The sequence below is a fragment of the Lactuca sativa genome, chromosome 4 (assembly GCF_002870075.4).
Source record: "Lactuca sativa cultivar Salinas chromosome 4, Lsat_Salinas_v11, whole genome shotgun sequence".
Lineage (NCBI taxonomy): Eukaryota > Viridiplantae > Streptophyta > Magnoliopsida > Asterales > Asteraceae > Lactuca > Lactuca sativa.
In genome coordinates, this window is record NC_056626.2 from 102,816,470 (window position 1) to 102,888,558 (window position 72,089).

The following is a 72,089-nucleotide window of genomic DNA, read 5'->3' on the forward strand; positions in this document are numbered from 1 at the left end:
TCCATTTGAAGCCCTCTATGGCCGAAAGTGCAGATCCCCTATGTGTTCGGCTGAGGTGGGTGACACGCAGTTAGCTAAAGGACAAGTTCCTGACAGCCCTCTCATGGGTCTGGAGATCATTCGGGAAACAACAGAGAAAATCGTTCAGATTCCGGAACGTGTGAAAGCCTCTAGAGACCGACAGAAAATCTATGTAGAAAAACAAAGGAAACCGTGTGAATTCCAAGTGGGAGACCGCGTTCTTTTGAAAGTCTCACCCTGGAAGTGCTTGATACGCTTCGGAAAGTGTGGAAAGCTAAATCCAAGATACATAGGGTTTTTCGAGATTCTTGCTATAATCGGCTCTGTAGCTTACAAACTCAACCTACCCCGTAAGCTCAGCAATGTACATTCTACTTTCCACGTCTCGAACTTGAAAAAGTGTCTATCCAATGAGACACTTGTTATCTCACTCGACGAGATCGAGATCAACGAGAGCCTCAACTTCGTGGAAGAACTGTTAGAGATCATGGACCGAGAGGTCAACAAAACGAAACAAAGCCGCATCCCAATCATGAAGGTTCACTGGAATGCCAAGCGAGGACCTGAATATCCTCAAATGAAGTTGAAATATCCTCATCTTTTCGCTTAGTTGTTTGTAACTACATAATTTCTTAAACTCTAATTTCGGGATGAAATTCCCTCTAACGGGGGGATGACGTGACAACCCAAAATTTCTATTCTGTATAGTTAATGTAACGCCCGTAGATCAGGGCTAGTCAATTTAGAGACGATAAACGTCAAAAATGACTTTTTGATAGAAGGTTATTTAGAATGAATAATCTTAACTAAGTTGTAGTATATGTTACAAGGATTCCGTACATATAAAGAACGCCGAAATCCGAGTTATAACGAAGAAGTTATGACCTGTCGAAGTTTCGCGACAGAACCGGCACAACACAACGCGATGTAAAAATTGAATTTACGTTAGAGTGATATTTAGCCTTAGAAATCTAAATGAAAGTTGTAGAATACGTTAAACCGTGAGCGTGCATAAAAAGAACGCCCAAATCTGACTTTGTATGAGGAAGTTATGATTCTTCGAAATTTCGACTTAGCGGTATGCAGCCTGAATACTCGATTTGAGACCGAGCGGTTTTTAGCCGAAACAATCTAAATGATAATCGAAGATCTCATTAATTGTAGTATAACGATAAAAAGATAGGCGAAAACGGACGTCGGATGAAGAAGTTATGATTTTATAACGGAGTTTTCCTGTCCCGGCCTACTAAAAAAAATAATAAAAATAAATTCAAAATTAGCCGACCGAGTCTAAATGAAAGTTGTAGAGCGTAGTCTCACCTACGCAGGGATATAAAGAACATCGAAACGGAGCTCGTATGAGGAAGATATGAATTTTTGAAGTTTATTAAATATTTTTGAAATTAAATTTAAATATAAATTTTCAATATTATCCAAGGGGGAGTCACCGGGCTTATCCAGGTTACGCCCAGCGTAACCTAAGATTACGCCCAGCGTAATTCGAAGTTTCAGACCCTATAAAAGGGAGTCGAGTGCATCCGATTCATTTGCTCATTTCTCTTCTTTCTCTCGCGTTTTTGCATCGTTTTTCGTGCAAGAAATATCCCGAAGCCCTGATATCATTCCTGAGCCCCGAAGCAAGTGCCGAGGCCCCGAAGATCCTGAGAAGTGAAATTCCTGAGCCAAAACTCTGCCCGCGAGGAGCCCGGTTTTTGTGAAGATCTTCCAGATCTACCGAAGAATACTACTTCTACAAGCCGTAGTGCTGTCCGATCATCTTCTAATCAAGTGAGTGTGTAGTTACTTTCTTCTAACACATAAATATGAAGTATTTGTTATGAAATACGTGTTATGTGTTTATATATTATTTGTCTATTTGAGATGGGCGTGGAATTGATGTTTTATACTAGTGTTAAATGATTTAAACTGTGTAAGTATTTATATCTACGAAAATGTTGGGTAGAACTTGGGTAGATGGGATAGTTGGTGACTATGGAGTTAGCGCCTATTGTATAAACCTTGGCGACGATGTGACTTCGTGCCTATTTGATGAACCTTGGCGACTATGGAGTTAGCGCACGTTGAGTAAACCTTGGCGACTATGGAGTTAGCGCTTGTTGAGTAAGCCTTGGCGACTATGGAGTTAGCGCTTGTTAAGTGAACCTTGGTGACAATGGAGTTACCGCCTGATAGCTATGGATTTAGTACTTGATAAATAAACTTTGGCAACAATGGATTTCGTGCCAATTCCTTAGGAATAAATGAATGAAGGATAGTTGGTTCTTATGGTAAAACTTAAGAAGATAATGGGGATGGGTAATTGGGTTCATTGTTTGCTGATTAAATATAATAATTATATTATTGTGGGTTGAAAACCCTATATGCTCACCAGGCTCCCAAGCCTGACCCACTCAGTTTTCTTTTCATTACAGGTAATGGCACAAGGGTATAAGTTGGTGGACTTGACGAGAGATTTTGGATTATAGATCAGAAGTTAAATAACTATTGTAAGGTCTATTTTATATTGTTTAAGCTTTTGGTCTGTATCGAACATGACATCCCAAGGTTTTATTATTTAATGAAAATACATTCTCTTTTAGAAATGTTTGGATAAATGGGTATCATATTTTTGTTTTTGGAAACAAATTCCACAACAGTTTTCTTTAAAAGACTACTCTGATTTTAAAAACAAAGCATAAACAAATCGATCTTTTCTGGCCGTGAAATTGGGGATGTCACAGTTAATCATTTTAATCAAGTCAAACTTGCTTCTGCTAACATTTAGCACGGTTTACAGTCCGTATGGATATTCTGAGCTTAATGCACTAAAGGAATGAGTGAAAGGGAATGCCAATTGAACTTCAAATACATCAAGCTAGGCATTAAACCCTCAAAAGAGGAGTTCACGGCCAAGACACTTGGGTTTACGCCCATAAACTCCAAGTGGCCGTGAACCCCTAGTATATATATGACACTTAGTCATTTTTCACTCATTATTCACATTCTAAGCTAGAGAAATTGAATTTCTCTCCCAAGGATATTCAAGTTTTCTTCCAATATTCAGTAATGTAAGTAAGATCCTTCCATCTAAGTTCTAGTACATCACTTCTTCTTGATTCACTCTTGAATCCATCCATAAATTCCATCTTTTGAATTTAGATCTTCAAGATCATCAAGAACACCAGGAACACTTGTGTGTTTTGGGCCGAAAACTCCCCTCTTTAGCCTTCAAATTGTAATTCCATACCTCCTTTACATGTTTATAAGTAAGGATAATGATTTAAGGACTTGAAAGCACCAAAAATTCAAGAACACATGGTGTTTACGGCTATTTTATATTGTTTATGCTTTTGGTCTATATCGAACATGACATCCCAAGGTTTTATTATTTAATGAAAATACATTCTCTTTGAGAAATGTTTGGATAAATGGTTATCATATTTTTGTTTTTGGGAACAAATTCCGCAACAGTTTTCATTAAACGATTACTCTCATTTTAAAAACAAAGCATAAACAAATCGGTCTTTTCTGGCCGTGAAATTGGGGATGTCACAGTTGGTATCAGAGCATTAGTTTAAGCGAACTAGGAATTTGTAGGATTTCTAGACTTAAACTTAGAATGCTAAGCGATGATTGTGAGGTGAGTGTCTACCATATTTTAAGACACGAGCACTAGTATTATGTGCTAATTGTTATATGTTTGCCATATATGATATTATTTTTTCGGATCTATGGTCTGTTGCCGACCGGATCTAGAAACCTTATGTGTTTAGGATTCTAAGCGTGCGTCTACGATATTAGAACTAGCATGTAAACGTTTCGGAGTGATAAGGATGATTTGAATATCTATCGTGAATAAGGATCTAATTTCACCTTATTCGGTTTATAGATAAAAAATGACAAGAACCAGGAGTGGAGCTGGAAACATGAACGAAAATAGGAATCAACCACCTATGGTTGAGCGAGTGACTATTGTAGCAGCAACACCTGAACCAATCACAGTGGCTGGAGTGCGAACCATGATTCAAGCCATGATGGCTGAACAAAAGGAGGAAATGAGACAATTGTTGCTAAACAACAGGAGTGAACCCTCAATACCAGTTGAACAGCCTGAGATGAATGAGGGGCAGTCAGAAGAAGGGAACTATAGTGGGACCATTGGTCAAGCCAACCCACCAATAGTTTGCCGAAATAATCAAGATGGAGGCAATAATGGACGTGGATGCAAGTACAAGGATTTCATGGCATCCAAACCACCATGTCTTTCTGGGAGCCCGACACTGGTGCAAGTCATGGACTGGATCTCCGAGATGGAGACAATGTTTGAAAGTTGTGAGTGTAGCAACAGACAGAAGACCGCTCTTGCAGCTCCTCTGTTAAAATATGGAGTACTGAGCTGGTGGAAGTTACTGGCCGGTTCAATGCCCAAGGGGGAAGCTAGCAAGATGTCTTGGGAAGAGTTCGTGGAGCAAATGAAAATGCAATACTGCTCTGAGCAGGATCTTATTGAAATCAACAATGAGTTCTAGAATCTAAAGAAGGGAAAATTGAGTGTCACTGAATACGCTACAAGCTTTACGGAGAAGATGAAGCTTATTCCATACCTAATTCCAACTGAACTTTCCAAGGTCAACAAGTTTGCCAATGGATTACCTGCGGACTTTGGTCCGATAGTCAAGCAAGCAACCACTCTGAAAGCCGCCATCTGGGCAGCCATGAATGTTGAGACCCAAATAAAATAAAAGGGTCTGGAAAGAGCTGAAGTTAGAGAGAAAAGGAAGCATGAAGGATCTTCAATAATCGACAAAGAAAGCAAATTCTCGAAATCTGGGGGAAGAGATGAAGCTAAGTGGTGTGAGAAGTGTAAGAAGAAACACTTCGGGAAATGTACCGAGGAAATGACTTGCTACAAATGTGGGAAGACAGGGCACTACGCCAACAAGTGCGCACCCATCAAGAAGGTGTGCTATAGATATAACGAAGAAGGGCATATTTCTAAAGACTGCCCAAAGAAAAAGACACAGCCACAACCAAGGGCATTCCACATGGTCCTCGATGAAGCGAATCAAGGATGAGGATTTTATATCCAATAATCAAGTTATGAAGTAGCAGTACGAATAGTAACTTATGATGTAGCCTATTAGAGGCATAGTATAGGGTGAACTTGAATTTTTGTGTAATAGTTTCAAGAATTAATATAAACCCTGGTTTTGTTATCTGATGTGTTGAATGACTATATGATTTATGTATGGTGACTTGGTTAACTGCGAGACAAAACTTGGGACGAGTATGAGTAGGTGTGAATGGTAGTAGAGATCTATACTACCGGAAGCACAAGACTCACGCTTAGATCATGGGAAGTCGTAAGGTTACCAAGAAGCTAGTAATTGATTCTGTTTTATTCAAAGTATGTCATTACCATTGTTTCAGTAATGACTAGTAAGATGGTTGTTATTCTGACCCTAGCGATCATGACAAATTGAGTCCGACTGCAATGAGTTTGTTACGTGGTTCCGAGAACCGAGTTTGATGTAGCATCTGACTTAAGTCATAAGATTGAAATAAATGCGATCGTTAGCATCACGCTCGTTGTTAAAGAAGTTAGTAGCTAGAAATGCTACATGCTAAAATGTGATTATATCACATTAGAATATGAAGGAAGGTATAATCCATTCTGGAATTTCACTCTAAGAGACTTGAGTCTAAGCGTTGCATCATACGATGAGAGGTCATTAGAACATGACCCATCGGTCTATTACAATAGATAAAGGAATGTATTTATCCCAGGAAGAAGAAGGAGTCCGCAATAAGGATTTCTTTTGTAACTTGAAGGTTACGATTGAAAGTACAACATAGTATGAAAAGTAGACGCAAGATTTGGGCATCATCTGTAGTCAAGAAATCCATAGAGTTAAACACTCTTTCAAGGAAACGTAGAAGTTACGGTTATTACCCAAGATGAAGAAACAACGTGTGTAATCATTATACAAGCCCTATTTCGTTGATGATTCCGGGACGTAATCAACCTAAGGGGAGATAATTGTAACGCCCGTAAATCAGGGCTAGTCAATTTAGAGACGATAAGCGTCAAAAATGACTTTTTGATAGAAGGTTATTTAGAATGAATAATCTTAACTAAGTTGTAGTATATGTTACAACGATTCCTTACATATAAAGAACGCCGGAATCCGAGTTATAACGAAGAAGTTATGACTTGTCGAAGTTTCGCGACAAAACTGGCACGACACAGCGCGACGTAAAAAGTGAATTTACATTAGAGCGATATTTAGCCTTAGCAATCTAAATGAAAGTTGTAGAATATGTTAAACCGTGAGCATGCATAAAAAGAACGCCCAAATCTAACTTCGTATGAGGAAGTTATGATTTTTCGAAGTTTCGACTTAGCGGTATGCAGCCTGAATACTCGATTTGAGATCGAGTGGTTTTTTGCCGAAACAATCTAAATGAGAATCGAATATCTCATTAATTGTAGTATAACGATAAAAAGATAGGCGAACACGGACGTCGGATTAAGAAGTTATGATTTTATAACGGAGTTTTCCTGTCCCGGCCTACTAAAAAATAAATAATAAAAATAAATTCAAAATTAGCCGACGGAGTCTAAACGAAAGTTGTAGAGCGTAGTCTCACCTAAGCAGGGATATAAAGAACATCGAAAACGGAGCTCGTATGAGGAAGATATGAATTTTTGAAGTTTATTAAATATTTTCGAAATTAAATTTAAATATAAATTTTCGATATTATCCAAGGGGAGAGTCACCGGGCTTATCCAGGTTATGCCCAGCGTAACCTAAGATGACGCCCAGTGTAATTCGAAGTTCCAGACCCTATAAAAGGGAGTCGAGCGTGACCCAATTAGTTGCTCACTAGGGTTGATTGTTTGCTGATTAAATATAATAATTATATTATTGTGTGTTGAAAACCTATATGCTCACTAGGCTCCCAAGCCTGACCCACTCAGTTTTCTTTTCATTACCGGTTATGTCACAAGGGTATAAGTTGGTGGACTTGACGAGCGATTTTGGATTATAGATCAGTAGTTAAATAACTATTATAAGGTCTATTTTATATTGTTTATGCTTTTGGTCTGTATCGAACATGACATCTCAAGGTTTTATTATTTAATGAAAATACATTCTCTTTGAGGAATGTTTGGATAAATGGTTATCATAGTTTTGTTTTTGGGAACAAATTCCACAACAGTTTTCTTTAAACGATTACTCTAATTTTAAAAACAAAGCATAAACAAATTGGTCTTTTCTGGCCGTGAAATTGGGGATGTCACAGTTAATCATTTTAATCAAGTCAAACTTGCTTCTGCTAACATTTAGCACGGTTTATAGTCCGTATGGATATTCTGAGCTTAATGCACTAAAGGAATGAGTGAAAGGGAATGTCAATTGAACTTCAAATCCATCAAGTTAGGCATTAAACCCTCAAAAGAGGAGTTCACGGCCAAGACACTTGGGTTTACGACCATAAACTCCAAGTGGCCGTGAACCCCTAGTATATATATGACACTTAGTCATTTTTCACTCATTATTCACATTCTAAGCTAGAGAAATTGGATTTCTCTCCCAAGGATATTCAAGTTTTCTTCCAATATTCAGTAATGTAAGTAAGATCCTTCCATCTAAGTTCTAGTACATCACTTCTTCTTGATTTACTCTTGAATCCATCCATAAATTCCATCCTTTGAACTTAGATCTTCAAGATCATCAAGAACACCAGGAACACTTGTGTGTTTTGGGCCGAAAACTCCCCTCTTTAGCCTTCAAATTGTAATTCCATACCTCCTTTACATGTTTATAAGTAAGGATAATGACTTAAGGACTTGAAAGCACCAAAAATTCAAGAACACATGGTGTTTACGGCCAAGGCAATCTCCTTGGGCCGTAAACACTCATAAGTGGTGCATTTGTGCCACAACTCCTTCCTAAGGCTTAGATCTTGGTCTAGAACACTTCAAACTTGACCTAACGACCTAAGGTCGTTAACACACTATGGTCGTAAATCCTAGGCCGTAAACTCATGAAGAGTTTACTCCTTAACCGTAAACTCCAAAGCAAAGCCTCATAACCCTTAGGTGCAACCCTATGATCTTTCAACACATTAATCTAAGTATTTTTCATGTTCTAGAGTATCCTTACTTGCTTATTTAGTGTTACAATCACTAACTAGATACATATATGTGTCTTTATATGTTAAATAGGATAAGTGTGTGTGTGTGTTCAAGTCTTCACTTGACACCTAGCACCTTATCCAACAATTTCATCCAAACCACTCACTACAAGTGAGTTCATACCCCTTAATCAACCTTTTAAATGTTTTTAAATGCTTTTATGGGGGGATACAAGTTGAATCATAATAGTGTTCATTTCAATCACATGTAATTTATAACTATTAAACAAAGGGATTTACTATACTTTTAACTGTTTTGTCAAACAACTAGTTCAAAATGATTATCAAACTCTTTTACATGTTAAACTGTTTATAAAACTTACTCTTAATTACCAAACCTACACTTTCAATTCTTTAAACTCATATATTGTCAAAACTGTGTCCAGTACATATATAGTTATATAAGTAACGTTTGAAGGACTTAGGACTGATAACTCACATTAATTCATGTTCCTTATTTTGTTGCGGAGTTAGAGTACTTGGTTGTTTCTCCGAATGTTGTTTGATCCTTAGTTATACTATATATATATATATATATATATATATATATATATATATATATATATAATATATATATATATATATATATATATATATATATATATATATATATATGTGTGTGTATGTGTGTGTGTGTATGTATAAAGCTTTTACTTCAGTTCCAACACCTTTGGGTAGCGAAGGTGTATAAGCTTTCTAAGTCATTTAAACAACAGTTCTAGTAAACTATAATAGGTATAGTTTATGGATATACTACATACTAATTTCTAGTACAATGAAACATACAAAAAGTCAGTTCATACATGAGTCGATACATACTATACACTATACATAGAGAACATACTATATAGTATACAAAAGAACATGTAACGCCCGCGTTTCCAGGCTAGGCATTTTTGTTGATGTAATAGTCTAGGTTAACCTTTTTAACCCGTTTTGAAATAATAAGAGCGTATTATTTGAGTATTATGTGAATTATGTGAAGTATGTGTTTATTTTCTTAATTATTATAATTTAATGAATTAAGAATAAAATAAGCGTCAAAATTAAAGTATGAGATAAGCCCGATATGTTTGAATAAAGATGTAGTGGTCAAAACAAGGATTTTGAAGATATAAAGAATGCCGAAATCCGAGTTATAACGAAGAAGTTACGACCTGTCGAAGTTTCGCGACAGAACCGGCAGGGCTGAATGACGTAAAAAGTGAAATTTACATTAGAGCAATATCTAGCCTTAGTGATCTAAACGTAAGTCGTAGAGTTCGTTAAACCGAGAGCGTGCATAAAAAGAATGCCCAAATTTGACTTCATATGAGGAAGTTATGATTTTTCGAAGTTTTGACTTAGCAGTATGCAGCCCGAATACTCGATTTGAGATCGAGCGGTTTTTACCGAAACAATCTAAACGAGAATCGAAGGTCTCGTTAATAAGAGTAAAACGATAAAAAGATAGGCGAAAACGGATGTCGGATGAAGAAGTTATGATTTTATAACGGAGTTTTCCTGTCCCAGCGTACTAAAAATAAATTCAAAATTAGCCGTCGGAGTCTAAACGAAAGTTGTAGAGCGTAGTCTCACCTACGCGGGGATGTAAAGAATGTCGAAAACGGAGTTCGTATGAGGAATATATGAATTTTTGAAGTTTATTAAATATTTTCGATATTTTATTTAAATATATATTAACAGATATTATCCTTGGGGGAGTCAGCGACCTTATCGTCATTACGCCAAGCGTAATTTCATATTACACCCAGCGTAATTTGAAGTTCCAGCCCCTATAAAAGGAGGTCGAGGGCAACCGAGTTCATTGCTCATTTCTTCCCTTTTTCTCGCGTTTTTGCATCGTTTTTCGTGCAAGAATTATCCCGAAGCCCCGGTATCATTCCCGAGCCCCGAAGCAAGTCCCGAGGTCCCGAAGATCCCGAGAAGTAAGATTCCCGAGCTGAAGCTCTGCCCGCGAGGAGTCCGGCTTTTGTGGAGATCTTCCAGATCTGCCAAAGAATACTACTTCTACAAGTCGTAGTACTGTCCGATCATCTTTTGATCAAGTGAGTGTGTGGTTACTTTCTTCTAACGCATAATTATGAAGTATTTTATATAAAATATGTGTTATGTGTATATTTTGTTGTTATATGTGTGAATGTATATTCACTTTCTTCTATCTTATAGATCTAATTATTTCTCTATGAAATACGTGTTATGTGTGCCTCATCTGTTATGTGGAAAATGTATTGATTGAGCATGCTATACAGGTTTTAAAACTATGTATAAAAATGTATATTTTTATCTACTAATATGTTGGGTAGAACATGGGTAGGTAGTTGGTGTGTAATAAACAGATGAGAGGCCTCGATGTTGTTTTGATCCAGTCATCTAGCGGAATTTAGATGACGACCATGGACTTTTCTAGACAGTTCAGTGGAACGCTAACAGGCTCATAACCTGTAGGTGTTAATGAACTTGGGTGTTCATTCGATGTATTCCATCCCCTTCATGGTTGCCTTATTTGACTTATATTGCTGAGGAACCCCCGAAGCATGTGTTGTCGCCCCGATGAAATATTCTTAGACTAGGTCCCTTATGTTAGTTGTCTTAGGGACGTAAAGTGAGAATAACGGGAATGGGTAATTGGGTTATTGTTGGTTGGTAGAATTAAATATAATTATTTATTGGTGGTTGAAAATCCTATATGCTCACCAGGCTCCCAAGCCTGACCCACTCAATTTATTTCTATTACAGGAAGTGGCGCAATGTATCATCAAGTTGTTTCGTTTACAAGTCTGTATATGTATATATTTGTTGAACGACTTTTAATGTGATCGTTTATGCTTTATGGTCTATATCAGAACATGACATCCCGAGTTTTGATTATATAATGAAAATACATTTCTTTATGAAATGCTTTGGTAAATATTATTTTATCACATTTTGTTTTTGGGAACAAATTCCGCAACTCTTTCAAATCAAAAGGATTTACTCTGAAATTATTTTAAAAGCATAAATGAAAATCGGTCTTTTCTGGCCGAGATTTTGGGGATGTCACACTTGGTATCAGAGCATTAGTTTAAGCGAACTAGGAATTTGTAGGATTTCTAAACTTAAACTTAGAATGTTAAGTGAAATTTTGAGATGTGTGTTTGTTATGTTTTAGACACAAGCACTAGTTTATTTTAGGAAAGTTGCCTAAAATGCTTTTATGTGCTAAATGTTATATGTTGCCATATATGATATTATTTGTTCAGATCTATGGTCTGTTGCCGACCGGATCTGGAAACCTTATGTGTGTAGGATTCTAAGTGTATGTCTATGAATTTAGAACTAGCATGTAAACGTTTCGGAGCGATAAGGATGATTTGAATATCTATCGTGAATGAGGATCTAATTTCACCTTATTCGGTGTGTAGATCAAAAATGGTGAGAACAAGAAGTGGAGTTGGAAATGCTGATGAAAACAAGAATCAACCACCAGTGATTGAGCAAATACCTGTCGTAGCAGCAATACCTGAGCCGATAACAATGGCTGGTGTACAATTGATGATTCAGACGATGTTGGATCGTCAGATGGATGAAACTAGGCGGTTGCTTCAACAGAATCGTGAAGAACTGTCAATTCGTGTGGAAGAGCCTGAATTAAATGAAGGGCACTCGGAAGGTGGAAACTTCAGTGGGTCTATTGTTCAATCCAACCCACCGATAGTTAGGCAAAACAACCATGATGGAAGGAATGATGGAATGGGATGCAAGTACAAGGACTTTCTAACTTGTAAACCATCGACCTTCAATGGAAAGGAGGATCCGATTGGAGTTAGCATTCATGACTTGTGGCTGCAGAGGCAAGTTGCAGACTATCTATGTAGTGCGTCAGTTCCGAGGTGAAGCCGTTCATTGGTGGAACACTCTAGGGAAAACTTTAAGCCCTAATGAGCCACTGCAATTGACATGGGCAGAATTCTTGGTGCAGTTCAAACGCAAGTTCTGTTTCGCCCAAAATTTGTTGGAGTTGGAGAATAAGTTTTTGGCATTGATGAAAGGCAGCATGTCAGTTGATGAATACACCAATAAATTCACCGATAAGATGGAGTTTGCCTTGCGCATCGTTCCAGATGAGCTGAAAAAGGTGGACCGGTATGCGAAGGGACTCCCATGGGAGTACGAGGTGCCAGTACGTCAGGCACATACTCTAGAGGCAGCTATCTGGGCTGCCAAATCTGTTGAGAACATGATTAAGGGGAGAACCACCAACAAGGTTGAGGTTGGTGAGAAGATAAAGTTTGAGGGAACATCTGGTTCCAGTAAGAAAAGCAAATTTTTGAAATCTGATTCGAAAAAGTTTGGTGGAGGAAAAGGAGGTGAAGCGAAGTGGTGTGATAAGTGTAAGAAGAAGCACTTTGGAAAATGTAGTGAGGATGTAACCTGCTACAAGTGCGGAAAAATTGGGCATTTTGCCAATGAGTGTCCGAACAACAACAGGATGTGTTTTGGTTGTAATGAAGAGGGGTATATTTTGAAAGACTGTCCGAAGAAGAAGGAGGCAGCAAAGCCCAACATTCCACCAAAGCCAGAGGCCAGAGCCTTCCAGATGACACTCGAGGCTGTGAAAGATGAAGCTGATGTCGCTTCAGGTACCTTTCTCGTAAACGAATTACCTGCTCAAATTTTGTTTGATTCTGGAGCCAACTACTCCTTTATTTCGTATGAGTTTGGTAGAAAACTAGCTTTGCCTGTTGATAGACTAGATGATGCTTTATTAGTCGAAGTTGCTAGTGGCAAGTTTGTACCTGTTAGTCATCGTATGAAAAACATCTTAATCGACCTTAATGGGAATAAGTTTCATGAGGAATTATTGCCTATCGAACTTAATGGTTTCGACATCGTGCTGGGAATGGATTGGCTTAGCACGAATGATGCCGAAATTTTATGCAAGAGGAAGATAATTAAAGTAAACCCGCCTGGGAAAGATTCATTTATGGTGTACGGGGACAAACGGTGAGTAAATTCTGGAATCATTTCTCTGACGAAAGCCAGAAAGTGTTTTACCAAGGGATGTACATCATATTTAGCATTCATGATCGATGCAAAGAAGGAAAAGAAGGTGATGCAGAGTATTCCAGTGGTGTGTGATTATCCGGAAGTATTTCTCGAAGATCTTCCTGGATTACCACCTGATAGACAAGTGGAGTTCAGAATAGACTTGTTACCAGCAACCACGCCAATAGCAAAAGAACCTTATCGATTAGCACCGACGGAGATGAAGGAGCTGATGATGCAATCTCAGGAGTTATTGGACAAAGGTTTCATTAGACCTAGTTCATCACCCTGGGGAGCTCCAGTGTTATTCGTTAAAAAGAAAGATGGAAGCATGAGAATGTGCATCCATTACAGAGAGCTGAACAAGGCAACAATAAAGAATAGATATCTGTTGCCGAGTATTAATGACCTATTTGATCAATTGCAAGGTTCGAGCTATTTCTCGAAGATCGATCTAAGGTCAGGATATCATCAGCTAAAAGTAAGAGAGCAAGATATCAAGAAGACTGCATTCAGAACTAGATATGGACACTACGAGTTCTTGGTTATGTCGTTTGGAATAACCAATGCTCCGGCAGCATTCATGGATTTAATGAATAGGGTTTGTAATCCGTTCCTTGATAAATCCGTGATACTGTTCATAGACGACATTCTGATTTATTCGAAAATCCAAGAGGAGCATGGCAGTCACTTGCGAGAAGTGTTAGAAGTCTTGAAGAAGGAGAAGTTGTATGCAAAGTTCTTGAAATGTGATTTTTGGATTTGTGAAGTCCAATTCTTGGGTCACGTGGTCAACCATGAAGGGATAATGGTTGATCCAACAAAGATTGAAGCTGTAATGAAGTGGGAACAGCCGAAAAGTCCCACGGAGATCCGAAGCTTTTTAGGATTTGCCGGATATTACCGAAGGTTTATCTAAGGCTTTTCTTCAATTGCTACTCCATTAACAGCTTTGACTCACAAAGAAGCTACTTATGCTTGGAATGATAAGCATAAAGAAGCATTCGAGAAGCTAAAGAAGAAGCTATGCGAGGTACCGATACTTTCTTTACCCAATGGAGTTGAAGACTTCGCTGTTTATAGCGATGTGTCTGGGGTTGGATTGGGTTGTGTTTTGACCCAAAGAGAAAAGGTGATAGCATATGTGTCTCGACAACTGAAGGAGCATGAAAAGAATTACCCGACTCATGATTTGGAGTTGGCAGCGGTAGTTTTCGCTCTAAAAATATGGAGGCATTCCCTCTATGGCACGAAGTGTAAACTTTTCACTGATCATAAGAGTCTCCAATATCTCGTTAATCAGAAAGAGTTAAATATGAGGCAACGACGCTGGCTAGAGTTACTCAAGGACTATGAATGTGAGATACTTTACCATCCTGGTAAAGCTAATGTTGTTGCTGATGCTCTCAGTCGGAAAGTCAATCTTGAAAGGAAGAGGCCAAGAGCGTTGAGAATAGAAGTTGTCTCAACAATTGTGGAGAGTATAAAGAAAGCTCAAGAAGAAGCTTTAGAGAAGGATGACCGAAAGGCGGAACGTTTGGGTAAAACGTTAGTGTTCGGTATAAACAGTCACGGACTGAAGGTGTTCCAAGATCGGATTTGGGTACCTAAGTCTGGAGGAATTAGAGATCTTCTGATGGAAGAAGCTCACAAGACCATGTACTCGATTCAACCGGGTAGCACTAAAATGTATAGGGACCTGAAACCTACTACTGGTGGCCGACGATGAAGCTTGATGTTGCAAAGTATGTGGCCGAGTGTGTGACTTATGCGAGAGTCAAGACACAACATCATAAACCATATGGGAGTTTAGAACCTTTACCTGTGCCTATGGGTAAATGGGAAGACATTGCGATGGATTTTGTCACTAAACTTCCCAGAACAAAAAGTGGTCACGACATCATTTGGGTGGTCGTTAATCGATTCACTAAGAGTGCGCATTTCATAGCTGCCAATGAGAAATGGTCTATGGAAAAGCTTGCAAGTTCTTACGTGGAGGAAATTGTGAGGCTTCACGGTGTTTCGTTAACGATTGTGTCGGATCGTGACAGCCGTTTCACCTCACGATTTTGGAAACATCTACAAGAGGAATTGGGTACCAAGTTGTGTTTAAGTACAGCTTACCATCCGCAGACTGATGGTCAGAGTGAAAGAACAATACAAACACTTGAAGATATGCTGAGAGCATGTACCCTGGAATTCCTAGGTAACTGGGATGAACACTTACCTTTGGTAGAATTTTCCTACAATAATAGTTTCAACTCGAGCATAAAGATGGCACCTTATCAAGCTTTGTACGGACAGAAGTGTCGTACGCCGTCTTGTTGGCTTGAGGCTGGAGAAAAGCAGTTTATGGGTCTCGAGATGGTCCATCAAACCGCCAAAAAGTTGAAAGTAATTAGAGAAAGAATGTTAGCAACTCAAGATCGTCAAAAGAGCTATGTTGACAAGAAGCGAAGACCGATGACTTTTGAAGTTGAAGATTCGGTTTTGCTTAAAGTCTCGTCATGGAACGGACTTATAAGATTTGGTAAAAGGGGAAAGTTGAGTCCAAGGTTTATTGGACGATTTAAAGTTCTTCAAAGGATTGGGAACCAAGCTTACAATGTAGTACTACCAGAGGAACTGAATGGAATTCACAACACTTTTCATGTGTGTTATTTGAGGAAGTTCACGGGAGAAGTTCCCGATATAATTCCAATTTCTAAATTGAAAATTGATGAAAACAAAAGGTTAATTGAAGAACCTGAGGCAATTGTTGACCGAAAGACTAAGAAGTGTCGACGCAAGATGGTCGAATTAGTGCTTGTTCGTTGGAAACATTCGAATGGGCCAAATCTCACCTGGGAAACGGAGAGTGACATGTTGAGTCGCTATCCGCATTTGTTTGTTGATGTGTGATTCTGGGGACGGAATCATCCTAAGGGGGGAGAGAATTGTAACGTCCGCGTTTCCAGGCTAGGCATTTCCGTTGATGTAGTAGTCTAGGTTAACCTTTGTAACCCGTTTTGAAATAATAAGAGCGTATTATTTGAGTATTATTTAAATTATGTGAATTATGTGTTTATTTTCTTAATTATTATAATTTAATGAATTAAGAATAAAATAATCGTGAAAACTAAAGTATGAGATAAGCCCAATATCTTTGCATAAAGATGTAGTGGTCAAAACAAGGATTTCGAAGATATAAAGAATGCCGAAATCCGAGTTATAACGAAGAAGTTATGACCTGTCGAAGTTTCGCGACAGAATCGGCAGCGCTGAATGACGTAAAAAGTGAAATTTACGTTAGAGCAATATTTAGCCTTAGTAATCTAAACTAAAGTCGTAGAGTTCGTAAAACCGAGAGCGTGCATAAAAAGAACGCCCAAATCTGACTTCGTATGAGGAAGTTATGATTTTTCGAAGTTTCAACTTAGCAGTATGCAGCCCGAATACTCGATTTGAGATCGAGTGGTTTTTAGCCGAAACAATATCAACGAAAATCGAAGGTCTCGTTAATAGAAGTAAAACGATAAAAAGATAGGCGAAAACGGACATCGGATGAACAAGTTATGATTTTATAACGGAGTTTTCCTGTCCCGGCCTACTAAAAATAAATTCAAAATTAGCCGACGGAGTCTAAACGAAAGCTGTAGAGTGTAGTCTCACCTACGTGGGGATATAAAGAACGTCGAAAACGGAGATCGTATGAGGAATATATGAATTTTTGAAGTTTATTAAATATTTTCGATATTTTATTTAAATATATATTAATCGATATTATCCTTGGGGGAGTCAGCGACCTTATCGTCATTACGCCCAGCGTAATTTCATATTACACCCAGCGTAATTTGAAGTTCCAGCCCCTATAAAAGGAGGTCGAGGGCAACCGAGTTCATTGCTCATTTCTTCCCTTTTTCTCGCGTTTTTGCATCGTTTTTCGTGCAAGAATTATCCCGAAGCCTCGGTATCATTCTCGAGCACCAAAGCAAGTCCCGACGTCTCGAAGATCCCGAGAAGTACCCGAGCCGAAGCTCTGCCTGCGAGGAGTCCGGTTTTTGTGGACATCTTCCAGATCTGCCGAAGAATACTAGTTCTACAAGTCGTAGTGCTGTCCGATTATCTTCTGATCATGTGAGTGTGTGGTAACTTTCTTCTGACGCACAATTATGAAGTATTTTATATAAAATATGTGTTATGTGTATATTTTTTTGTTATGTGTATATTTTGTTGTTATATGTGTGAATGTATATTCACTTTCTTCTATCTTATAGATCTAATTATTTCTCTATGAAATACGTGTTATGTGTGTGTGCCTCATCTGTTATGTGGAAAATGTATTGATTGAGCATGCTATACAGGTTTTAAAACTATGTATAAAAATGTATATTTTTATCTACTAATATGTTGGGTAGAACATGGGTAGGTAGTTGGTGTGTAATAAACAGATGAGAGGCCTCGATGTTGTTTTGATCCAGTCATCTAGCGGAATTTAGATGACGACCATGGACTTTTCTAGACAGTTCAGTGGAACGCTAACAGGCTCATAACCTGTAGGTGTTAATGAACTTGGGTGTTCATTCGATGTATTCCATCCCCTTCATGGTTGCCTTATTTGACTTATATTGTTGAGGAACCCCCGAAGCATGTGTTGTCGCCCCGATGAAATATTCTTAGACTAGGTCCTTTATGTTAGTTGTCTTAGGGACGTAAAGTGAGAATAACGGGAATGGGTAATTGGGTTATTGTTGGTTGGTGGAATTAAATATAATTATTTTTTGTGGGTTGAAAACCCTATATGCTCACTAGGCTCCCAAGCCTGACCCACTCAGTTTATTTGTATTACAGGAAGTGGCGCTAGGGCATAAGATGGATAAATCATCAAGTTATTTTGTTTACAAGTCTGTATATGTATATATTTGTTGAACGACTTGTAATGTTATCGTTTATGCTTTATGGTCTATATCGGAACATGACATCCCGAGTTTTGATTATATAATGAAAATACATTTCTTTATGAAATGCTTTGGTAAATATTATTTTATCACATTTTGTTTTTGGGAACAAATTCCGCAACTCTTTCAAATCAAAAGGATTTACTCTGAAATTATTTTAAAAGCATAAATGAAAATCGGTCATTTCTGGCCGAGATTTTGGGAATGTCACAGACCATACTAAGATGATAATCAGAGAGGACATGCACTACACTAGTACATACAATACATACACACTATAACATAAATGTGAGGCACTACTTCGGGGCATGTAACTGTCATGGCTCGTCTTGTAACCGGAGTCTTCTGAAGGGAGAGCGTGAATTTGTGTATAGATCTATACTGGACTGACCGTCCTACACCTTGTTGCTAGCTACAGTGGGACCTGCATGTCTTCGGGTGATGAATGTCATACCATTTCGACGTCTTCGAGCTTCGTGTTTTACTAGGTCGATCAAGTATGGTTATAATTATATCACATTATACTTTAATTAACTATTTGTTTAAGGTAGTTAGTACAGCAGTAGTTGTTATAACATAAAACTACAGTACTTCAATATTTTCCCCATTACATTTACTTTGTGATCTTCACATAAATAATAAAGTAAAACTATATTTTATTAATGATAGTCACTTTTGGGAGGAATACTCACTGTTAGAATGAACACACACACAGCACACTTGATGCCTTGGTAGAAGGCTACTTTTAGTAGAAAATATAGGATTTTCTAGAGGATACAAACAATTACTACAAACATTTACAATTTCATACACTCAAACACTTACAAACCTTTTCATACAAACAATGACACTAAAATGCTTATGAACTCACCAGCTTTAAAGCTGATAAACTCTTTCAAAATAACTTGTATTCTCAGGTCGTCAGTAGAAAAGTATCGAGGCCAGCTTTTGAGAAGATGGAGCACATTTCAAGACACATCTTTTATTTTGATTCATATATTTGGTGTCATATAAACGGTATAGAACTGACTTGTATTAAAATACATTATTAATGCAATGGATGATGTTGTTTGCTTGTTTACTATTATTCTGTGTTGTGATACTATACATGACGTCCTCCGCCCCAGAATGTTTCCGCCGTTCTGGTTTTGGGTGTGACAAAATATATATAGAATCCGAAGTATAACTTAAGATCTACTTTAGTACAAGAACATGCTAACAACTTGATAATACTTGTATATATTAAAAATATTATATTTAGAGCAACTATATCCCGGTTAATATAATTGTCTATGTTGATATCAATACACTATCATATAGACAGAATATTATCGTGTATAAAATATTTAACATGCATTTTCCCGTGAAATCATTAGAAATTGGGGCCGTGAAACTCACCTTAACAACGTGATTTTATGTAATCTAAGCAGAAACGTTCATCGGTACGAGGTCGTCGGGGCTCGGGATGCAAGAGTGCTTCAACAAAGGAGAGAGGAGAAATGGAAATGGTGTAAGGAAGTGTCAAGGTCGAACCTGCTATTTATAGGAAGATTTTTGGCCTCTCACGTCGTGAGTAACATATTCTCACGTCGTGTGCCATGGCTGGTCACGTTGTAGACTTGCCATTTGTGTCCCTAGCTTCGGATGGTGTCCCTTTGACTCCTCACAACGTCAATCAATCCTTTCTCACGTCGTGAGTTTGGATCTTATCCCCTCGTAGCCTCGTCACACCTTCTAGATACCGAGATGTGGAAAAATGACTCCTCACCTTATGAATATCTATGCTCACCTCATGAGTTCAATCAGATTAGGGTTTCTGACAACTGTATCTTCGAATGGTCGTAACTTTTGCATACAAACTCCGTTTTTGACGTTCTTTATATCCACGCATAGGTATTTAGAAGTACTATAACTTTGTTTTAGACTCCAATAGCTAATTCTAAGTATATTTTTAATTCCTCTTATTATAGAGATTTATAGTGTTCGGTTTATCATAACTTCTTCACGCGAAGTCAGATTTAGATGTTCTCTATATTTTTAGAATCGTATGGATGTATACATTGATTAATACTATAAATTATGTATGAAAGTTCATATTTATATTAGAAATGTCATGAAATACATAGTAAGTTTACTACATTATTACTTTAACAAAATCACATTACATGATTGGTATAATCACATGTGATTGTTATTGACCTATTATGACTAGTGTTACATTCTCCCCACGTTGAATTAAATTTCATCTCGAAATTTATCTTGTACCACTTACAACCGAAGGCTCCTGGATAGATTCCCTTCTTCCTATTACGATTGCCCTACCAAGGCCTAACTTCCTTGACTCCTTAACTTTGGACATTCCTTCTTGATATGTCCAATTTCACCACACTCAAAACATGCTCTTCCTCCATCATAGCCTGTTCCAATTTTTGTTCCTTGATTTTCTGTTGTAGGTGTTGTGCTCCTGCAGTAACTGCCAGTGTGTCCCTTCTTTTTGCACTTCATGCAAATATAACTGTCACCTGTGTGCTGATGGTTGCATTGACTGCACCATGAACAATTACGTAGATGATGGCGACTACACTGAGTGCACCATGGGAGTTTTCCAGCATACTTCCTTGGTTTGCAATTCATAAAGTATTTGTAGGTATACATTCTAGCGGTCCCTACATTGCTTTCATTTCTAATTCCTCCTCTTGTGACATTAGCAAGAGCTGCAACGATTCTCTGAGCTATGATTTCTTCAAGTTCTTCTGAACTTACTGGAGGGTTTGTTTCTAGTGGTGGTGGTTGCGGTTGTTGTTGTTGTGGCTTTGGTCGTCGGTTAAGGTTTAGCCGAGTGCTACTTCTTCTAGGCATTTTGTTTTGCTCTTATACATATTGGAACACCAAGTGTTTAGTCTATCAAATATTACTCCCAATTTAAATAGTTCATATGATCTGATCATAATAAAATATAGTTGTACACCTACATCTAGTTGTGATAAGATCTATGCACATATGAACTTTAGTTGGAATATCTGATCTAAATCCTTGAGATAAAAAACATTCCAGGTATTTACTTTTATTATCCTTGTGGGTCTGAGTCTTAATATATGACTTTGTATTTAATATTTTTTGTATCCGTGCTCTTTTAATTATTGTTTGTTACTTCAGGTCTAGCTGATAAGCCACCGGCCAGTCAGGACAGTTGGAGGGCACGATCTTTTTAGCATATAGCCATTCTGAAATCTAGCAACCCAAGCGACATCTCTATCCTGTCACCGCTCCCGTAAGTAGTCCTTTAGTAGTATAATTAATAATACTTTATATTTGTAGGCTAAGGTATATACCTAAACCTAATAGAGTAAGCCCTAAACTATAGTTGTGCTTTCCTAAGAAAGTACTAATTCACTATAGTTAATAGTTCTGATACCAATATGTCACACCCCTGCCGAATACTAAAACACCGGGCGGTGTAACATCATTTCTCATATCATAGTTATCAACTTCCTGAAAAGACATGCATTTAAAAATACATCAACATAAAGTTGATGAGTTCACAGGTTTTGACTCCATATAAAAATAACACTTTTTCTCAAGTTCAAAAATTAAAGTTTTGAAAGTATCATTTTGAGTCTCCAACATTTAGTATATATATATTATGTATAATAGTTTACTTACCAAATAAGTAGTTTACCTCTAAGTCTCATATACTATGAATATAAGTGTTTGTAATTCCATACAAACGAAAGTTGCTACATATAAATCCTATTCCAAATCTATACGAGTAAAAACGCTTTGTATAAATCTATTTCAATTCTAAATGAGTATGTGTGCTAGCTATAATTATCTACTTAATACAAGTAGTAACTAGGTTATAAGTAGGACATTAATACTTGTATAACGACGAAGTATAATGTTTCTAACAAGTTGCTACCATGAGTCTGTAACCGTTGCTTGACAACAAAACCTCTAACAAAACACACTCATGACTTACCATGTGAAACAATACACTCATGATTTACCATGAGAAACAATACACTCATGATTTACTGTGACAACCCGTAATTTATTCCGTCACTGTAACCCGCTTCCGTTAATAAAGTCGTTACGTCCCAATTTTTCCGTTAACTTTGTTTTAAATGAATTTAACTGCGACATCTATTTAGGTTTCATAAGTGATGGGATACATTTTAAAACATTGAAATATTTTCTACTTTCATTTAGAAAAATATTTAGTTTCATCTAAGTTGTAATTACGGTAACTTAATCGGGTGTGACCAAAAGTCTCGTCTAACATCACTATCGGGTAGAACTCCACCGTGTCCCAAACTTTGAGCATATATAAATTTGAGAGAGCCTCATTTGAAGCCTTTTCCACTATCTCTCTACTCTCTCTCTACTTTCTCTCTCTAAAACTCGAAATTGAGCCAAAATCACCCAAATCAAGCTTCAAATCATCAAGGTAACTATCCTAGCTCCTAGTATATCATCATTAACCTTCGAATTCGTGGTTAATCTATGAAAAAGGAGCATTAGCATGAGTTTATGGTCCTAGAACAGCCCTAGGCCGTGAACTCACATAAAAGGGGTTTTTGAGCCATAAAACCCTTCCAAACCTCATTTGGAGCTTAGATATGACTTAGGGGCTTACCAAATTGGACTTAGAACACCTTTAACTCTTCATTTAGGGTGTAAACATGAGTTTACGGCCCAATCACATGCTTGGACCGTAAACACCTATTCATGGGGAGTAAACTCCTTTTAAGGTGTTAAAATGCCACTTACACACCTTATAAGCCTTATAATGAAGTCTAGAAGCAACCACAAACAAGATAAGGGCCTTAAACACACTAGAACAACCCCCATAGGAGCTTACGGCCGTAAACCCCCCAAGAATTGGTTCTTAGGCCGTAAACTCCTAAAACATAGTCAAATGGTGCTTTAAACTCATTCCATGGCTTGTAGAATTAGCTAGAACCTCTTGTAAAGGCCTATGACCACCAAAACATCAAAGGATTGAGTGTGGAGGAGTTTACGGCTGTAATCTCCTAGTTTACTGCCCTAAACTCCATTTGACGGTCCATTTGTGAGTTTAATTCCTTCCTATGCCCTAGATTTGATCCTAGCCAATTTTCCGAAGTGAATTAAGACCATTTAGCACCCTAGAACACCCCAACATGAGTTTACGGCCGTAAACTCATGGGAGTGGGTCATTAGGGCTGTAAACTCTCTTATGAGTTTACTCTTGAAGGGTAAACTCCATATCCAAGCCTTATACGTCCTTAGATGTCACCCGGGTCACTCTAAACACTTATTTTGAAGTATTTTCGCGTCTTGGAGTGTATAATCTTATCTAATTAGCGATTCAAAGTCTAATTAGATACAATTGTGTATCATTTCATATTGCATAGGAACATCATGCGTTATCAAGCCCCGATCTGACACTTAGCATCCTAGACGACACGTTCCTCGACTGGGGAGTTCATACCCCTACGCCTTTTTCCGTGTTTTTCAATGTTTTCAGGGGGGAATACAAGCAAACTATAAATGTTTTCAAAACCTAAAACTGATGTATTTCTATAAATATATGGCTAACTTTTAGATATCTTTACCCCTTATGTATTATGCCGAGCACAAGGGATTTTTTTATCATTTATAACTACATGAATTTCAGAAAAGGAAACAATCAAATTAATCAAATTATTATGGGAATAATTTGGGATCTTTAGTTCTTGTTTAATGATGCTCAGATTTATGTAAAGCTTTTAGATAAACTATGTTTGATTCACTTTATCTCCATTTAATTTAGAGTATTTTGCCAGATAATTTCATTGTATTTAACTGTTTTCACTCTATTATGTTTAAAACGATTAGTATGTTTGATAACGTCTGAAAACACCATGAGTAATCTAATACTAGCTTGTGAGATTTGTCATTACCCTTTGGGTTATCAGTAAATCCTCCCCGGAAGTGTAACCAGAGTCTCTAGGAGGGGGAGCGTGGAATTTGTGAATAGATCTATTCGGGACTGACAATCCCACACCTAAACTGCTAGCTACAGTTAGGCGGGTATGCCTGGGGTGGCAAATTCTGGAAATCGTCTGACGTCTGACAAACGTCAAGGAGGTCTCGGTGTCGCATTAGCATGGTTACCCGACTCACAATACGTATTAATATAAGTTTATTCACGGATTTGATTTTATATCTATCTTCGATCTATAGTATCTATATCTAGTATGGGATGCTAATCCCATGGTTTTGAATCTATATCTTATCTAATCTATGGTTTTACTGGATGGTATTCCCAGTGGTTTTGAATCTATATCTTAGCTAATCAATGGTTTTACTGGATGGTATTCCCAGTGGTTTTGAATATATATCTTCTTTAATCTATAGTTTTACTAGATGGTATTCCCAGTGGATTTTTCAAATATATGTAGATTTACGTATTAAACTATCTACCGTTGTATCGAATGGAAATATAGAACTGTAACTAAACTTTACTTTTAGGAAAATAAGGGTTTTTCTTGGGATAACTGAACTGTTCTTAATTAGACCAAGTAACTAAACGGATAACTCAACTATACTTATAAGAATCTATGGAATTTTGTTGGATAACAAACTTTTTCAGAAAAACCAAAGGAAAACATGATCTTTTTACATAAACAAACAGTTTATGAACTCACTAGCTTTATGCTGATTTTTAAACTGCTTGTATTCTCAGGTTCTCCTTAGACAGGTATATCGCGTCCTTTTGCAGAAGACAGAGCAGATGGAAGTCTAGTCTAACTTTTGTTTAACACTTATGTATTTACAAAACTTGTATTACTTTACTTTTCCACTTTCAAACTAACGAAATGAATCTATGTAATGTAATGTTTCGTGTTTACTATGCTTACTATTTACATTGGTTGTGATACTTTACATGACGTCCTCCGCCCCGGAACGTTTCTGCCATCGGTTTCGGGGTGTGACAGATTGTTATCAGAGCCCTTGTTTATAGTGAACTAGTATACCAAACCTTACATGGTATAAGACTATAAACATTAAGGGGCCTAAGTTCTCTGAACTAAAAGTATACCTTAAAATATAAATATTTTCAAAAGTATACAAGTATAACTAACCGTCGAGATTCGTAACTATAAGTAGAACAAAACATAAGTAAATGGGTGTTGTACACTGCGGTTAAACCTGCGCAGTTATTTAGTCGTGTCTAGGATCAATATAGCCTGATCAACTATATTCATTCGAGACACGACCAACATGTGCCTGGGAGTGACTGCGGAGTTCAACATGCCTAAAACTTACCCAATCCCCAAACAACGAGCCATCGTCGTAACAAAGCGTGAAATACTATGGGAGTATTTCTAGATGCAACTTCGTTGTAGAAAACCCTCATTCAAGTGTTGCCTCTCGATTATTCTTTTAGCAATAATATATCTGTCTTGATAATTTATTCCTACTTTATCGCTTAATAGAATTCTATGTCTGTCATAAAGAGATATCCCTTGTTTCATATCTCTTGATTTAATTCAGAGGATTTACTATCCTCTTTTTCCTAATCGTTTAGATCGAAATGTCTCCAAAGAGAGGACCCAACTCAAAGAATAACAACCCTATGTCACCACCTACTTCTCAATTCGACCCTGTGATATTCCAGTTGGCTATTTCTGCCGTAGTGACGGCTACAATGAAGCTATTGTACCCTGACAGGTTCGATGGACCAGGATATAACCCCTACCACCAAAACCATGAAAATGTTCAGGAACATTAGAATGAGCATAATGAGAGTAATAAGGTTATATGGAAAAAGCGAAAGGGTCAGAGTTCACAAGGACCCTCCAAAAGGCATGAATCTGTGGCAGTTCAAGCTGCCACTACTCCTGTTGTTGTGTCTACAGTTCAAGCGCCTACCACTAGGTATGCGGGTAACCTCCCTTGGTGCAACAAGTGTAAATATCACCATTATACCCCTGGCTTGTGCCTCGAGAGGATCTGCATCAACTGTGGCAAAAAGGGCCACCTTGCGCGAAAATGTAAAGCACTGACTCAACCAAACAATCAAGCTTCCAGATCGAGTGCCGAACAGGTCTGCTATGGCTGTTGAGAAGTCGGGCATTTCAAGAGGAACTGCCCCAAAGCAGAACCAGCTAGCAACGCTGGGATAGCTCTGGCTATAAAGTCGGAAGAGGCAACCACTGATTCCACCTCCGCCGCGGGTATGTTTCTTCTCGACAATTCTTATGCCTGCGTCTTTTTCGAACCTAGTGTCAAGGAAGTTTTATTAGTCATTCATTCTAGTATCTTCATAAACATAGTCCTCGTCTAATAACTGAAACATTTACCATCGAGATGGTTAAAGTGAGAATGAGTGCACTAACGAATTATTCCTAAACTGTACCCTTACCTTGAGTAATCACTATTTCCTCATTAACCTAATGTTAGTTTCAATAAAGAACTGTGATGTTATCATTGGCATGTATCGGTTGAATCCCAATCGTGTTGATACCCTTGGTATTGAAAAGGCGATATGCCTAAATTTACTCTCTGGTCAAACCCTCATGATCTACGGCAATAAATTCGGTTCCAACCTTCGTATCAGTTCGTGCATCTAAAACTGAAAATGTTTTCCCGAAAGGAATGTCATGTATTCACAGCCTATGTAATCAACGAGAAATAGAAATTTAAAGACCTTGAGAGCATCCCCGAAGTCTGCAATTTTTCTTGATGTCTTTTCCGAAGAGCTCACGGGAATTCCCTTCAGACACCAAGTAGAGTTTTGCATCGACCCAATTCCTGGAGCAAACCCTATAACCAAATCCTCGCATTGATAGGCTCCAGCAGAAATGTAGAAGTTACCCAGTCAGCTTCGAGTTCACGAGAGTGATGTTCCAAAACAACATCCAGGATTCGATATGGTCACTACGAGGATGTAGTGATGCCCTTCAGTCTAACCACTTTCTTTGGTCATGTAGTAAGTGAAGAAGGTACGATACGTTTTGAAACTCGCAAAACTTAACCCGAGGAACGTAGGACCTTTTGAAATCCTTATTAGGATCGATCCCATATCCTACAAACTCCGATAACCCTCAGAACTTAGCAGCATCCATCAGGTATTCCACGTCTCTATCCTTAAGAAGTGCCTATTCGATGAAACCCTAGTAATTCCTTTGTTGAGACCGAAATCAGTGAAAGTCTGAACCTCATGAGAGAACCAATCGAAACCATAGATCGAAGGATTAAACGTACGAAACAAAGCCGTATCCTGATAAGTGAAAGAACCGAATTCACTTGGGAGCGTGAAGTCTGATAGAACAGAAGTATCCGTATTCTCTTTCCAAATCCTTGAGTCGTATCTAATGTTTGAATTTCAGGACGAAATTCCTTCTAACAGGAGGATAATGTGACCATCCGTAATTTATTCCGTCACTGTAACCCGCTTCCGTTAATAAAGTCGTTACGTCCCAATTTTTCTGTTAACTTTGTTTTAAATTAATTTAATTGCGACATCTATTTAGGTTTCATAAGTGACGGGATACATTTTAAAACATTAAAATATTTTCTATTTTCATTTAGAAAAATATTTAGTTTCATCTAAGTTGCAATTACGGTAACTTAATCGGGTGTAACCAAAAGCCTCATCTAACGCCAGTATCGGGTAGAACTCCACCGTGTCCCAAACTTTAAGCATATATAAATTTGAGAGAGACTCATTTGAAGCCTTTTCCACTCTCTCTCTACTTTCTCTCTCTAAAACTCGAAATTGAGCCAAAATCACCCAAATCAAGCTTCAAATCATCAAGGTAACTATCCTAGCTCCTAGTATATCATCATTAACCTTCAAATTCGTGGTTAATCTATGAAAAAGGAGCATTAGCATGAGTTTATGGTCCTAGAACAGCCCTAGGCCGTGAACTCACATAAAAGGGGTTTTTGAGCCATAAAACCCTTCCAAACCTCATTTAGAGCTTAAATATGACTTAAGGGCTTACCAAATTCGAATTAGAACACCTTTAACTCTTCATTTAGGGTGTAAACATGAGTTTACGGCCCAAGCACATGCTTCTACCTTAAACACCTATTCATGGGAAGTAAACTCCTTTTAAGGTGTTAAAATGCCACTTACACACCTTATAAGCCTTATAATGAAGTCTAGAAGCAACCACAAATAAGATAAGGGCCTTAAACACACTAGAACAACCCCCATAGGCGCTTACGGCCGTAAACCCCCCAAGAATGGGTTCTTAGGCTGTAAACTCCTAAAACATAGTCAAATGGTGCTTTAAACTCATTCCATGGCTTGTAGAATTAGCTAGAACCTCTTGTAAAGGCCTATGACCACCAAAACATCAAAGGATTGAGTGTGGGGGAGTTTACGGCCGTAAAATCCTAGTTTACTGCCGTAAACTCCATTTGACGGTCCATTTGTGAGTTTAATTCCTTCCTATGCCCTAGATTTGATCCTAGCCAATTTTCCCAAGTGAATTAAGACCATTTAGCACCCTAGAACACCCCACCATGAGTTTACGGCCGTAAACTCATGGGAGTGGTTCATTAGGGCCGTAAACTCTCTTATGAGTTTACTCTTGAAGGGTAAACTCCATATCCAAGCCTTATACGTCCTTAGATGTCACCCGGGTCACTCTAAACACTTATTTTGAAGTATTTTCGCGTCTTGGAGTGTATAATCTTATCTAATTAGCGATTCAAAGTCTAATTAGATACAATTGTGTATCATTTCATATTGCATAGGAACATCATGCGTTATCAAGCCCCGATCTGACACTTAGCATCATAGACGACACGTTCCTCGACTGGTGAGTTCATACCCCTATGCCTTTTTTAGTGTTTTTCAATGTTTTCAGGGGGGAATACAAGCAAACCATAAATGTTTTCAAAACCTAAAACTGATGTATTTCTATAAATATATGGCTAACTTTTAGATATCTTTACTCCTTATGTATTATGCCGAGCACAAGGGATTTTTTTATCATTTATAACTACATGAATTTCAGAAAAGGAAACAATGAAATTAATCAAATTATTATGGGAATATTTGGGATCTTTAGTTCTTCTTTAACGATGCTCAGATTTATGTAAAGCTTTTAGATAAACTATGTCTGATTCAGTTTATCTCCGTTTAATTTTGAGTATTTTGCCAGATAATTTCATTGTATTTAATTGTTTTTACTGTATTATGGTTCAAAACGATTAGTATGTTTGATAACGTCTGAAAACAACGTGAGTAATCTAATACTAGCTTGTGAGATTCGTCATTACCCTTTGGGTTATCAGTAAATCCTCCCCGGAAGTGTAACCAGAGTCTCCAGGAGGGAGAGCGTGGAATTTGTGAATAGATCTATTCGGGACAGACAATCCCACACCTAAACTGCTAGCTACAGTTAGGCGGGCACGCCTAGGGTGACAAGTTCTAGAAATTGTCCAACGTTTGACGAACGTCAAGGAGGTCTCGGTTTCGCATTAGCATGGTTACCCGACTCACAATACGTATTAATATAAGTTTATTCACAGATTTGATTTTATATCTATCTTCGATCTATAGTATCTATATCTAGTACGGGATGTTAATCCCATGGTTTTGAATCTATATCTTTTCTAATCTATGGTTTTACTGGATGGTATTCCTAGTAGTTTTTAATCTATATCTTATCTAATCAATGGTTTTACTGGATGGTATTCCCAGTGGTTTTGAATCTATATCCTCTTTAATATATAGTTTTATCGGATGGTATTCCCAGTGGATTTTTCAAATATATGTAGTTTTACGTATTAAACTATCTATTGTTGTATCGAATGGAAATATGGAACTTTAACTAAACTTTACTTTTAAGAAAATAAGGGTTTTTCCTGGGATAACTGAACTGTTCTTAATTAGACCAAGTAACTAAACGGATAACTCAACTATACTTATAAGAATCTATGGAATTTTGTTGGATAACAAACTTTTTCAGAAAAACCAAAGGAAAACATGATTTTTTTACATAAACAAACAGTTTATGAACTCACCAGCTTTATGCTGATTTTTAAATTGCTTGTATTCTCAGGTTCTCCTTAGCCAGGTATCTCGCGTCCTTTTGCAGAAGACGGAGCAGATGGAAGTATCGTCTAACTTTTTTTAAAAACTTATGTATTTACAAAACTTGTATTACTTTACTTTTCCACTTTCAAACTAATGAAATGAATCTACGTAATGTAATGTTTCGTGTTTACTATGCTTACTATGTACATTGGTTGTGATACTTTACATGACGTCCTCCGCCCCGGAACGTTTCCGCCATCGGTTTTGGGGTGTGACATTTACCATGAGAAACAATACCACATGCTTCATCAATTCCGGAACAATAACAAAGAAAAAGAACGGATCGTCACTCGCTTGTCTTGAGTTGTAATTAACAGCCATGAGTGGGGTCGTCAACCCATATCTTATTCATACACGACTTCCTCACTCACACAGGATTAACGGTTACACGTCATAGGACTTCTGCTAAGATCCCCAATCTTAGTTCATGAATGAGGTAGCTCATGTAGACTTTGACAGTGTTCTATAGTCCTAACAACAAAAGTATTTTTGTGTCTAAAACCCTAAGTTACTAGACTATGCTTTTAAACATTTCTCCTAACTTCATAACATTTAGGCAGTATAACAGCTATAACTTGAGGTAAAACCAGGTTTTATCCTGACATAAAACCGACAATAACAATATATAACATACCAAGTTTTATCTTGACATAAAACCCACAATAACAACGTGCCTATCAATTAACATATAGAACTTCCGAGTACAACTTTGGAACTATATCGCACTTGAAATAAACAACCCGAAATTTCTATCTTGTACAGTTAATCATTTCAGTCAAGTCAAACTTGCTTCTGCTAACATTTAGCACTGTTTAGAGTCTGTATGGATATTCTGATCTTAATGCACCAAAGGAATGAGTGAAAGGGAATGCCAATTGAACTTCAAATCCATCAAGCTAGGAATTAAACCCTCAAAAGAGGTATTCACATCCAAGACACTTGGGTTTATGGCCGTAAACTCCAAGTGGCCGTGAACCCCTAGTATATATATGACACTTAGTCATTTTTCACTCATTATTCACATTCCAAGCTAGAGAAATTGGATTTCTCACCCAAGGATCTTCAAGTTTTCTTCCAATATTCACTAATATAAGTAAGATCCTTCCATATAAGTGCTAGTACATCACTTCTTCTTGATTCACTCTTGAATTCATCCATAAATTCCGTCATTCGAACTTAGATCTTCAAGATCATCAAGAACAACAAGAACACTTGTGTGTTTTGGGCCGAAAACTCCCCTCTTTAGCCTTCAAATTGTAAGTGCTTAACTCCTTTACATGTTTATAAGTAAGGATAATGATTTAAGGACTTGAAAGCACCAAGAATTCAAGAACACATAGTGTTTACGGCCAAGGCAATCTCCTTGGGTTGTAAACCCTCATAAGTTGTGCATTTGTGCCACAACTCCTTCCTAACGCTTAGATCTTGGTCTAGAACACTTCGAATTTGAGCCAAGGACGTTAAACATCAAAATGGTAGAAGTCACAAGGAGTTTATGGCCGTAAAATCACTATGGCCGCAAACCCTAGCTCGTAAACTAATGAAGAGTTTACTCTTGGACCGTAAACTCCAAAGCAAAGCCTCATAACCCTTAGGTGCAACCCTATGATCTTCTATCACTTGAATCAAAGTGTTTTCCATATTCTAGAGTATCCTTACTTGCTTATTTAGTGTTATAATCACTAACTAGATACATATATGTGTCTTTATATGTTAAATAGGATCAGTGTGTGTGTTCAAGTCTTCACTTGACACCTAGCACCTTATCCAACACTTTCATCCAAACCACTCACTACAGGTGAGTTCATACCCCTTAATCAACCTTTTAAATGTTTTTAAATGCTTTTATGGGGGGGATACCATTTGAATCGTAATAGTTATCATATTAATCACATGTTATTTATAACTATTAAAAAAAGTTATTTACTATACTTGTAACTGTTTTGTCAACAAACTACTTCAAAATGATTATCAAACTCTTTTACATGTTAAACTCTTTATAAAACTTATTCTTAATTACCAAACCTACACTTCCAATTGTTTAAACTCATATATTGTCAAAACCATGTCCAGTACATATATAGCTATATAAGTAAGGCTTGAAGGACTTAGGACTAATAATTCGCTTTAATTCTTGTTCCTTGTTTGGTTATGGACTTAGAGAACTCGGTTGTTTGTCAGAATGTTGTTTGATCCTTAGTTATATATATATATATATATATATATATATATATATATATATATATATATATATATGTGTGTGTGTGTGTGTGTGTGTGTGTGGATATAAAGCCTTTACTTTAGTTCCAACACCTTTGGGTAGAAAAGGTGTATAAGCTTTCTAAGTCATTCAAACAACAGTTCTAGTAAACTATAATAGGTATAGTTTAGGGATATACTACTTACTAATTTCTAAAACAATGAAACATACAAAAAGTATGTTCATACATGAGTCGATACATATTATACACTATACAGAGAGAACATACTATATACTATACAAAAGAACATACTATGATAAGAATCAGAGAGGACATTCACTACACTAGTATATACAATACATACACATTATAACATAAATGTGAGGCACTACTTATGGGCATGGCATCTGTCATGGCTCGTCTTGTAACCAGAGTCTTCCGAAGGGAGAGCGTTAATACTGCCTGAGGGGCGAGATCTAGACGTTAGAACAAGAACTATGGAGCCTAACCATGAAGGGCTCCGACATACTTTCCAAGACCGCCTGATTTAGTGAGTTGGTGGCCCTCTGTCCCAACATGGTTCCTACAGAGGGAAAGAAAATCGAGAGGTATATCTGGGGTTTGGTGCCTCCATTTCAAGGAAATGTCTTATCCTCAAACCCCGCTACATTTGATAGTGCCAAGTGATTGGCACAACGACTCATTGACCATGGAGTCTGTATCCCATCATCAACAATAACCCTAGCCATCTCCAAACCTTCCAAAGCCGCTGTCAACAAGCGGAAGTTCTGGGATTACAAAAAGAAACAAAAAGCTGCCAAAAAGTAGCATGTTATGGCGGTTTATGCCGCGATAGAACCTGTCGCTGCTGCTCCGATATAGCACTACTCTGGAAGCTTGCCAAAGTGCAACAAATACAACTTTCACCACAATGGACCCTGCCGGGATTTGCAGTGCTCCAACTGCAACAAAAAGGGACACATTGTCCACTTTTGTAGATCCCCAGCAAGGCCAATCAACCAAGTCCCCGACGCTGGTGTGGGCCAGGCTTGCTACGGTGTGGCGAGGTTTCTCCTCGATAACTCTTATGCATGCATTCTGTTTGATAGTGGAGCAGAGAGGAGTTTCGTGAACCAAAATTTTTCTCAATTAATTAAGAAAAAATCACGCACACTTAAAGAACTGTTCACTATAGAAATGGCTAATGGAAAGACTGAGAGCACTAGCAGTATATATGTAGGATGTACTCTATCTAAGTCCCTAATTTTCCTGTGTATCAATCAAATCCATTTGATGGTGCGGAATCCCAATCAAATGGATGATGTCAGATAAAATAGAAGAGAATGAGAAGAATAATAATATCAATCTTGTTTGAATAGATTAGAATGAAGTTCCTTTACACAAGATTCACACAGTTACACACATACGCTCCTTTCTCTCTCTCTGGCCATAAACTCTCTTTTGTTCATCAATATCTACTCCTCACCCTAACACCTATATATATACAAGGGGAACATGGGCCGGAGAACATGGGCCGTAAATGGGTTTATGGTTGTAAACCTGTTTATGAATGTAAACACCTAGCTGTTTACGGTCCAAGACACAAAAATACATTTTCCTAGAAAAGTAAACTATAAACCATATTTTTGACCCAACACTCTAACTCTAGATAACCATTCATTTACAATTGATCTCATGTCAGTCTCAATTAAAAGTTTCGATGTCATTATCGCATGGATTGGTTGGTTCTGTATCATGCCGACATCATGTGTTATGAAAAGGTTGTTCACCTAAATTTGTCGTCTAGCGAAACTCTAGTAGTGTATGGCATTAAACCCGGCACGAACCTCCGTATCATCTTGAGTATTCAAGCTCAGAAGTATTACGTAAGGAATATTATGCATTCCTTGCACATGTTGTTGATATGAGCCAAGAAACCAAAGACCTGAAGAACATCCCCATGGTATGCGACTTTCCCGACATCTTTCCAAAAGAACTACCGGGATTACATCCGCTACGACAAGTCGATTTCAGAATCGACTTAGTTCCAGGAGCTACCACAGTTGCCAAATCGCCTTATCAACTAGCACCATTTGAGATGCACGTACTCTCCGGTCAACTTAACGAACTGCTCAGCAAGGGCTTTATTATACCAAGCTTCTCCCCCTGTGGAGCACCGATCTTGTTCGTGAAGAAGAAAGATAGATCGTTTCGTATGTGCATCGACTATAGGGAGCTCAACAAGTTAACAGTTAAAAATTGTTACCCTCTGCCTCACATTGACGATTTGTTTGACCAACTGCAAGGGGCGAATTAATTTTCAAAAATTGATTTGAGGTCTGGGTATCACCAGTTGCGAGTGTTAGAGGAGGATGTTCCGAAGACAGCCTTCCGAACTCGTTACGGACACTACGAGTTCGTAGTGATGCCATTCCGATTGACAAATGTGCACGTAGTGTTTATGGACTTAATGAATCAGGTATGTTGTCCTTACTTGGAACAGTTTGTCATCGTCTTCATTGATGACATACTTATCTACTCTCAAAGTAAGGAGGAACGTAGTGATCATCTGCGACAAGTCCTAGGAACCCTACGAACAGAGAAACTCAACGCAAAGTTCTGTAAATGCGAATTTCGGATTCGAAGGGTTGAATTCTTAGGACACGTGGTTAGTGAAGGAGGAATCCACGTAGACCCATCCAAAATTAAAGCCATTGAGCACTGGTCAGCACCGAAGTCGTTTACCGAAATTCGTCAATTTCTAGGCCTCGCTGGCTAGTACCGCGGATTCATATAGAACTTGTCGCTTATAGCGAAACCTCTTACGACATTGACTCAGAAAGGTGTGGCCTTTGACCGGGAAGAGAAGCAAGAAAAAGCATTCCAAACGCTAAAGCGAGCCTTATGCACTACATGGATACTATCCCTCCCATAAGGAATAGAAGACTTGGTAGTCTATTGTGATTCATCAAATCAAGGGCTCGGTTGTGTTCTAATGCAACGAGGTAAGGTCATTGCCTCTGCCTCAAGACAGCTGAAGACACACGAGGTCAACTACACCAAACACGATCTTGAGTTAGGAGTAATGGTGTTTGCTCTAAAGATCTGGAGACACTACCTGTATTTTACAAAAAGCACTATCTTTACAGGCCACAAAATCCTACAACACATATTCAACCTGAAGGAGCTCAATATGTGACAATGACGGTGGTTTGAGCTACTCAATGACTACGAATGCGACATTCATTATCATCCGAGTAAAGCCAACGTAGTAGCAGATGCCGTAAGTCGGAAAGAATATTCTGGTTGAAAAGTCAAGTCACTGACTATGACTATCCATACACATCTGTCCACACAAATTAAGGAGGCTCACCTCGAAGCCTTGAAACCTGAAAACATGGCGGGTGAATCCCTGCGAGGAATGGATAAGAACATAGAAGTCAAGGGTGGCGGAGCTTTGTATCTCATGGGCCGGATGTGGACACCAAAACACGGTGGCTTCATAGACTTGGTCATGATGGAAGCGCACAACACTAGATATTCCGTCCACCCGGGTTCAGATAAAATGTATTTGGATCTTAAAAAGTTATACTAGTGGCCTAACGTGAAAGCAGAGATTGCTACCTTCGAAAGTAAATGCTTTACTTGCGCCAAGGTCAAGGTCGAATACCAGAAGCTCTCAGGTTTATTACAACAACCAAAGATACTAGAGTGGATGTGGGAGCGGATCACAATGGACTTCATAACCAAGTTGCCCAAGACATTAGGTGGACTTGATAGCCTCTAGAGACCGACAGAAAAGTTATGCAGACAAACGAAGGAAACCAAGTTGCCCAAGACATCGGGTGGACTCCACTTGAAGCCCTCTATGGCCGAAAGTCCAGATCCCCTCTGTGCTGGGCAGAGGTGGGTGACATGCAGTTAGCTAAAGGACAAGTTCCTGATAGCACTCTCACAGGTCCGGAGAAAATTCGGGAAACGACAGAGAAAATCATTCAGATTCAGGAACGCTTGAAAGCCTCTAGAGACCGACATAAAAGCTATGCAGAAAAACGAAGGAAACCCTTGGAATTCCAAGTGGGAGACCGCGTTCTTTTGAAATTCTCACCCTGGAAGGGCTTGATACGCTTCGGAAAGTGTCAAAAGCTAAATTCAAGATACATAGGGCTTTTCAAGATTCTTTCTAGAATCGGCCCTGTAGCTTACAAACTCAACCTACCCCGTGAGCTCAGCAACGTACATTCTACTTTCCACGTCTCGAACTTGAAAAAGTGTCTATCCGATGAGACACTTGTTATTTCACTCGACGAGATCGAGATCAACGAGGGCTTCAACTTCGTGGAAGAATCGGTAGAGATCATGGACCGAGAGGTCAAGAAAACGAAACAAACCCACATCCCGATCATGAAGGTTCGCTGGAACACCAAGCAAGGACCTGAATTCACTTGGGAGCGTGAGGATCAAATGAAGTTGAAATATCCTCATCTTTTCGCTTAGTTGTTTGTAACTACTTAATTGCTTAAACTATAATTTCGGGATGAAATTCCCTCTAACGGGGGGATGATGTGACAACCCGAAATTTCTATCCTGTACAGTTAATCATTTCAATCAAGTCAAACTTGCTTCTGCTAACATTTAGCACTGTTTACAGTCCGTATGGATATTCTGAGCTTAATGCACCAAAGGAATGAGTGAAAGGGAATGCCAATTGAACTTCAAATCCATCAAGCTAGGCATTAAACCCTCAAAAGAGGAGTTCACGGCCAACACACTTGGGTTTACGGTCGTAAACTCCAAGTGGCCGTGAACCCCTAGTATATATATGACACTTAGTCATTTTTCATTCATTATTCACATTCTAACCTAGAGAAATTGGATTTCTCTCCCAAGGATATTCAAGTTTTCTTCCAATATTCAGTAATGTAAGTAAGATCCTTCCATCTAAGTGCTAGTACATCACTTCTTCTTGATTCACTCTTGAATCCATCAGTAAATTCCATCTATTGAACTTAGATGGAACACTTGTGTGTTTTGGGCCGAAAACTCCCCTCTTTAGCCTTCAAATTGTAAGTCCTTACCTCCTTTACATGTTTATAATTAAGGATAATGATTTAAGGACTTGAAAGCACAAAAAATTCAAGAACACGTGGTGTTTACGGCCAAAGCAATCTCCATGGGCCGTAAACACTCATAAGTGGTGCATTTACGCCAGAACTCCTTCCTAAGGCTTAGATCTTGGTCTAGAACACTTAAAATTTGAGCTAAGGACCTTAAACATCAAAAAAATTTAAAGTCACAAGGATTTTATGGCCGTAAACTCACTAGGGCCGTAAACTCATGAAGAGTTTACTCTTGGACCGTAAACTCCAAAGCAATGCCTCATAACCCTTAGGTGCAACCCTATGATCTTCGAACACTTGAATCTAAGTGTTTTCCATGTTCTAGAGTATCCTTACTTGCTTATTTAGTGTTATAATCACTAACTAGATACATATATGTGTCTTTATATGTTAAATAGGATCAGTGTGTGTGTTCAAGTCTTCACTTGACACCTAGTACCTTATCCAACAATTTCATCCAAACCACTTACTATAGGTGAGTTCATACCCCTTAATCAACCTTTTAAATGTTTTCAAATGCTTTTATGGGGGGATACAAGTTGAATCATAATAGTTTTCATATCAATCACATGTGATTTATAACTATTAAACACAGGGATTTACTATACTTTTAACTGTTTTGGCTACAAACTAGTTCAAAATAATTATCAAACTCTTTTACATGTTAAAGTTTTTATAAAACTTATTCTTCATTTCCAAACCTACACTTTCCATTCTTTAAACTCATATATTGTCAAAACCATGTCTAGTACATATATAGTTATATAAGTAAGATTTGAAGGACTTAGGACTGATAACTCGCTTTAATTCATGTTGCTTGTTTGGTTGTGGAGTTAGAGTATTCAGTTGTTTGTCCGAATGTTGTTTGATCCTTAGTTATATTATATATATATATATATATATATATATATATATATATATATATACATGGATATAAAGCTTTTACTTCAGTTCCAACACCTTTGGGTAGCAAAGCTGTATAAGCTTTCTAAGTAACTTAAACAACAGTTCTAGTAAACTATGATAGGTATACTTTTTGGATATACTACATACTAATTTCTAGTACAATGAAACATACAAAGAGTCAGTTCATACATGAGGCAATACATAGTATACACTATACAGAGAGAGAACATACAATATACTATACAAAAGAACATACTACGATGAGAATCAGAGAGGATATTAACTACACTAGTACATAGAATAAATACACACTATAACAAAAATGTGAGGCACTACTTCGGGGCATGTAACTGTCATGGCTCGTCTTGTAACCAGAGTCTTCTGAAGGGAGAGCGTGAATTTGTGTATAGATCTATACTGGACTCACCATCCTACACCTTGCTACTAGCTACAGTGGGACCTGCAGGTCTTCGGGAGATGAATGTCATACCATTTTGACATCTCCGAGCATTTTGTTTTACTAGGTCGATCAAGTATGGTTACAATTATATCACATTATACATTAATTAACAATTGGTTTAAGGTAGTAAGTAAAGCAGTAGTTGTTATAACATAAAACTACAGTACTTCAATATTTTCCCCATTACATTTACTTTGTGATCTTCACATAAATAATAATGTACAAACTATATTTTATTAATGATAGTCACCTTTGGGAGGAATACTCACTCTTACAATGAACAAACACACAGCACACTTGATGCCTTGGTAGAAGGCTACTTTTAGTAGAAAATATAGGATTTTTCTAGAGGATGCAAAAAATTACTACAAACATTTACAAATTCATACACTCAAACACTTACAAACATTATCATACAAACAATGACACTAAAATGCTTATGAACTCACCAGCTTTAAAGCTGATAAATTCTTTCAAAATAACTTGTATTCACAGGTCATCAATAGAAAGGTACCGAGGCCAACTTTTGAGAAGATGGAGCACATTTCAAGACTCATCTTTTATTTTGATTCATATTTTTGGTGTCTTATAAACTGTAAAGAACACACTTGTATTAAAATACATTATTAATGCAATGGATGATGTTGTTTGCTTGTTTACTATTATTCTGTGTTGTGATATTGTACATGACGTCCTCCGCCCCAAAACGTTTCCGTCGTTCCGGTTTTGGATGTGACAAAATATATATAGAATCCTATGTATAACTTAAGATCTACATTAGTACAAGAACATGCTAACAAGTTGATATATTCAAAATATTATATTTAGAACAACTATATCCTGGTTAATATAAATGTCTATGTTGATATCAATACACAATCATATAGACATAATATTATCGTGTATACCAAATTTAGCATGCGTTTTCCCCCAAAAACATTAGAAATTGGGACCATGAAACTCACCTTAATAGTGTGATTTTATGTAATCTAAGCAGAAACGGTCAGCGGTACAAGGTCGTCGGGGCTCGGGATGCAAGAGGGCTTCAACAAAGGAGAGTGGAGAAAGGGAAATCGTGTAAGGAAGTGTCAAGTTCGAACCTGCTATTTATAGGAAGATTTTTGGCCTCTCACGTCATGAGTGACATAGTCTCACGTCGTGAGCCATGGTTGGTCACCCCGTAGACTTGCCATTTGCGCCCCTAGCTTCGGATGGTGTCCCTTTGACTCCTCACGACGTGAATCAATCATTGCTCACGTCGTCAGTTTGGATCTTATCCCCTCGCAGTCTAGTCACACCTTGTAGATTCCGAGATGTGGCAAAATGACTCCTCACCTGGTGAATATCTATGCTCACCTCATGAGTTCAGTCACATTACGGTTTCTAACAACTATATCTTCGAATGGTCGTAATTTTTGCATACAAACTTCGTTTTTGACATTCTTTATATCGACACGTAGGTATTTAGAATTACTATAACTTTCTTTTAGACTCCAATAGCTAATTCTAAGTATATTTTGAATTCCTATTATTAGAGAGATTTATAGTGTTCGGTTTATCATAACTTCTTCACGCGAAGTTAGATTTAGATGTTATCTATATTTTTGGAATCGTATGGACGTATACTTTGATTTATACTATAAAACATGTATGAAAGTTCATATTTGTATTAGAATTATCATGAAATACATAGTAATTTTACTACATTACTAGTTTAACAAAACCACATTACATGATTGGTATAATCACATGTGATTGTTATTGACCTATTTTGACTAGTTTTACAGACTCAGGAGGAGGAAACTGCTGATTTGGAACCATTCCTGTATGTTTTAAAACCACTACGCCTATCTTCTAACCAAAGCTTTTCAATTCATGTATCATGGCCTAGAATGATAAAAACCCTAAGAATATTCGTCCCCATTCCATCCTAAAAAAGAGTAGCATCGCCGCCATTATCACTTAGGGTGTCAAAGAAGCTATACCCTACCCATAAACGGACTGCTCAAGTGGATGGATGGATAAAGGAAGAGAGCATGAGATTTTAAAATAATGGAGAGTCCTCACAGGCAGCCTTACGAGACCACATTCTATAGGATCCTATTTATAGGGAAGTCTCAATGTGGGTTCCATGGGTAACATGTCATGATGACAATATACATCATATTGAGATGGATTTTATATCATTGAGGAGAGATGTGAGGATGTTGACTGATAGAGTACATGATTTTGAGTTGAGTATCGATGCAGATGAGATGAGGTTCCCCTATGCATATGACCATTTGGGGGAGGCTCATTCTTAGGTTCAATTTCAGCAGATTCAGATCGATGTATTAGACCAGTATGTGGGAGAGTTGGAGCATAGGGTGATACTGTTAGAGATTAGTGTGACTATTGCTAAGGTGATTATCGGTTACCTACAGTACCAGATGGCACAAGTAGTGGCATTGATAGTGGTTTATTTTCATATATAGTAGATAGTTCAAGCTAGGAAAACTAGGAACTATATTTTTGGGTTTGAAGGATGGAAAACCACCATTTTCTATTCAAACCACCTCTTTGTTAACTTTTGGGGATTCTTGATGTAAATATAACCAAAATCAATGGAAATTAATAAAAATATATGCATTTCATAAATGATCCTATTGCATTGTGAAATGTGTTGTTTACTTGATTTGTTTTATTGTTATAGTTAACACTTTTAACTAATTCTCAAACTAATCTCGACTGATTATAAGGATTATTATAACTAACATATACCCTGAATATAGAATCATGCCACACAGAGGAAGAAACCCAAGACCATAAGACCCTAACCATGAACCTATGAACACGACTATGATTAAGGCCTTAGTGGCCGCCAATGAAATTGCAAACTTAGAAACCAATAAGAACACAGGTTTTGGGAGGTAATAGAGGGGAAAGTTATCACGGAGAAAACCGAGCTCCATCTAGAGATTTTTCATATAAGGGTTTTATGAACTGCAAAGGGAAATCCTTCCATGATAACGAAGGTGTAGTCGGTTTAACTCGGTGGATAGAGAAAATGGAATCAGTCTTTGAGATAAGCTTTTCTGCAGAGAATTGCAAGATGAAATTTGTTGCGTGTACCATGGTAGATGTAGCCATGAGCAGGTGGACTAGTTATACAAATATGATGGTTGTGAGTCTTGTGAATGTCATGGCTTGGAGCAAGCTAAAGCAACTTATAAATGAAGAATATTACCTGTGATATCAAATGCAGAAGTTGGTGTATGAATTGTGGGATTTGGTGATGAAGGAAGCTAATGTGGCTGCTTATACGAAACATTTTAATGATCTATCCACCTTATATCCATGAATGGTCACTCTGGAATATAAGAAGGTGGAAAGATACATTTGGGGTTTGCCCCAGCTCGTTCAAGGTTTAGTTACCATCTCAAATCCAAGCACATATGAAAGTGCTTAGAGACTAGCCTTCAGCCTGAAAAATAAAGAGATATGTTGCTGCAGAATGGTCTGGAAGGTTGATCTCCTAAAGGCAGACAGTAAAAAGAGATAGTTTGGAAAGGAATCCAAAGGAAGGGCTAAACAACCATCATAAAAGAAACTTGAAGGGATTCAAGCATACGCGGTTACAACAACCCCATCAGGGACTACCACATGAGGTAGTGCAAAGCATAATCCGTGTGGGTATCATCATATTGGAGCTTGTTGGATCCGTACCAATTGTATTTGAAAAGGAAATATTGGTAATAGATCTAGAGATCTAAGAAATCAAGGAACCGCAACAACAATAGATGATAGAGCATGTATTGAGTGCAAGGAAGTTGGGCATATCAGGAAAAATTGTCCAAATTTTAAAGGATGGTGAGAAAATGCTAGAGGACGAGTGTTTGTAAATAAGAGCCAAAAAGGTAGTCTAGGATCTGATGGTAATCGCGGATACATTTCTAATAAATGATTTATATGCAAATATACTTTTCTATATCAGCACTGATAAAAGCTATATTACTCCAAATTTAGGACATTATAAAGTCATCCCTCTAGTAAACCTCGGAAAGCCTATAGAGTGGAAATGGCTAACGCTCATGTTGGTAGTGTTGGATAAGGTGTCTAAGTCCATAACTATTTCTGGTAAGTACTTGACCTGACCCGACATGGTCCATTTGGGTTGCATGGCACCATGCAATTGGATAAAATAAATGAGAGAAATAACACATATGGTTTATTAATATATTATAAGTTCTGATATATTAATAATATTATTTAATTAGTTTTGATGAAGAATTAATTAACTGATCAAAAGATAACTAATTAGATATATGGGTAGATTAAGTAAATCTTCCATATCTTATATAGTGGACTAAGATGATCCATGGATTATCAAGTTGGGTTCCACCCATAAGATGCTCCATGGATGCTCCATGGAGTTAACCCATGGATCAAGAAATGAAGAGTCATGGAACATTAGGGTTTACCTAATGCAATACACTATATAAGCAATGTAACTCTCCCCAAAATCAGCTACACTAAGAAAACAAGAGGGCTTGGCCGATTTTGCATGTGTTAGAGTATTCTCTCAAGTTTATTCTTTTCATTTGGTGTTGTGTGAAGAATTTGAGGCATCACACTTGAGGTGCTAGGCTCACAAGGTTTCAAGGAACACTTTCAACAACAAGGTATGTAGTTCTATCTTTTATACAAAGAAAATTGTACCCCATGTATGCTAGATAGGTTCATAACCTTGGAAAACAACTTTTCATGATTATTAGACAAACATGGATCCAAGGTTATTAGGGTTGCATGTACACTTAGGAAGTGTTAGAATGCTCAAAACCCATCAGTGGTATCAGAGCCTAGGCTTTCTTGTTTGATTTTTGTGCAAACTGCTTGAAAAATCGAGTTTTCTGCTTTCTGCCCGTATGAACTCGCCGAGTCCATGGGGGGAGTCGACGAGTCCATGACCAAATGCAAGCTACTCGTCGAGTCTATTCATGCACTCGACGAGTAGAGGCTGCAGTTTTCAGAATTTCAGTTTTTGTTGCTGGAAATGGACTAAGAACATTACCCTAAACTGTTTTTGTGTTTTAAAAATTGTTTTAGTTGGTGTAATCTTCATGTTAATCCATTTACAATGAAAAATTATCAAAATTACAAGTTTTTAAGTGTAATTTTTTATTCATGAAAGTGTTCATATTCATGTTCTTGATCTTATGATGTTTAGATGATCATAGGAATTATTTGTAACCTATGTGCTAATCCATGAAATTACACTTTACACTTTGTCTAAGTCATTAGTGGATCGTGTGTGGTTAACCGACACACTAAATTGAACTTAACAAGGTAGGTAAAGGGTGACTTAATGTTTATCATAGTATCGATGGAGCGTGTGTGGTTAACCATCACATCGATTGAGGGGTAATACATTAAGGGTACCAAGTAATTTGCATGGTTACTTCACACCTCATTTTGTGATCCTCGGCATCCCAGTCACAAAACTTGGAGGGCACACTCGAGATTGAAACATGCCTTTGAAAAGCTCATTGAATCTCAAAAGCATCTAGGAGTTTCTAAAAACCAAATTAAATATTTTTAATATTTCATCTTTGGTGGAAATTAGTGAATCGTCATTCACCTACCTTTCAAATATTTTATTACTTAGATTAGGGCATACCTCTTCTAAGTATAATATATTGTGATTGGGTCCTAGCCTTAATACTACATTTGGGTGTTTTATTAAGGCCTATCTCTATTTCTAAACTAAACTTTTCTTCTTTTCAGATGTCTGCAAACACTATTGCTTCTCGCTCTAATCCTAATGGCTCCTTTTCTCTAATGAACTTGTGTGGGAAAGTCACTTTTGATGGATCCAACTTTAATGAATGGATCAGAAACATCCGAATGATTACCCGCTACGAGGACAAGGAATATGTTCTCGATAAGGAACTTAAGGAGATTGATGAGACAGTTGCTACTCCTCAAGAGATCGCTGACTTTAGGGCACATGAAAGGGATGCCACCAAGGTGGCATGCATCATGATGGCCACTATGACAGCCGACCTCCAAAAGTCCTATGAGGACTTCTACCCTTTTGAAATGCACCAAGATTTAATAGAAATATACCATCAAAGTGCAAGACAAGAGAGGTATGAAATCATCTCCCCCATGATAACAACCCGAATGAAGGATGGTTAACCCATCACGGGCCACATGCAGAAAATGCAAAGATTTGTGGACCGCTTGCTGAAGCTTAATGTGAACTTCCCCTAGGAGCTAGCAATAGATATCATTTTGCACTCCTTACTTTCATGTTATGATCAATTCCGCATGACATACCACATGAACAAGGAAGAGGTCACTCTCAGCAAACTTCAAGGACTCTTAAAGACCGCGGAAAGTGGTCTTAAGGGTAAGGCGGTTGTTACTACTCCTACTCCTACCAACTCCTCCCCTGTCTTGGCAATCGGGAAAGGACGAGGGAAGAAGAGAAAGTGGTCTTCGAAGGGTACCAAGGCTAGGACCCTTGATGGCTCTTCTTCAAGTGGAACCAAGAAAGGTTTCATCACTCCTTCTACTAACCCAAAAGAGGCTGAATGCTTCTATTTCCATGAAAAGGCACATTGGAAGCGGAACTGCCCAAAGTACCAACAAGATGTGAAGGATGGGAAAGTCAAACCCAACGATGCAGGTATTTACACTATCTTATCTAATAACTCACCCCAATCTAACTCATGGGTCCTTGATACCGGTTGTGGTATTCATATATGTACTGATGTGCAGGGACTAAGAAGAAGTGAGAATGTGGAGCAAGGAAGAATAAACTTGATCATGGGAAACAAGAAAGCTTCACCTGTCACCAAGATTGGAGTTTATACTTTATCGCTAAGTAGTGGGTTTAGTTTAGATTTGAATAAATGTTGTTATTCGCCATAAATGGCAAGAAATATTATTTCCTTTCATGCATTGTATAAACAAGGTTTTACCTTTTCATTTGATAATGAAGTTGGTTTGATTAATGCTTTCTTTAACAATATTCTTTATTTTAAAGCATTACCTTGTGATGGTGTGTATGAAACTGTATCTGTGGTTGATAACTTAGGAAATTATGTTTTGTGTATTGATTCTCTTAATAATAATAACTTGGATAAAGCGTCATTATGGCATTGTCGTCTTGGACATATAAGCAAGAAACACATAGGCCAACTCCAAAAGGATGGAGTCTTGGAGTCATTTGACCTAAAGTCAGATGATAGTTGCAAATCATGCTTACTTGGAAAAATGACAAAGTCACCCTTCACAGGTTCTTGTGAGAGGGTTAAAGGTTTCTTGGATCTTGTACACACGGATGTGTGTGGACCATTCAAACATGCCACAAGGGATGCTAATCGTTATTATTTGACTTTTACTGATGATTACAATAGATATGGATATCTCTACATAATCAAGCATAAGTTAGAACATAATGAAGCATAAGTTAGAGACTTTCGAATGGTTTAAAGAATTTAAACTGGAAGTCGAGAATCAATTGGGCAGTAACATTAAGATGCTTCGATCCGATCGAGGTGGTGAGTATCTTAGTTCAGAGTTTCTTGACTATCTTAGGGAATGTGGGATTGTCTCACAATTGACACCTCCCAGGACACCGCAGTTGAACGGTGTGGCTGAGAGGCATAATCGAAACTTGTTGGATATGGTCCGTTCCATGATGAGTCGAGCTTCGCTACCAATCTCATTATGGGGGTATGCCTTAGAGACTGCCACCCATATCCTTAATCTAGTCCATACAAAGAAAGTTGCCAAAACTCCTCACGAGATGTGGACTGGTAAAGTACCCAAACTAGACCACATCAAGATTTGGGGTTGCGAGGCTTTTGTGAGGCGCGAGTCTCATGATAAGCTAGAACCCCGAAGCGAGAGGTGTATTTTCATCGGCTACCCACAAAGACCCTTTGGTTACCTCTTCTACATACTTAGTGATAATGTGGTCTTTGTAGCATGAATAGGAGTCTTTCGAAAGAGAGAGTTTATAAGCCAAGGAGACAGTGGGAGGAAAATTGACCTTGAAGAACTTCAAGAGTCAAGTGGTGAAGGAACTTGAAACCCAATCCCTCAACTTGAGGAGGTAACTCATGTTGAGCAAATTGACGAGTCTGTACCTCTAAGGCGTTCCACGAGAGTTAGGAATGCACCTGAGCATTACTATGGTTTCTATATTACTGCGGATGGTGAGACACTTATTAGTGATGAGACACTAGTAAGTCTGGATGAACCTAACAGCTACACGGAAGCCATGGCAGGCCCTGAGTCTGCTAAATGGAAAGAGGCTATGGATAGCGAGATACAATCCATGTATGACAATCAAGTTTGGAACTTGGTTGAGAATCTACCAGGTCGTAAGACTGTAGGGTGCAAATGGATCTTCAAGAAGAAGACCGTCATGGACGGTAATGTACACACTTATAAGGCTCGACTGGTTGCAAAGGGCTTCTCTCAAACTCCTGGAGTGGATTATGATGAGACTTTTTCTCCAGTAGCAAAGATTAAGTCTCTTAGGGTTATGTTAGCCATAACTGCATTTCATGACTACGAAATATGGCAAATGGATGTCAAAACTGCTTTCCTTAATGGAAAGTTGACTGAATATGTTTACATGAGTCAGACAGAAGGTTTTGTCAGTAACGAGTACCCTAATAGAGTGTGTAAGCTTGAGAAATCCATTTATGGATTAAAGCAAGCACCTCGTAGATGGAATCTTTGCTTTGATGAGAAAGTCAAGGAATTTGGCTTTTCTAAGAGTGAAGATGAATCTTGTGTGTATGTCAAGGCTAGTGGGAGTATAGTTAGCTTTTTGGTATTGTATGTGGATGACATACTAATCATAGGAAATGGCATCCCAACTCTGCAGGAAGTTAAGTCCTAGCTTGGGAAGTGTTTCTCTATGAAGGACCTAGGAGAAGCTGCCTATATTCTAGGGATAAGGATTTTGAGAAACCGGAGTAAAAGACTAATTGGACTTAGTGAAAGTACCTACTTGGACAAGGTGTTGAAGAGATTCAGCATGCAGAACTCCAAGAAAAGAGAGTTACCCATCCAAAGTAATGCCAGATTGAGTAAGACACAAATCCCTAGTACTGAGGTTGAGATAGCAGAAATGAGTCGAGTGCCTTATGCTTCGGCAGTAGGCTCGATTATGTTTGCTATGACTTGTACTCGTCCCGTTGTAGCCTTTTCCTTGAGCATGGTTAGCAGGTATCAGGGGAATCCTGGCAAGGCTCACTGGACTGTGGTAAAGAATATCCTCAAGTACCTACGGAGGACAAAGTACTGGGTCCTTACCCTCGGTGGGAGTGATGACTTGAGAGTTGTATGATATTGTGATGCTGGTTTCCAGACTGATAGGGATAATTTCCACTCTCAGTCGGGCTGGGTCTTCACCCTAAACAGACGAGCAATCACTTGGAAGAGTTCCAAGCAGGAGATAGTGGCTGCTTCCACTTGTGAATCAGAGTATATAGCAGCAAGCGAGGCTGCAAAGGAGGCTATATGGCTGAAGAACTTCATAGGAGACCTTTGAGTAGTACCAGCTATAAAGGAGCCCATGGAAATTCTATGTGATGGTGAAAGTGTTGTTGCCTTAGCCAAGGAACCAACGGATCACGGGAGATCCAGACACATCGACAAAAAATATCATTTTATCAGACATCGCATAGAAGAAGGAATCCTCATGGCAAAGATGGTATCATCGGATGAGAACCCAGCAGATCCCCTCATGAAGGGACTGAGTAGGGTTAAGCATCTCCAGCATGCTCGGAGCATAGGGCTAAAGGATGATATAAGTTTTACTAGTTAGATAAATTATGAAATTTGTAAAGTGTAATTGACATTTGATGATGAATAAAAGTTGTGTTTATTTATGAGTAAAGTGTTACTATCTTTTGTCAATCGTTTACTATAATTTCTTTTGCATGTTTTGACTTCCAAAATAGTATGTTGTGGTTTCACATATTATTCAAACTTTCCACAGTCAGTCATATGTTGGAAGTAGATATGAAGTAAGACTGACATGAAGGTGGTTGTAGGTGTCAGGATATAAGACAACACTTCATGAGTGCTCATAAGTTCTGAGTATTGGAATCAACCCACGCTCACTGGAATCACTTCATGGAATTTCATCTCGAGTGATCGTGAGACGGTAATATCGTATAAGTCTTCAAACCTAGAGATATGATTTGTTGCCTATGAATTGATTATGCATTGATTCTATGAAAACGCATTGGTAACTCGATGTTATAAAACGTGCTTTTGTGTATAATTCAACTAGTAGTACAACAAACATATGAGTCGAAGTTTATCTGTTCCTTCTTGGATTAGAAGCTGATATCTAGGCCCTTGGATGATTTTGTTTTGACCTATGTATCGGGCCTGGTAAGAACTAAGTTGATGTGTTCAATTAAGTTCTTTGTCAAACAAATCGGGAATCGGGAAACAAACTGCTGGAAAATATGTAAGACATTGTTCCATGTAATTGTCTGGCTGATATCAAGAACAGAGGATTATATGATCCCTTATCTTAAATGGCCTATCAACATCTTCTCAGTTCCGAGAGACCTTGAAAGAGCTACGATTGCCAATCGGTTCCTGAAGTATTGCAGTTATAGTTATTAGACTTATCCAAGTGGGAGACTGTTGGATAAGGTGTCTAAGTCCATAACTATTTTTGGTAAGTACTTGACCCGACCCGGCATGGTCCATTTGGGTTACATTGCACCATGCAATTGGATAAACTAAATGAGAGAAATAACACATATGGTTTATTAATATATTATAAGTTCTAATATATTAATAATATTATTTAATTAGTTTTGATCAAAAGATAACTAATTAGATATACGGGTAGATTAAGTAAATCTTCCATATCTTATTTAGTGGACTAAGATGCTCCATGGATTATCAAGTTGGGTTCCACCCATAAGATGCTCCATGGATGCTCCATGGAGTTAACCCATGGATCAAGAAATGAAGAGTCATGGAACATTAGGGTTTACCTAATGCAACACACTATATAAGCAATGTAACTCTCCCTAAAATCGGCTACACTAAGAAAACAAGAGGGCTTGGCCGATTTTGCATGTGTTAGAGTATTCTCTCAAGTTTATTCTTTGCATTTGTTGTTGTGTGAAGCATTTGAGGCATCACACTTGATGTGCTAGGCTCACAAGGTTTTAAGGAACACTTTCAACAACAACGTATGTAGTTCTATCTTTTATACAAAGAAAATTGTACCCCGTGTATGCTAGATAGGTTCATAACCTTGGAAAACAACTTTGCATGATTATTAGACAAACATAGATCCAAGGTTTTTAGGGTTGCATGTACACTTAGGAAGTTTTAGAATCCTCAAACCCCATTAGGTAGTACCCAGGAAGTACTAAAGAATTGCACATTAACTTTAAATAACAATGCTTTTCTCGTCAATCCCATGCATATGGTTATTAGAAGCTCCGATGTTATCATTGGCATGGATTGGTTTTCCCGTTACCACACAAACGTTTTATGCTTTGAGAAAGCATTGCGTCGAACTTAATATTATTTCATGTATGGAGGCGATAAAATACTTGTAGAAAGAGTGTTACGCCTTTCTATCCCACATTGTCGATTGGAAAGATAATAAGAGAAAGATCAAATAAGTACCTCAGGTGTGTGATTACCCAGATGTATTCCTTAAAGATATACCCGGATTGCGACCAATACGTCAAATCGAGTTTCAAATTGATCTAATTCTAGAAGCTACCCCAATAGCAAAGTATCCTTACAGATTGGTACCGTCATATATGCAAGAACTCTCTAGCCAGCTATAGGAACTTCTTGAAAAGGGTTTCTTCAGACCAAGCTTCTCGCCTTGGGAAGCACTCGTTTAATTTGTCAAGAAGGAAAATGGATCTTTCCGGATATACATAAACTACATATAATTAAATAAGTTTACCATCAAGAATAGATATTCACTTCGAATCAATGATCTCTTCGATCAACTACAAGGATCCATTTATTTCTCTAAGATCAACCTGAGATATGGATATAATCAACTATGAGTAATGGAAGAGGACATTCCAAAGACTACATTTAGAACCTGATACTGTCATTACGAGTTCTTGGTCATGACTTTTCGACTGACCAATGCCACATCTATTTTTACGGATTTTAATGAACAGAGTATGCAAGCCTTACATTGAAAATTTTGTGATAGTATTCATCGATGATACTCTGGTCTATTCACGAAACAAGGAAGATCATGGGTAGCATCTTCGGGTGATCCTAGCGTTGCTAAAGAAAGAAAATTTGTACGTAAAATTCTCTAAGTGAGAGTTTTAGATTAAGGAAGTACACTTTTTATGGCAAGTAATAAGTAATAAAGGAATTCACGTTGATCCTTCAAATATTGAGGCTTTAAAGAACTGGGAAGTTCCCAAGGCACTAACCAAGGTTCGCCAATACTTAGGCTTAGAAGGCTATTACCAATGATTCATAGAGAAATTCTCTAGGATAGCCAAACCCCCCAAAATATTGACCCAAAAGGAAATAATTTTTTTTAGAGGGACAAACAAGAAGTAGCATTCCAAAAGTTAAACGAAATGTTGTGCAATGCACCAATACTATCCCTTCCAGGGGGTACTAATGGTTTTATTATGTATCGCGACGCATCGCAACAGGATTGGAATGTTGATTGATGCAAAGGGAAAAAAGTCATAGCATACACCTCACGTTAACTCAAGGTAGATGACAATAACTATGCCTCCCACGACATTGAGCTAGGAGCTATATTTTTTGCATTAAAGATATGACATCATTATCTTTATAAAAAGAATTCTATAATCTACGCGGACCACAAGAGTATCCAGAACATCCTCAATGAAAAGGAACTCAACATGAGACAATGAAGAAGGTTGGAATTGCTTACTGATTATGAATGTGGATCTGTTATCATCCAGACAAGGCTAAACTCTAGTTGATGCATTGAGTCCTAAAGAACTAGTTAATCCTAGTATAGTCAAAGCAGTTTTGATGACTGTATAGTCTAGTCTAATCCTGCAGATGATAAGTGCTTAGCTTAACGCTCTAGTACAAGGAAACATTGCGGCATAAGGCCTTAGGGGAATGGAAAAGAAATTAGAAATTAGGGATGATAGAGGAAGGTACTTCATGAACCGGATATGGGTTTCAAAGTTTTGATATGTCAAGGAACTAGTTTTAGGTACGACCCATAGGACTAGGTACTCCATCCATCGTAGATCATACAACATGTATCTAGATTTAAAAGCTCTTTGTTGGTGGCTAAACAATAAGGTTGAAATTGTAGCCTATGTAAGTAAATGCTTAACATGTTCCCATGTCAAGGAAAAACATCAGTGAGCCTCGAGATTGTTGCAACAACCGGAAATACCCGAGTGGAAGTGGGAGTAAATTGCTTTTTTGACTATATTTCCAAAGAGTGTTGGTGACTACGACACTATATGGGTAGTTTCCGGTAGATTAACCAAGTCCTCCCACTTCCTACCAATAAAAGAGATATATAAAATGGAGAAGCTGACCAGGATGTACCTTATAAAGATTTTCATATTACATGGGGCACCGCTACCAATAATCTTTAACAAAGATATCAAATTTACCTCCTAATTTTGGAAAAGATTGACAAAAATCCCTTAGCACTTGCCTGGATATGCGTACATCCTATCATCCTTAAGCCGAAGGTCAAAGCTACAAGAAAATCAAAACGCTTGAGGACATGCTTTGATCATGTGTGATAGATTTTGGAAATGCATGCGACACTCATCTTCCATTCATTGAGTTCTCATAAAATAATAGCTATCACACGAGCGTCAAGATTGCACCGTTCGGAGCTTTATAAGGTCAGAAATGTCGATCTCCTATTTCTTACATGGACGTTGGCGATACCCAACTAGCCAAGAAGTTCGCAGAAAATACCCTATGACAAGCCCAAAGTTTATTAATGAAACAATTGAGAAAATAGTGCAAATCCACGAATGCATGAAGGTAACACGTGATCGTCAAAAGAAGTGTCTCTTCGAAGATACACTTGTCATTCCACTTGATGAAATCTAAATCAACCATGAACTGAAGTTTATCGAGGAACTAGTGAAAATTATGGACAAATAGGTCAACGACTCAAATCGAGTCTGGTGAGTATACATGGGAACGAGAAGACCAAATGAAAAACAAGTACCCCCACTTGTTCGAAGGAATCCTGACGATAAGGAAAATTTCGGGATGAAATTTCTAAATCAGGGAGAGAATTTGACAACCAAGAATATTTTCGTCACCATCCACCATTAGGAAATAGTAGGGAAAGATAAATGAAATAGCCTAGCATTACAGTGCCTGTCTAATGAATAAATATAATCAAACTAGGTGTGAGACCCATGTATTACATGAGTTTATTTTTTTAAAAATTAAATATGAAATTTTAACAATTTTAAAAGTTTGAATATATAAGAAAAATGAGAAAAATTTTGAATTATTAAAATTAATGAGGCTTTAATGTATTGAATACATTACATATACAAACCGTTTCTAATAGGAGCCCAATGGAAAATTGGGCCGTAAGCCATCATATATAAAATTAATGAGGCTTTAATGGGCTATGAAACCCATTATTTTTTACAAATTGGGATGTAATCCATCATAGGAGTCCAATGGGCCAAAAATCATCACAAATGGGCCCATAAGATGGAATTAAGCATCAAAGGCCCAAAATTCTTTTTCTTTCTTCCCTTTTCTCGGCCCAAGAAGAAAACAAAAAAAAGTGAAATAAGGAGAAGAGTTGACTTTGGAGTGCCACCTCCATAAGATCTAACATGCATCAAGGATTTAAACCACCATGAAACCAATCAAGTCACCTCACCTTTCTCTTTCCCTCTCTCTTTTCTTCCTCACGTCCGAGACCTCACAAACACACACACACACACTTCCAAATTCTCTCAAACACTCACAAGAATAGTCTACACTTCCTCTCTAATTTTCGAGAATTTTCACATCTTCAAGAAGAGTTTCATCATCAAAAATCATCAATTCTTGGTAAGTCTTACCACACTTAAGTTGTATGACGTCATTTTCATGTTAGATCACCCATTCTAAGTAAGTTTTTCATGATCTACTCCTAGAATCTTCTTAAATTCGAAATCTATTCAAGGGAGTTGCTAGGACCAAAATCTTCTTTCATTTCTTCTTCAAAACCGGACCCACAAACTCAAGGTGAGTTCATACCCCTCTATTTTTGGTTTTCATATGTTTTATGGTGGAGAATACAAGTAAAATGTATAGATCTATGTGTATGTGTATGTTATGTGTGATTTCATGTGTTTATGTGATAAATATGTAACAAAAAGAATGGAAATCTCGAGATATATGGATCTAAGAGGAATATAAACATGATCTAGAACATCTTACATGAAACAAGCTAAGAAAATTACCCCCTAAACATGATCTCGAGATCTTGGTTTTCATATGCTTTAACCGAAAAATACTTTTCTGGAAGGGCTGAACCTGCCAAAGAATATGTTTTGATCTAAAAATATCACTTTAACAAGTCTTTGGGTCAAAGGTGTCAAGAAAATGGTTTAAGGGCTTAAAATGTCTTTTTATATATAAAGGACTAAAATTGTCAATTTTACCAAAGAAGGGCTGAAAGGGGTTCAAAACAAGATTTTGAGTCAACTATTTTATTGTAAGATATTTGAGTTAAAATAAAAATACCAAACTACAATTCATGAAAATGGAAAGATGAAAATACGTATAATTCCAACATCGTTATAAATAACCGACCGGCCTTGTTCCGGTGCGAAATTAACAATTACCCAATCAAACTTTCCAACAATTAAACTATACCTAAAACAAGTAAATATTAAATTCTTTGGGCTTGGAAGTTCCAAACATGCTTGTTGGGCCTTTGTGACCCATTAACATGATTTTTGGGCCTAAGGGATAATTATAAATGTTATCGGGCCTTCAATGACCCAATTTCATATTTAAGGGACCCTCAATGGCTTTTAAGTGCTATTGGGCCTTAGTGGCCCATTAGCATTGCTAGTAAGGACCAAGTGAATCATATGCGAAATGGACAAGCATGTCCGTCGTATATCCAATAGCCATAAATAATACGTGGGATTAGTAGGATTTTGTAATCCTCTTCTCCTCATTTATTAGGCCTATCGTCAATCCAAGTAAGCAAATACGGGTCGATAATCAAAAGTAATCAAAGTCAATTGGGATTTAGTTAGAAATAACGGGTGGCACCAACGTGTTTCGGTCGTAGTCTTTAGTTATAATCAAAGTCTCCTGGAGGGAGAGCGAGAGTTTGTGTATAGATCTATATGGGGGTGACTCCCCAACACCTCAGTTGTTCACTACATTTAGACTCGGCCAGTCTAGGGTGACAAAATCTTAACATCAATTTCGGCGTTCACCAGAGTGTCAAGACAAACGAATTAGTCATTATCATGCATGGTTATAACGACTCAAATAAATAAATCCAATAATAATCAAGTAATCAAGGCAAAACAAAAATCATTCAAGTGATAGAATAACAATTCGAACCGTTATATGATATTTTTATTATTGTCGGAAAACATCGGGTTTTCCGGAGAAGTTCAACATTTTCACTGGTACTTTTAATACGAAGCTTCTTAACTATACACGTCTGGAAATCATCATGCATATATTTACGGATCTTCACACTTTTATATAAACTATGGACTTTTCAAAAAGTATCGGATTTTCTGGGTTGTTTTCTTTCAAACTACACAAAACATTTTTCATATCAAACCTGCTTATGAACTCACCAACATTCCATATGTTGACCAGTTTTCAAAATAACTTGTATTCTTAGGTAACAGGTAAGATGAGGAGTAGTACCAAGTATGTTAGGGTGTTGTGCTTTTGAAAACTATCAAACTCTTTATGTTATGGATTTTTAATGTTAAAACAATGTACTTGATGTGAACAATGTTAGTTGTAAAATATTGATGCATGGTGATGTTTTATGTTATCATTCATGTATATTCATTGTGATGATATTAAATTTAAGTCACGTGAGCCCTCAGACGTTTCCGCCATCTGGTTCGGGGGTGTGGCATGTTTAAAGTGAAAGGAAGAATGAAATTTATAAACTTATCCGAGAGGCTTCGCATGCTATTTATAGTATGGCTGAGATCTTGCATTACATTGGGCATACTTTGGTATGAAGAGCGGACCTTCGTACACTGCGCGTAGATATGTGGCGTCTGATCAGGTTCCGACCTCCGGATGTGTCAAGTCTACTAATATGAATCCCCCATGAGAAGGAATAGGGTGACATGGCCAATCCCGGACCAAGTTTCCTCGTACGCTGAGCGTACCCTCGTACGGTCGGCGTACGACTTCGGACTTTAACTTTTTCAAACTTCAAAAACTCAGAACTTTCACTTGTGAGATCCGTTTTTGACGTTCTTTATAACCACGCGTAGGTGAGACTGTACTCTACAACTTTCATTAAGACTCCATCGGCTTATTTTGACTTTATTTTTAATATTATATTTTTAACAGGCCGGGACAGGAAAAGTCCGTTAAAAGTTCACAACTTCTTCATACGAAGTCCGTTTTCGTCTGTCTTTTTAGAGTTGACATACTATTAACGAGATCTTAAATTCTCGTTTAGGTTGTGTCAGCTAAAAATCGCTCGATCTATAATTCAAATATCGGGTTGTACACTACTGTGCCGATTTTTAAAGAAATCAAAACTTCGTCATACGAAGTCAGATTTGCATGTTCTTTTTATGAACGCTTTCGGTTTAACGTATGCTACAACTTTTATTTAGTTTATTAAGTCTAAAAAGAATTTTATTGTTAATTCACTTTTTACGTCACACAGCTTCGTGTTGGTTCAGTCGCGAAACTTCGATAGGTCATAACTTCTTCGTTATAATTTGGATTTTATTATTCTTTATATCTCTGGAATCCTTGTCACGACCGCTACATGTTTCTTCATAGATATCGAGATTATCTAACATTTTATTTTTGACAATCATTTTTATTACATCTTTGTAAATAATTAAATGCACATAATATTTAAATAATTTCTCCTTATTACTTTAAAACTAGTTACAATGGTTGACCTAGAATATTCCATTGAATTGAAATATCGGGTTGTTACATTATCCCCCGTTCGTCCCGAAATTGTTTCTAATGTGGTACTCATGAACTAGGGAAAAGTTGTGGATACCTTCATTTCATATGATCTTCCTGTTCCCAAGTGAATTCAGGTCCCCGCTTTCCATCACAACGAACCTTCACTAGTGGTATACGACTTTGTTTTGGTCTTTTTATTTCCCTATCCATGATTTCCACTAGTTCTTTTACGCAGTGTAGGCTTTCATTTAACTCGATTTCGTCAAGTGGAATTACAATAGTCTCGTCAGACAGACAGTTCTTAAGATTAGAGACATGAAAAGTGGGATGAATGCTACTGAGTTCATGCACTAGTTTGAGTTTGTAAGCAACCAGACCAATTCTATCAAGAATCTTGAATGGTCTGATGTACCTTGGATTTAATTTCCATGTTTGCTGAAATGTATTCTTCTTTTCCAGGGTGAGACCTTTAATAAGACGCGGTCACAAACCTGGAATTGCAAGGGTTTTTTTCGTTTTTCGCACAACTCTTCTGTTTGTCTCTAGAAGCTTTCAATCGTTCCCGAATTTGTACGACCTTTTTTGTGGTTTCTCGAATGATCTCGAGACCGGTTAGAGTGCTGTTAGGTATTTGGTTCTTGGCTACTTACGTATCACCCACTTTATCCCGACATAGAGGAGATCTGCACTTGCGGCCATAGAGGGCTTCAAATGGAGCAACTTTGGTTCTAGTGTGATAGTTTTTATTGTACTAGAATTCAACGAGCAGTAAATGGGTATCCCAAGCTTTACCAAAATCTATCACACAAGCTCTCAACATATCTTCCAGCGTTTGTATGGTTCTCTCGCTTTCCCCATCGGTCTAAGGATGGTACGCTACACTCATGTCAAGATTGGTTCCTAAGGACTTTTGCAGTGATTGCCAAAACCACGAGGTAAATCTACTATCTCGGTCAGAGATAATTGATATTGGCACACCATGCAATCGTACTATCTCTTTAATGTACATCCCTGTTAATTTCTCCATTTTGTCAATTTCTTTTATCGGCAAGAAGTGTGTGGATTTGGTTAGTCTGTCAACAATTACCCAAATCGTATCATGACCACTCATTGTTTTGGGTAACTTTGTTATGAAATCCATTGTAATCCACTCTCACTTCAACTCAGGTATTTCTTGTGTTTGTAGTAGACCTGAGGGTTTCTGATATTCTACCTTGTCTTTGGCACAAGCCAGACACTTTCCCACATAGGTAGCAATTTCAGCTTTCATGTTCGTCCACCAATAGAGTTTCTTAAGGTCCAGATACATCTTGTCTGAACCTGGATGAACGGAGTATCGAGTTTTATGGGCTTCATTCATGACAACATCTTTGTAACCACCAAACTTCGATGTCCAGATCTGATTCATGAGATAACGAACTCCGTCACCCTTTGACTTCCAAGTTCTTTTACATTCCTCTTAAGGCTTTACCTGTCATGTTTTCGAGTTTCAAGGCTTCTAGTTGAGCTTCCTTGATCTGTGTGGATAGGTGGGAATGGATAGTCATAGTTAGAGACTTTACTTGGCGGGCCCGAGTACTCTTTTCGACTATGGGCATCTGCTACTACATTGATTTTACCGGTATGATAGTTGATTTCACATTCATAATCATTGAGTAGTTCCACCCATCATCGTTGTCTCATGTTAAGTTTCTTCTTATCGAATATATGTTGGAGGATTTTGTGATCAATAAAGATTGTCCTTTTCGTACCATACAGGTAACGTCTCCAGATATTCAGAGCAAAAGCCACTACTCCTAATTCAATGTCATGTGTGGTATAGTTGACCTCGTGGTTCTTAAGCTATCTCGAGGAATATGATATAACATTTCCTTGATTCATAAGAACGCAGCCTAGCCCTTTATTGGACGCATCACAATAAACTACTAAATCTTTCATCCCTTCTGGGAGGGAGAAGATCGGTGCGCTATAGAGGGCTTGATTTAGTGTCTGGAATGCAGTTTCTTGTTTCTCTTCCTAGTTGAAGGTTATACCCTTTTGATTCTGGGTAGTGAGTGGCTTTGCGGTCTTTGAGAATTTTTGGATGAACCTTCTGTAATAGCCACCAAGACCTAGAAACCGACGAATCTCTATTGGGGTTCGTGTGGTTGCCAAGTTTTCGAAATCCTTGATCTTTGAGGGATCAATAGGTATCCCTTCCGTGCTGACTACATGACCCAAGAATTCTACCTTCCAAATCAAGAATTCACACTTTGAGAACTTCGCGTACAGTTTCTCTGCCCTTAAGGTTTCCAAGACTTGTCGTAAGTGTTGGTTGTGTTCTTCCTTACTTCAGGAATAGTATAGTATATCGTCAATGAAAACAATAATAAACTTATCTGTGTAAGGTCGACATACACGGTTCATCAGGTCCATGAACACTGCAGGTGTGTTTGTTAAACCAAAGGGCATCATTACAAATTCATAGTGACTGTACCGAGTTCTAAAAGCGGTCTTTGGAATGTCGGTCTCTTGGACTCGTAGTTGGTGGTATCCTGATCTTAGGTCAATCTTTAAGAAGAAACTTGCTCCTTGAAGTTGGTCAAAAACATTGTCGATTTTAGGAAAAGGGTATCAATTTTTGATAGTAAGTTTATTTAATTCTCGGTAGTCTATACAAATGCCAAACGATCCATCCTTCTTCTTTACGAACAAGACCGGTGCTCCCTAAGGTGAGAAGCTTGGTCTTATGAATCCTTTGCTTATAAGCTCGTTCAATTGGTTGGATAGTTCCTGCATCTCCGATGGTGCATGACGGTAAGGGGACTTGGCTACCGGGGTAGCTCCGGGAATCAAGTCGATTCGGAATTCGACTTGGCGTTCAGGAGGAACTCCTGAGAGATCTTCGGGGAATAAATCAAGAAAATTACACACTTCAGGAATATACTTGATGTTTTTCATTTCTTGTGTTTTATCAGCCACGTGAGCTAAGAAGGCACAATAATCTTTGCGAAGATACTTCTTGGCCTTGACGCCCGAAATGATTTGAAAATTTGCACCAGATTCGTCGCCATAGATAAGAATAGATTCATTACTTGGCAGATTAAGATCAATGGCTCTTTCAAAACATATGATATCAGCACGATGAAGACTTAACCAATCCATGCCGATTATAATGTTAAAGCTTTTGATTGAGACCAGCATATGGTTAACTTGGAATGAATGGTTGTTTAGGGTAAGTCTACATCCTATGTATACGTCATTTATGCTCTCGGTTTTTACGTTTTCCATCTCTATTGTGAATTTATCTTTTAATGTTTGAGGATTTTGTTTTAGTAGATGTTTGAATTTATGGTTCACGAAGCTTTTCTCCACACCACTATCAAAAAGAATGCATGCGTAAGAATGGTTGAGAAGAAACATACTGGTAACCACGTTAGCATCTGCCAACGCATCTTCATGACTGATTGCCAAAATCCTCCCCACACTGCCAACATTCTTTTTCTTTGGGTAGTCCCTCTTGAAATGCCCAATTTCCTCACACTCATAACAAGCTTGACTTCCTCCCGCGATGGGGACTTGAGAGATGGGTTGTGCTGGTGCTTTGCAAAAATGGGCAGTATGCCCCTTCTTGTTATAGTTTCTACAGTGTATTTCCCTGCAAACTCCCGTGTGATGGAAGTTTCACTTATTGCACTTTGGCAAAGTTCCAGCATAACGACTCGGGGTTGCTGGAGTAGCAGAAATGATTGTCGATGTAGGAGTAGGAACAGGAGGAGGAACAATAACAGTGTGTACTGCCACAGTTTGTTGCTTCTTGTAGGGTTCCTATGACAATTTTCCCTTTCGTTTATTCCAAAATTTCTCTTTACTGCCTCATTCTTTGGGCTTTTTAGGAAGGGCTGGCATGGAGCCTTGACGAAGTCCATGATCTAAAAGTGTTTGGGCCAGACACTTGGCACTGTCGAATGTAATTGTATTAGCGGCAATAACATTTCCTTGAGTCGGGGGAGTTAATCCCCAGATATACCTCTCCACCTTTTTACTCTACAGGGTGACCATCTTGGGACATAGTGGAGCCAGGTCACTGAATCTGGCGGTATACGCAGCTATATCGGAGTCCTTCATCTTCAGAATCCAGAGCTCATGCTCTAGTTTTTGTATCTCGCCTCTGGGACAATATTCTGCCAGTATCAAAAAATTTAAGTCTTCCCAATGCATGGCATTGGCGACTGGCAGAGATAACGACTTAACGTTGTCGTTTCACAATCAAAGGGCTCCATCCAAGAAGGTGCATTTTGCAAATTTTAGTTTTCTTGCTTCTGGGCAAGCACAGATTTCAAACATTGATTCGGTTTTCTCGAACCAGTGTGTCAGAGTAATGACACATCCAGTGCCATCAAAAGTTTTGAGTTTAGCATTTGATAAATACTTATACGAACACACCTTCCAAGACTTTCCCCATGATTTGAAATATGAGCACTACTGTCGGATCCACTAGTACCACTAGCGTTTATTTGCGTCATGGCAACAGCCACGACAACGATTACTGCTGCTTGGAAGACAACAGAATCATACTTTGGAGGCGGTGGCGGTCGTGGAATTGGTGGATTATTGTTGAAATGCCTATTTGATTTACATGGCGGCATCTTTTTCTACAAGATTTAAAGAGAAAATGATGATAAGTTCTTTATGCTAGTTACGAGTGAGGTGATATTTGTATAAGATATATCTTAGTTTTAAATGTGTCATATTCTGACTGTTATAGTGTTCTATTAAGTGAATTACAATAAAACTCTACTAATATAAGTAAACAATCGCCAATTTTGTTTATAGCAACATTTGTAATGAATTTCTATAGTGTATTCCATATTATGTTCTATAAAATATAATAGGTCTGCTTTAAGGCCACAAGCAAACAAGGAACAGGGCCTAAAGTGAACCTACCATTTCTAAGTCAATAGAATGTTAATTACATAAAACTTTAATATATAATTATAAATTTATCATAAGTAAACAAAATGTTATGAAAATTGTGGTAAATTCCCAATGAAATAAAATGCTTGTCATTTTCATTGATATATAGTTATGTACATATAGTTGGGAAAATTTGACCTTCATATAGGTCTATATTATATCAACATAAGAGAAAATTTTATAGCATTACGACCGTCGAGTAGTATATTTACTTAATCGTAGGGTGGAGTTTTTACATATAGATAAAAGTAGTATACATATCTGAGGTCCTAGTCTATATAAAAAGTGGAAGTAGTGTAAACACTACTTGCAGCAGGTACAGTTCAGAGCAATGGACTCTGCCACATGGTGCTCTTTTCCAATCAAACGCCTCTCTAATATAGTTTGATCCTCCCAAAGTGCTCTGATTTCTGTTTGAGCAGCAACCATCTCTTCTTGAAGCGTTTCAGTGTGGTGTCTGGTTTGATCATGATCTATGTCCAAACAAGGAAGATTAATGGCGTTAACTTCGGAGGTAGCATTAGCTTCCAGAATTCGGTTGATCGATATTCATGATTGATCAGTCCGAAGCAAGATGCGGCATATTATGATAGGGAGGGATCTTTCGGGCGAACTTCCTCCTTCAAGGTTGTATAAATTGTTGGGTTTTGGTATAATACAACATCCTATGGTGCACATAAAACCCTAAATACCTTGGATCTATGTTTTCACTAATTATACATGCAAATGGTTTCCAAGGCATTAAACCTATAACTAGCATGCGTTTGACATAAACCATATAATATACTAGTTAGGGAAACATACCTTTTATGTGGATTGAAGTCTTGATGTATTTGGCCTTAAGAGCTTAGCACCAATAGTATGAAATGCCTCAAATGGAATCACAACACACCTAGGACAAAGGTAGCTCTTGAGAGAGAATTCCATGCACCAAAACACCTCCATATTTCTCTAAGAAAAGAAGTGGTGATTTTGGCTATGGAGTAACCTATTTGTATGTAGGATACCAAGGGTCATGGGTATAACCCATAATCCATACCCATGGATTTTATGATCCATGGTTCATGTGGCCCAACTCTTTATGTATCCATACATAAACTTGGTCCAACATGGATCATAAGCCCAACACATATAAATATAACTAATTATCATAATTAGTCCCCATAGATTTAATTAGTCTCTTTTGATCACTAAATTAATTCCAAATTAATTCTTGATTGATACTAATTAAAACATATGATTTCATATTAATATATTATAACTTATAATATATTAATAAACCATAAATAACCTTCTCTCAAAAGTCCATCCTAACAAATTATCCTGATGATATGCAACCCAAATGGATCATGGTACTCTCGGGTCAAGTACATACCAATAATAGTTATCGGCTTAGACATCTAATCCAACAGTCTCCCACTTCGATAAGTCTAAAACTATTATTGCAAGTACGACTTCATAACCCGACTAGCAATCGTAGCTCTTAAAGCCGCTGTCGAACTCTGAACAAATCAATGATGCGTCCATTAGATAAGGGATCATATATTCGTCCATTCTAGATATCATATGGACTGAGACATGGATTATAATCATTCTCTCTGTCCATTTGTTGTTTCCCGATTTCCGATTTATGACGACTGACTAATTGAACAAATCAAATCAGTCCTGGCCCGACCGAGCACTTCCATTTGTCATCATCAAATCATCAAGGGGCCCACAGATATCGCTTTTATCCCGAAGGTAAAAGGAATGGATAAACTTCGACTCATATGGCTTGTTCTACTACTTGTTGAATCATACACAAAGGAATGTTTTATAACACTGAGTTACCATATGCGTTTTCGTGCAATCAATGTATAACCAACTCATAGTAACAACTTATATCTCTAGGTTTGAAGAATATAAGATATTATCGTCTCATGATCACTCGTGATAAAATCCATGAAGTGATTCCAATGAGTGCGGGTTGAATCCAATACTCAGAACTTATAAGCACTCATGAGTGTTGTAGCCCTTTGTCCAACATCTTAGACCTCTACAAGCCAACCCACGACAGTCTTAATTCATATCTACTTCCAACATATGACCGACTATGGATGGTTTGAATAACTTAGTCATTTCGGAAGAATAACCTAGTTTATTCTGGAAGTCAAAACATGCAAAATGAAACACAAGAATGATTGAATCTAATATGGTCTCAGAACTTATGAATATAAATAAAACACCTTTTATTTGTCACCATATGATTACACATTATTCATTGTATACTGTTTCAACTATCAATTTTATTCTTGAATTAAAACAATAGTTGTCCCATGCTCCAAGCATGTACACTATGTTTTTCTAAACACTAGTCATGCCACACACCAAGTATGCATACTATGTGTGTCTATGATCTTTACTTTGTGAAATAGATCAATTGAACATAACTCCAATGATTCTCATTTCACAGTCCCAAATCTTACTGCAAATACAAGAATTCCAAATCCATGCCATTTACTGAAATCTGTTAGATTCTAAACTTATATGCATGGATCCTCTTGTAATGATTATGCACAAATTCACAGACTTAGCAACAATCATTACAGAGTATTCCAAAGGAGATCAACTCCTTGGAAACATCCTTCTTGCATTAAGTTTCCTAATCATACAGATTTAATACTTTCTAACTTTGAAGCATTTCCATATTCCATTTTGACTATCACTTCTGAGCAAGAGTTGCCTCCTTAAAGATTATGTCAATATGGTCCTTCCAGAATTAATATTATACTTCCAGCTGTCCTTGAGCAACCAATCTTTGGTAAACCTTAGATTGTCCTCAATAATTGCTTAATCATTTTAGTCATATCAATTTCTAGACCTTTTTCCCTTCTTCATGCCCCAGGCATTTGGAAAAACGTAGAAAGAGTGAATATAGCACATGTAATCTATCCTATATTCGAAACATATGGGACACGATTCATGATGTCTCACATAAAGACTAAACCAGTCTTTTGCTATAATATTTCCATTTCTATTTGCCAAGTTCTCATAATTCAGGTTATGAAAAAGGATGTCGTAATCATAATCGAATTTTAGAATGCAAATAATGAACCCATATATAGAATTTACTTATGTTGAGCCATCCCAACATGAAATTCATATATATTCTTGACTAAATACGATTAAGACCTCAATCTAAGCTTTTAGATTTGAGATGAAGTATAATTTCCTCTCCCTTAATTATTGCAAAACAACTTTTTCAACCCCTGCAACCTCACGAATTGAAACTTTTGTTTTTATAATTAACATTGCTAACTTGAAATACTTATCATAATTATCATGCTCCCACTAACATGATGATTATTAGCAGAACACTTATGCTCCCACTAGCTTTGACATGTACCCTGAAATCAACTGGACTTCTAGAAATCAATACTTTATTGACTTTCTTACCAAAGTTCAGATTTCTGATACTAGATTGCCTTGATAAGACTTTATCAATATCATACACCTCTCTTAGATAGCTCACATGTGTGTCTAAACAATTATGAAGAGGGATGTCGTAATCATAATGTTTAGACCTTTTGTCATTCCCACAATTGCTATCTACTCAAAATCTACTTAGTGAAAGAGTTTCCTTACCATCATTTTCATGAATCGAAGAGAAACCTTATGACACTTAGATTTAATGGTGTATGTGTTCTTATCCATGTGAATTGTCAAAACTATAGTCACAAGACAAGGATAATGACAAATCCAAACTCATATGGATTGAACTTGTGCAATCTTAACTTCTTGCCACCTGGCAGCTCAAGGGCCTGCCATTGCTTCCAAGTAGTTATGCAAACAATTAAGAACATGTCAAATCTATATCCAACTTAACTGTAATGGGCATAGAAATGTCAGCAGATAGGTTATAAACCTCTAATTGTGTGCTAGCGATGAAATACAGGTTTTATTCTTGATTACTTCTTGAAACCTTTTTCAGGATCTTTTAGCCTCCCACTGTCTCCTTGACCTATACGACTTTCTTGCCAAATATTCAAGAGATAGTGTGGATTCTAATCAAGACAGACACTTAACACAATTAGCCTTAGTTGCTCTTTGTTTTATCCAAAACATCACAACTTACCAATTTCAAATGTACAATAGTAGAAAACTTTTACTCTTACATTTGACAAGTATTTTAAACCTTCTTTAAGACATGTCACTCAAGTTACAATCTTAGAGTATAACTCTATGAATTGTTTTGGAATGAAGTATGAATCATCTTCTTGATTTAACCACTTCAACAATTCATAACTCCTCTTCTTAACTATCAGAATGTACTTAGAGGATGAATTGTGATAAGGTCTCAAAATCATTAAGATGACCTTAAAACATGATACTAAAGTACTCTCCCATCTTTTCAGATTTGAGAAACTTTTACCCTTATGCCTAATTTGATTCTTCTTATTCGTTGTGTCATACATTGAAAATTTTCCAATGTTTCAGAATTATACTTAAGCTTGTAAGTATAATCATATTTACTAAACCTTAGTAAATCATGACGAATAGTCTTATCCATCTTTTGTGGTGGACTTTGACAAGTGCACAAGAAAGTGTACTTGATCCCTTAGTCCTTCTCTTGACTCACACATCCATGTGAACAAGTAGTTAGTCTTAATTTTTCCAATGCTCGAAAGTTCTCATTCATCATACTATACAACTTGCATGATTCCAAGTTTCGGTCCAATTGAAACTTAGGTGATGAGAATCTTTCCTTATTTGGTAAATTTAGACACTACCACAAATGAACGAATCAAATTCATATTTCCAATATTGATATAAACATACAAACATCAAGTTTTCATGAATGCCATTGTAAGGAGATAAAAATAAAGTAAAACTAACTTTTATTTATTTTAAAATGCGGAAAAAAAATTTCCTTACAATGTAACTTGAAATGAAAACTATGTTATTACTTGTTTCCTAGCAATCTATCATAACTCCTAAGAGTAGCACAAGAATCCAATCTTCAATCAAGCGATAGAAATTCATCTTCGCGATCAGATTCAACATACTCTTTCTTTATGTTTCCTTCACTTTTCCTTTGATTCTTAAACATCAACATGTAACCCAGTCACGTCGTGTAATAAGAATCTCAGAATAGAAACTTAACAGAGTTAGATAGTGGACCTTACCTGAAATAGAGTCAAACTTATTGACTTTACTAGCCTTATGATCTTTCAGGTAAAATTGACAGCTTCGCAACCAATGCCCTTTCCTTTTGGCAATAGGACCATATGGACCCTTAGGTAATAGTACATGGGACTATCTCAGACTTAGCCTTTCTCTTTACCATTTGTTCAACCGAGTTGACTATGGCCGATCCCTTTCCATTGGGAAGAGAATGCTTTTCTGGATTTCTTGTGTCACTATTGTCCCTTTCCATAAAGTTTTGGGAAGTTGATCTCCTAATCAAATTTGCTTTACTAGTACACTAGATCATTTCTGATTTAGCAGCACCAAGCAAATAGATAAGATCATTAAGGGTCTTGTCATATTCTATTTCATAGGAGTCCCAAGGAACTCACTATGTGACTTAGAAAGTGATTGAACCACTAACTTTCTTAAGACTATGACACCCAACTCTCTCGTCTTGTCAGTATGTGACTTCATCTCCAAGATGTGATCACACATAGACCTTGCCTTGCCAATAGGGCTTGAGTGACCTTGAACTTGTTGGTTAGGGAGAATAATTGGAGGAGGTGGAGGAAGTGAAGTTTCAAGATATTTGGGAAGATCATAGATGTCTGAACTAGACATCTTTTGGGAGATATTCAAGATAGCTGATTTAAAGTCCTTAATATGACACCTAATATGAAATATTAAGGCTAGGACCCAACAAACTATTTTATAACTTAGAAGAGGTATGCCGTAATCCAAGCTATAAAGTATTTGAAGGTAGGTGAATGACGATTCACCAATTTCCACCATGAAAACCAAAATAATTTATTAGGTTTTAATTGGATTTGAAACTCCTAGATCTTTTGAGATTCATTGAACTTTTCAATGGCATGTTTCAATCTTGAGTATTCCCTTCAGGTTTTGTGACTGGGATGCCGAGGATCACAAAACAAGGTGTGAAGTAACCATGCAAATTACTTGGCACCCTTAAGTGTTTACCCCTCAATCGATGTGCCGGTTAACCACATACGCTCCATCGATACTATGATAAACATTAAGTTACCCTTTGCCTACCTTGTTAAATACAAGTTCGTGTGCCGGTTAACCACACACGCTCCACTAACCGACATAAACAAAGTGCAAAGTGTAATTTCATGGATTAGCACCTTATTCACATTTTCCTAAGTAACTAAGATTAGGAATTTATAAAAGGTTTAGTTACTTAGTATTTATCATTAATACTTTTAATGAAGGGAGACCTATAGTCCTTGTCCTACCCGTTCGGCTAACGAACCTCCACTGGTCAAGGAAGTGATGGGTGAGAGTGGACACCCATTAAACTGCCATTTTATAGGCAGTAACCTTATACCCCCTTATAGAACGGCTTCGTGAATGAGGCCTACTAACGGTAAGATTGACTTGCTCTTATACATATATATAAATATTATTAACTTATAATATTATAAAGTATAAGGGTTGAATTTTAACTTTTAAAATTCTAAGGTCTAGTTTGGAATTAAATTATACATGGGGGGTAACTTTATATATTCCAAAACTTGAGGACAAGTTTTGAAACGTTTCAAAACTCTTGGCTTTTTCATAACTTATGAGTTTAATTAAGGTTTAATGAAAAAAAATCAAGTTCCATAACTTGAGGACAAGTTATGGAAGACATTAAATCATTTAATGATGACATTAAAAATAGAGACTCTTCTATTTTCATAACCTATGAGACTTAATGACACTTTAAAAAAGAAAAATTCTTTACTTTCCATAACTTGAGGACAAGTTATGGAGTTCATAAAAACCATTATGATCAAATATTCCAATTAACACAATGATAAAATAATTTTTCTATGATCTAGATTAAACTCATAAGTAAAGATAATTCACATCAACAATTTTCAAGAAATTAGATAATCATATAAACTAATACAAATCTTGAAACTTTGACAATTATCCTTTGAAGACTCTTGGACTTCATAACCTAAAGAGTTAATAAATGAGACATTTCACATCCATAACTTATGGAAGTTTCAAAACTCTTAAAATTATACCTTTAAAAAAAACTTTTGAGTTCCAAAATTTTATGTCAAAATTTGTAACTCCCTAAAACCACTTAGATCAAACTTTTAAAACAAATAAAATAATCATATCATTCTATCTTTTAATAAATTGACCTAATTCAACTCTTGTAGTAAAGTGACTCAAATTTTACAAATAATTAGTTTTTCATAAAATCAAGTAATTATCATAAAATTTGACAAACTTCATGTTTTTTTTCTTTTTTTTTTCATCAACTTGAAAAAAAAAATATATTTGCATCAAATATTGTAGAAAACAACCCATGGCTCTGATACCACTGTTGGGTTTTGGTATAATACAACATCCTATGGTGCACATACAACCCTAAATACCTTGGATCTATGTTTTCACTAATTATACATCCAAATGGTTTCCAAGGCATTAAACCTATAACTAGCATGCATTTGACATAAACCATATAATATACTAGTTAGGGAAACATACCTTTTATGTGGCTTGAAGTCTTGATGTATTTGGCCTTAAGAGCTTAGCACCAATAGTATGAAATGCCTCAAATGGAATCACAACACACCTAGGACAAAGGTAGCTCTTGAGAGAGAATTCCATGCACCAAAACACCTCCATATTTCTCTAAGAAAAGAAGTGGTGATTTTGGCTATGGAGTAACCTATTTATATGTAGGATTCCAAGGGTAATGGGTATAACCCATAATCCATACCCATGGGTTTTATGATCCTTGGTTCATGTGGCCCAACTCTTTATGTATCCATACATAAACTTGGTCCAACATGGATCATAAGCCCAACACATATAAATATAACTAATTATCATAATTAGTCCCCATATATTTAATTAGTCTCTTTTGATCACTAAATTAATTCCAAATTAATTCTTGATTGATACTAATTAAAACATATGATTTCATATTAATATATTATAACTTATAATATATTAATAAACCAAAAATAACCTTCTCTCAAAAGTCCATCCTAACAAATTGTCTTGATGATATGTAACCCAAATGGACCATGCTACTCTCGGGTCAAGTACATACCAATAATAGTTATGGGCTTAGACATCTAATCCAACATAAATTTATGTCCATACTGAAAGGATGGCGTTGGCCCTGTTGTCGACTCCATTGCCTTAATTCCTCAGCCCATTAGGGCGTGGGCCTGAAAGTGTTGTCCGGCAATCGGGACAGGAGGTGGATTGTATTTGACAACCAGCAAGTTTTTGGTCAAGTCAAAGCCGAGTCAAGGTCAACAAGTCAATTTGGTCAACTCAACTAGTGTTATGTGTTAGGAACTTTCTTATGTTTACTAATGTACAACTATAATTCCTAATGCAAAGTAACTCTTGAAAGTCCCAAATGTTCAAAATTTAACACACTAATTCGATTTTGGGAAGTAACAACTCTATAAGGTATTACTAAGTATCCTTCGAGGGTGTAAATCACTCAAAATGAGATATAACTAAGTCTAAAGTCCTTACTCTACAAAGAAAAACGTTAATAAGGGCTCCCGACAAAGTCTCTCACAATCTCTCCCACTATATCTCTCTCTCTCCCAAATTTTTCCAAGTATGTGAAATCTCTCCCAAATCTCTCTAAGTATGTGAAATCTCTCTCAAATCTCTCCAAGTATGTGAAACCTCTCCTAAATGTCTCTAAGTATGTGAAATCTCTCCCAAATCTCTCCAAGTATGTAAAATTTCACAAAAATCTCTCCACGCATGTGACATCTCTCTATATACCTTGTAAAAAACAGCCCAAAACCAGAAGAGGAACACCCAAAAGGACCCTCTTGGTCATGAACCTCTTGGTCCGAAACCCTCCTGGTCCGGACTGTAAGTCCCTAATCTGCTTGTATATCAATCAGATCCGTTTGAAGGTGCAGAATCCCAATCAAACGGATGATGTCAGATCAAATAGAAGAGAAAGAAAAGAAGAATAATATGAATCTCAATGTATTAATGAATAGAATGATGATCCTTTACATGAGATTCACACACACTTACACACACTCTCTTTTCTCTCTCTCTCTCTCTCTCTCTCTCTCTCTCTCTCTCTCTCTCTCTCTAGAACACCTTCAAAATGCACACACTTAAGCTCTCCACTAGTGTTCTTACCCTCACATGCACTCCTCACCCTATATATATATATATATATATATATATATATATATATATATATATATGGACCTAAGGCCAAGCCTAAAATACAAATAATCCAATGCTCGGTCCAAACTACAATTAATCCTATACTATTTTTGGCCCAAATAATAAAAACAATAAATGCTTAGAAAAACAAAGTATAAACCATATTTTTGACCCAACAATCTCCGCCTTGGTTTATAGCTTTCTTTTCTTTTCTTAAATGACCCAACAAGCTCCCCCTAAAAAGTAGCTGGCTTTTCTTGTTAATCTTCATTTGGAACTTGGCTTCAGCATTAATCTTCAAATTCTTCACAGCTTCAAGATGAACTTGATGAATCTTCAATGAATGACTTCATATTGTGCGGTTGGGCTTTTCTTTCAGAATTTGGCTTTGAACACACGTCGGGTGAGGAGGCTTGATATACTGATTCTTGAAAGATAGCACTTTCAGCTTGAGAATCTTCAGAGAGAACATCAGAGAGAACAAATCTTCTAGATCACTTCAGCAGGTTCAAGATAGTAGAAGACTGATTGAGGAGGCTTCAATGCAATCTGTCACATAATCTTCAAGTCAGCCTGACCTTTCTTCTGGGGTTGAAGGATTAAATGTTGAAAGAATAATCTTCATTTCTTGCTCCTTCGAATGCGAATTATTAGCTG